Source organism: Sturnira hondurensis, unplaced genomic scaffold (genome assembly GCF_014824575.4).
Source record: "Sturnira hondurensis isolate 20B ecotype Veracruz unplaced genomic scaffold, ASM1482457v3 Scaffold0006413, whole genome shotgun sequence".
Classification (NCBI taxonomy): Eukaryota; Metazoa; Chordata; class Mammalia; order Chiroptera; family Phyllostomidae; genus Sturnira; species Sturnira hondurensis.
In genome coordinates, this window is record NW_028079044.1 from 55,337,529 (window position 1) to 55,398,476 (window position 60,948).

A 60,948-nucleotide genomic window follows, 5' to 3' on the forward strand; every position below is an offset into this window, starting at 1 on the left:
GACTGCTTACAGACCAGGCGAATCCACGGTCACACCAAAAAGGGTTAAAAAGCAACAGGGACCCAGATTCCCTTGCCTTGTCCCGAGACTGTGACCCAGCAGGTCTGGCTGGGGCCTGGGCCAGGCATGAGGGAGAGCCCAGGGGACCTGGTGGCAGGCGGCCGAGGGCCACCCCCAGGGCTCTGGCCTCCTCCTCCCGTTCCAACCATCCCTAAGGCGAACAGCTCCCTCCCTTTGCCGCCTGGTCGCTCCCAGGGGCTCCCAAACATGTCTGGCATCCCACACAGCACAGTGCGGGCAGTGCTGTCCCCGCAGGGCCCTCCGGCTCCCTGACTCTGTCCTGAGGGTAACAACACCGAGCTGTCACGACGGACTTCTCAGCGGCTGAACCCAAGGAAACCTACTTGTCCTCTCGTCCCACAACGTAGGCCAGGGGGCCGCTCTCCACCCAGTGACTGGGGGACCCAGAACTCCTCCCCCTGAGGCTCCCCAAGTGCCCCCTCCACACTCGGCTGGCAAGGAGCACAGACCAGCAGGACAGACGGACACGCAGTGTCAGGAAGGTCTGGGAGGAGCCACCGACGACGGGTCCCGCCTCCGGCCTGAAGTGCTCAGCGACCTTGGAAGCACAGCACAGCACAGCAGGAAGGGCGTGCGTCGGGGAGCCCAGGACAGCACGCCCACCCTCCCACCCCGGGTTACATGACTCCCAACTCCCTCCACCGTCTTCAGGACGAGCGACCGGAGAGAAGGAGAAAATAAGAGCGTGCCATGCCCCCCGAGCAGGCCTTCGGAGGACTGTCAGTGACGACAGCACAGGGCACGTGCTCTGCAGAAAGTCCGCCTGCTCCCAGACTCACCTCCTCCCTCCCCCCTCTTCTTCAAGAAAGAACACGCCGTTCTGGAGTCACCGATGCGGAGCAGGTCGGCGGCCAGCTGTCCCCCCGATGACAACCGTGAGCTGGGGACAGAGCAGAGAAGCCGGCGTCTGCAGATCCTGGTGGAGCAGCGGCAGGCAGACTGGGGATGGAAGTCGGGACTGGACAACTGGCCAGCAGGGTGGTGACTGACGGGTCCCGCCTGGACCTCAGCTCTGTCCTGAAGGTGCTGAGTCTCAGCACGGCTCCCGGGTAGGACGGGAGGACGCAGGGAGGACTGGGCAGGGGCTGTCGGAGCCAGAGCGGGGCTGTGGGCACCCTTCCCTCTTTTCCTCTGCTGGCCCCGCGCCCGCCTGAAGCTGTGGCCACGGCCAGGCCGAGCTCCTGAGACACCGAGAAAACACCGTCTCAGGCGAGGACCTGGGAAGGTGGGCCCTGTGCTCCACAGTTCGGGGGAGCCCTGCTTATCTTTTCTCTCCCTAGTTTGCCCTGGAAACCACCCAGCTATGTGGGGCTTCCACGCAGCGCATGGGGGAGAGGACCTGAGAGAAACCAGAGCTTTCAGTACCTGGAAGGTGGCGGAGAGTCCAGAAGACACGCTGACCGTGGGCTGGGCCCACACGGAGCACCCCCGAGGCCACTGCGGCTCTCTGCCGTGCTGGCGCTGAGGTCAACTCCCCCCCAGATGCTGAGGCCAACCTGTGCTGTCCTCACCCACTTAACCGGTGACCTTCCAACCTCTGCCGCTCGGCACTGGGGACAGACAGTAAAGCTCCAGCAGCACGTCCAGGGCTGTCCTCAGCGAGCTGGTGGCCATCGGCCCAAAGCCGTGGGAGAGGAAGGGAGGAGCCAATCCCTGAAGAGAGGGCCGTGGAGCTGTGCACGGTGGAGGCACGTCCAGCTCGGGAAGCGGGGCCCTAGCAGCCCCGGCCAACTCAAGCCGGCCGTCATGAGCCGGGCACTGGGAGTGGAGCCAGGTCAGGCAAGGGGCCAGGCTGCGCTCCCGAAGACGTCAGCTGCGACCACGTGTGACAAATGCCACAGAACCAGGGGCTCTGGAGGGAGCCAGAGGCTGTCCCCCCATGCAGAGCCCTTCCCTCTGCGGCCGAGTTTAGGCAGACAAAAACCTTGGTTCCACCCCCTCACCCCCCACCCCGTGCTGCGGGCATGGCTGGCCGCCCCCGTCAGGACCGCTGTTCCCGGCAGGCCCCGGCGACGGCCCACAGCCAGTTCCTGCACGCTTACTAAATAAGCGGGGAGACACGAGGGGCGTGGATTGTTATGCAATAGCTCATGCCTAGGAGCAATTTCGGGCACAAAAGTCGAAGGACTCATCATTATCGTATATTTGGTTCAATTTTTCTTTCCCGGGCTATAAAAAAATCACGTCTAAATCTGGCTGCATCAGAGAGTGGACGGGGCCGTCAGCTTGGACAGTTTAAAGGACCAGTGTCCGAGCAGGAGAGAGCGCCCTCCTCCCTTGGGCCTGGGCTCTGCTCCCCGGAGACGCGATGAGCTTCCTGCTCCTATGGCCACTCTAAGGCACAGACGCGCTGCGGGGACGGAGGCCCATGGGGTCCCAGCAGCCGGGAGCCCGACACTCCAGGCACGCTGCAGCCGGCCACCAGCCACGGGAAGCCATCGCCCGTCACCGGCTCTGCCGCTCGGCCAGGTTCTTCGTGCAGGAAGGGTGTGCGAAGCTCCCACTGCGTGCTGAGGACTCCGCCACAACGGGTCCGCGGGGCCCGCGATGGGGCAACCCCAGAGGGTGCGGCTCACCACCCGGGAGGGCAGGTGCCGTGGCAGAAGTGCCCTCACGGCCCCAATACCTCAGACACCTTGCCCTCCACCCTCCCCACCGCCAGGTGGGGTGTGGGCGGTCACCAGCCCCCTAGATCCTGGGTCCCCAGCTGTGTGCCCAGGACTCCCCCCTCCATCCTGGCCACCCCTCCACACACACACACTGGGCTGTGTGTCAGCACCAGGGGGCCGCCACCTGGACCCTGGGGCTCCGCCTCGTTTACATGGAGCAACGCCAGAGCCCGTGGCCATGGAGGACATGGAGATGGCTGCACACATGACGAGGCCACAGCCGGGCCCGACGTGGCCTCGTTGTGAACCCCCAAAGTGAGGCCGCAAACACATCTCTCCTGCTCCCAGGGCCACCAGGTGAGAGGCTGTGAGCAGGGCTCTAGGGGCCGTGTTGCTGGGGCTCAGGTAGTCCTGCGTCCGTGCCTCCGTGTGGGCGTGCGGGTGGCACAGCCCTCCCCTAACGGAGACGCTGAGTGAGAAAGGGGCAGCAGCGGTGGCTGCAGTGTCCTCACGGGGTGCCCACTGTCCCCAACAAGAAGCCTGACAGGCAGTGCAGGCTCCTGTGGCCCCATGAGGCCCCCGCTGCGGCCCTGCCCCCACAGCCCGTTCGGGGAAGCTAATGATGGCCCCGGGCCAGCTGGAGGCAGGCTCTCGTTACCGCAGACGGAGGCTGGGCCCGCTGGGGGACTCATTAGCGGGCAGAGAGCCGCGATGCTGGACAAACAGCTCAAAGGCGAGTCGCCTCATACAGAAGCCCCTCCAACCTGGCCTCCGATTCACACCCAGCAAGGCTGCTCCAAGCAGGGGAGGGGCGGACAGAGGATGCGAAGGGGCCAGGAAGAGGCTGGCTCCCTGGGAGCGGGGTGCAGAGTGACGGCGGCCATGGGTTCTCCCCGCAATGCACTGAGGCCGGAGACCTGAAAAGGGCTCTGGTCAGGGGTGAGGCTCTGTCGCTCACGCGTTCATGGGAGGGGCCCAGGAACCTGGGGCCAGCGCTGCCCAGCAGTGAATGGACATGGCTCTGGGGCTCCCCGTGGAGGGCCCGCACCCGCCCGCCCTTCGACTGGAGCCCGCCTGCACAATGAGAGCCCACACCCTCATCCCGTTGCCATTGGGTCTGCGAGCGCTTGGGCAGTGGGGCTGACGGGAACCAGGTGCCCCCAGAGGAGGTGGAAACCGCGTCTGCACAGACACCCACACACGGCGCAGCAGCCTCGCTCCCGTCACCCGAACCCAGGAGGGCCGAGGACAGAGCTCAGCAACCTGCCCACGGCCGGGCCCCAAGGGGTCCGCAGAGCCCCCTGGCCGTGGCCTCCCCCGAGGCAGGGGCTGGTGCCCCCCAAGCACCGGCTGACTGGGACATGGGCACCCTGCTGTGAGCACGGGTGGGTGGGGGGCGACCGGAGCTTGGAGACTCAGGGCTCGAACCCGAAACCACATCTCTCGAACCCAAAAGCCTGGTCTGCAATTCAAACGGCACTGCCCTGCCCTGCAGGCAGCGGGCGGTTCCCCTGCCGGCTCCTCTGGATGCCGCTGGCCCTGACTCGGCTCCGCGCCTCCACTCGGACGGGGGATGTGCCCTGCGCAGCCTCTGCTCTCCTGGTACTTGGCCCTGAGGGCTTCCAACAACGGCCGGGCACTGCAGGCCGCCAGGGCATCCCGTGTTCTCTGAACCAAGCACCACAGCAGCCCCACGGCACCGCACATTCCCACGACGGCCGGCCCCGAGTTGGGAGGGACAGAGCAGGCCATTCAGATGGCCAGGGAGGCGGGCGCCCCAGCCTGGGGAGAGAGGTGGGCCTCGGGGCAGAGGGCATGGCCCTCACCGGGCTGTGGGACCGCTGTACGGAAGAGCCGCCCCGGGTGTGGGCTGAAGAACCGGGAGCGACTGGCCTGGCCTGATCTGGCACCGCCGTGCGAAGCCTGGGGCGCTGCCGGCAACCTGCCCCAGTGGGGAGTCCACAGGTCTCTTGGCCTCCCTGTCCAGGGGCCCAGAGCCGGCCCCACCCGCTGGCCAGGCCAGCACCTCAAACTCATTGTGCTGGGAACCGCCCTCCACCACACGCAGCAGCAGCCCCCAGAAGACTCCTGTCTCCTCTGTCCCTGTCCTGTTCAAGATGCCACATCCACGCCCACCGAGTCATGACAGAAACCCTGCTCCTCGGTCACAAGGGGTCACCGCTGCTGACGGCAAGTTTGCACTGTCCCCCGGGGGTCCTGTGGTCCCCGCTAACTGCCTCCTGCCTCACTCTGTCCCCCTCCTCACTGGGTCACAGGCAGGACAGCAGACCGAGCTTCTGAGCTACCAGTGGCCATGGCCCCCTACAGGCCACCCTCTTCCCCTCCCCCAGAGCCCCTACTGCGCTCCACTCTGTCACCCCCAAAAGAAGAAACAAACCCCAGATGTGCCCCAGACACTCAGGGACCCCAGCCAGCTTCGGGCACTCAGAATCTGCCAAATTTCAGAAAGAAGCCTGTCTCGAGAGAAGCCAACCTGCCAGCCGGTGGGGGGTGATGAGCACCTCCCGTACCCCCCCTCCTTGGGGGGCAGGACACGGGGAACCCGCCGGGGCCTGGAGGCAGTGGCCACAGACACCACGAGCACAGTACTCGCTGCCCATGGCCCGCCCAGAAAAAGACGGACAGACCCACCAGATGGGTGACAGGCAAGAAGCCCCACGACCCATGTTTCAGGGTCGCCAAGGAGTGGGGCGGGCACAATGATGAGGGGTCTCAACCGGCGAGAGCACTGGTGCCTGCAGGTGACAAAGGGCTGCGTCTCCAGTGCCCACGGCCCCTGGGAGGGGACAGAGCACAGAAGGGCACTGGCGGGGGCGGGCTGTCGAGGCTGATGGGAGACACCTGGTCAGTGACATGGGCAGGGCCCAGGCTCCAGGGCCCGAGTGAGGATGACCGCGGCCCAGGACGCATGGGCTCCCCGAGCTGTGTCAGAGCAGGCCGTGTGGGGGTTGGGACGGAGAGAGAGGACAGAGCCCAGGTGCTGACGGTCGGGGCCAGAGTTCCAGAAAGGATGAGCCAGGAGCCCGTGTGGTGTGATGGTCTTGCTGTTTTATTTCAGTTTCAATCTCAAGAGAAAGATGAGTTAATATTATGGAAACAAGATCTTTTCATGTGAAACAAACCCCCAACGTCCCTAACAGAGAAAAGGGAAAGTGAGCGGAGGCAGGGCTCTCGGGTCCACGCGGCGGCCAAGGCCCGCAGCCCCCTGCTCAGCGAGGGCTGGTTGGGGGTCGGCGGCGCCGCGGCCAGCACGCCAGCGTCCTCCCGCCCTCCCCGCTCTGAACGCAGGGTCAGACCGGGAGCACGGTCCCCTGGGCGCCGGGCAGGGTCAGAGCAGGATGTGGTACTTCAGCGCCCGCGGCACCCGGTTGATCACAAGCCTCCCGTCGTAGCTCAGGGAGGCGAAGAGCCAGGGGTCGGCCGAGGACCAGTCCACGGCGTACACGCTGTCTTCATGCTCCTCGTAGGTGGCGATGGCGCCGTCCTGCGGGGGCTCCTGGCTCCTGCAGAGACCAGAGACGGGCGTGAGCGAGGCGGGGGCCTCCGGCTTCTGGTCTGCGGGATGGGGAGATGCGCAGGGCCTCGGCGGGGCCATCCAGCGGCTGCTCTGGTTGGGAAGGTTCCGGCGGCCGAAGGAGCATCGGGAGCCCCACACTCCGCCCCACGCCACCCGCTTCCTCTGGGCCGGGACAGCGGTGCTGCTGTGACCTATGAGAGGCCCGTGGGCTCGGGGGCTGACACAAGTCGACCACAGGGGGCCAAAGGGATGACGTGAAGTGACGAGATGATCCTGCCCGTAACGCCTGAGCAGAAGGGACCCTGGGACCGGCTGGTGCAGCCCCTCACTGAATGGAGGGGCTGGGCAGGAGTGAGCCTGCTGGCCCTGGCCCTGGCCCGTGTGCTGCCCCGGAGAGCCTGCCGTCCCTCTCTGGGGCACGTGAGCAGCTGGTCCCGCCGCTGCCACACCCCTAAGTGCCTGTGCGGAGGGCATGCCTTGCCCCGCTGCCGACGTGCTCAGGGCTGGCCCCTGAGACCCAGCCCCTGTTGGGGCACCGCCTGTCAGCCTGGGCCTCTCCGGCACTTCTCTCCCCCCGAACTGTGCCGAGTGTCCCCAAGTGCCCCGGTGCTTGCGGGTGCCTTGTGGAAAGCTGCCCCGCCCTGTGTCCTACCCTCTGCTCAATATGACCGGGCCTGGCCTCCGGGAGGCGGGCCTGGTCCCCTGGTGCTTTGTGGCAGACCCCGGGGAAGTCCTCGTGGGGATTCTACCCCATGGGTTTTATTAGACGTGGGCAGACCGCGGGAACAGGGCCACAGGACACCGTGGGGACACCAGGTGCTGTGCCACGGCTCCTGGAAGGACTGCAGGCCTCCAGGGTCCCTTCCTTCCTGACTCGCTTTCCTCAGCTGCCACGTTGGACACAGGGCACCTGTGACCCCCAGAGGAGCCTGTGGGGCCGGCAGCTTCTCCTGACGGACCCAGGACACAGATGCCACTTGGCCACAAGCAGAGGGCTGGTGGGGCACCGGGAACAGCTGCATGAGAGCAACCAGCAGGTGGGAGCCGTGGCGACGCCGCTGTCCCGCGTTTCTCAGGGAAGAGATAGCCAGCGCAGTCGAGGGGCCGCCCAGCGGGCAGGTCGGCCGGGACAAGGCCCCGGCAGCAGAGCCAACTCCTCAGAGCAGCTCCCAGCCGACTCAGGCAGGTGCAGCGGAGCCTGGATGACAAGCGGTTCGAGCGATGAGCCCCTTGGGGTCCGTGGGCTTGGATTCGGCTCCGGAGGGAGGCGTGTCTCCCAGGGCCGTCCCGCTCTGGGCCGAGGGGCGAGACCCTCCGTGCTCGAGACTGAACCTCCCTCTCTCTTGACCAGGTGCGGCTGCCACAGGGAAGGAACCCGACCAGAGGCAGGAGGGTCCCCTTCCGCCGGCACACGGCTTACGGGGCATGACCTCCACCTCTCTCTCCCGCTCAGAGGCCCCGGCCCCCACAAGGGCTGGTGACGCCACCTGAACCAGTGGCACCTGCAGGTGCCTGGGCCCCAGGACCCGAGTGTCTTGGGCGGGCCCCGACGTGGAGACGGCCCCACGCGGGCACACTCGGGACTGGGCGGCAGTGCACAGCAGGAATCTGGGAGACACAGAGGCGGCGGTGTGGCTGTGCAAGTGTGGGGGACCTAGCCCGGCAGTCCTCACTGCCCCCCACTCCCCGTGAGGCCACCAGGCCACACTCTGAACTGCACGCCACAGTGAGGAGGGACGCCCATGCCGAGCTCTCACAGGAACCGTCAGGACGACCAACGCACGTCAGCTTCCGTCACCACTGAGGTCACAGTCAAAGTGCAGTGACAGTTTCAAACTCTCACGTGAGAAAAGACGACACAGACATAGGTGTGTGTCTGCGTCCACGCCAGAATGCGCTAAACAGCCGGCCCCAGCCCTGCGCCCCATCAGGGGTGCCGATGACCTGCCGAACCGCGGCCCCCAGGGCCCACAGCGAGGCTCCGTCCCCAGCCAGATGTTTCTGGCTGGAGCCACGAGGCAGAGACACCTGGGCAGGGAGGCAGGCCCCGCCCCACCCTGCCCAGAGTGCTTACCTGTCCTCCGGACGGCGCTCCTCCTGGTCACTCAGGTCGTCGTCATCCACCAGGTGGCCGAAGGGCTCAGACGAGATGGACACCATGTTGGAGAGGATGACCCGGCTGTCACTGCTGCCCGTGAGGACGAGCTGGTCGTGTGAGTGGTTATAGCGGACATTCCACACCCTGGGGGCAAGGAGGCGGCAGGCACAGGCTGAGACCTTCCTGCCCAGGGAGCCGGGGTCGCCAGGCAGCCACCCCGAGTCGCCCGATGGACGCCGGGCAGTGTCCAGCCGAGGAGCAGGCCTGGCGCACGTTCTGAAACTGCCACCTAAATCCCAACAACGGGCAGCTGGGGCAGGAGCCTCAGCAGCAGCAGAAGGCCCCAGACAGCAGACGGGCTCCCTGCAGTCCCAAAGCCACACCGCGGGGCACAGCCCATGAGCAGTGGCCTGGGCGGGGTGAGCGCCCCGACACAAGCCCAGGGGGCTCAGAGGGCTGAGTGCCCGCTTGTGCCAGGGGGCTGCCGGTCCACCGAGTGGGGCAGAGTGCCGACAGCCCGCATGCAGGGGCCGGGTGTCTCTGTCCTCGTAGCGGTCATCACAGCCGGCCCCTCACTGAGTGAGTTCATTAAAACTGTGCATGAAGGTCCTGGGCTTTTTAATTTTCTGGTTGTAGAAACAGTGTAGTTTCTGGGAAGTAACTGAAAGAACTGGGAGGCACAGACTAGGGGGTCAGCTCTCCAGGGACCTGCCACCCCCCCACTCGCCCCAGGCCTAAGTGAGGGCTCCTCATAGCAGCTGGGCCCTCACCCTGTGAGATGCTTCCTGTGCACACGCAGGCACACGTGGGCATACACACGGGCACACACACTTCGCCCGAATGAGAGCCGCTACTATGCGTGCCGCCCTGCACCCACAGCTCCTGGCCTTGCCCCGCGCTGCAGGCTCCACCAGCTCAGCAGAAGGACGGGCCTGGGCACGAGCGTGCTGTGCACACTGCCACCCCCCCTCGACCCAGGGCCTTGGCCCCCCACGTGGGCCCCTCTGGATGGGCATGGGGGGGTTTCCAGCGCCCCGAACATCTGTGCTCATTCCTGGCTGCACACTCGAACTGTACCATTTCCAGAGAATGCAAAAGCTAGTGTTTCTCTTCCTTTCTGCGCTCACAAACCACAAACACGCAGAATTGGAATTAGCGCTTCCTTAGGAAACCCAGAACTGGGTCGAGTGACTGAGTTGCGGCAGCAAAAAACCAGGCTGGCCCGAGGCTCTCCCAGTGGTGAGGTGGTTCGCTAACGCCCACCCCCGCCCCACCCGGGCCGGCAGGCGGGCGCCCCTACCAGTGGGAGTGCTCCTCCAGGGTCTTCACGGGCTCGGTGACGCTGCGGGTGTCCCAGAACTTCACCTTGCAGTCATCGCCGCAGCTGGCCAGGTAGTACTGCTTGTTGGGGTTGAAGTCCAGGTCCCGCACCAGCTGCCCGTGGGCGTTCTCGATGCAGTAGATCTGGCTGAGAACGGGGGGCACCCAGGGTGAGTTGGGTGGGGGCGGCCATGACTCCGGGGCCTCAGTGTCCTGTTGCCACCTGGGGTCCCCAGGCTGCACCAGAAGTGGTTGCAGACGCCAGGGAGTTCCATGCCCACGCTACTGCCTCCCGCACTGGGGACTTGCAGTTTCTCCAGCCGCAAGTGTGGAAGTGAGAAGTTTGTGGCTGTCAGAACACGACACGGAGCCCTGGGACCAGAGCAGCAGGGCGCCCGCACAGCCCTCCAGGAGCTGAGACAGGCTTGGGTGGGACACTGGACCCTCGCCTGCAAGGGCACCATGAGGAAAGGGGTCGAGAGGACGGAGTGGTGAGGGAGGCAGAATGCCCTGTTGTGGGCATTGGGGGTCAGGGAGGGACGAGCCAGACAGAAAAGCCACAACAGACCCAAAGTCAGCATTCGCCGTGGCCGGGCGTGGCGGTTCCCCCCACACCCCCCTTGCTGCCAACACGGCGGCGCGGCCCACCTGCTCTGCATCCAGAGCTGTAGGCACACACACACCCGACACCCCGGCTCCTGCTGCTCCAGGCTGCTCCCCACAAGGTCTGAAACCAGAGTGTTCCGTCTGAGCCTCTGATGTCACAACCCTAAACGGCGGGACGGTGGCCGGGAACGAAGGCCCAGTACTCGCTCAGCATGAGGCGAGGTCCCCAGCTGGGGCCCCCCATGCGGTGCACCTGCGCGGGGCAGTGAGGGGAACCTGCAGCACACAGCACAGCGAGGCCCCGGCTCAGGAAGGACCAAAGCGGCGGAAGCGCCCGCTGCCACGAGGGGCCACGTGTCCCTTTAAGCTGCTCATCGCCCCAGGGGGCTGACACAAGAGAGGCAGCAACTGCAGGATGCCGCCCCCGAAGCCACGTCCGTCAGGTCTGTCGGGGTCTGGACGGTGACTCCTCGCGCTCCTGCCCCCAGACACGGAGAGTCTGCACCGCCGTCATAGAAGGACGACGACCACGCAGGAGGCGACGCCATGGGTGGGGGTGGGGGCGCGGGGCTCCCAGCCGGGGCCGGCACAGGTTTGCATGGGCTGCACATGGTGGCTGACCACACCCGGGCCGAGTGTGCAGAGGGGCCGAGGAACTCGGTTTGGGTGCCCCCTGCACCCTGGAAGGCAGCACAAGTGGTTTTGGGACTCGTCTCTGCAGCTCGTGAGGACACGAGCACAGGGACCGAGCTGCACCTCACAGAGGCGGCAGGGCTCCGTCCTGTGACAACAGCCGCCTGTCAAAGGGCACCTGGGGTAGAAAACTGCTCCTGTTTGTCCCATGAGAGTGGCCGGCTACCGTGCATCGTGATGCAATGACCCACTCCGGTCGCCCAGCAGGCACAGAAAGTCGCAGACCATGCAGCACACGCAACCAGGGGACCACGATGCCAACTTGTGGTCTCTGCTCATGAAGACCCGGGTGGGCAGCGACACAGAGGCTGGATCTCTGATCCCAGCACTCCGATCACAGCCAGTGCTGGCGGGTGCCCACGTGGAGCACCGAATAGCCGACCGAGCACCCACAGACCATGGACGGCCATGGTGATGGCAGCTCACGATGGGGAGGAGAAACAAAATGAGATGGACACAGAGGAGCCACGTGCCCCAGACAGGCTGGCTCAGAGGCGTCCAGGTGTGTGAAGGGGGCAGGGAAGACGAGGCAACGGGTGCGTCCCTGGGCCCGAGCCCTTCACTGACCTCATGCTCCGCAGGTCCCAGCCTCGGACCACTGTGTCGTTCGCGGTGGCCACCTGGGTGCAGTTGTGGTGTGGGCTCCACCGCCCCGAGGTGAACTTCAGCTGCCCTTTCCCTTCCAGTGACGCTGAGCTGGCCAGCTGCCAAAGGAAGAAGACGGGAAGGAAGCGTGACCTCTCCCAGAAACCGCGGGAGGACGCCCTGAGCCACAGAGTGGCAGTGAGTGTCATCGCGAAGACAGGAAGCTCCGGCTTTGCTTCCCAACCTGAAAGGCGGGAGTGTTTGAACTCTATTTGGGAAAAACTGTAAAACTGGCACATGGAAAAACAGCAAGCCTATCAGCAGACCCACCATTAAACAGGGCCTGCGAGGGGCTGGTGAGAGGGGACCACCTTGAACTTGAAGGAACAGTACGGAACCGAAAACACCTGGCTGCCCCCGGAGACGAACACAAAGCCAGTGCAGCCCACGAGGCCACACCCCGCAGCCCGGAGGACCGCAGCTGGGGCCTGGTCACGTGTTCCGCATGCACGCTCTCTCCTCCCAAACCCATCAGGCAGATGTGACCTAAAACTCACAGGCAATGAGGACGACCTCGCAAGGCGCCCACTGGGGCTCTTTGGACAAAAACCCCCACCTCCCAGATGCCAGGGGGCCAGGGTGGAGCCTGGGGAAGGGCTCCCCCCCATCTCATTCCCCACCCCCCTGACTGGGGTTTTATGCAAATGTGTCACAATAACTACATCATTAGTTCGATTTGGGGTTGAAACCCAGTCCCCACAGTGACTTCTGAAGGTGGGGTGAGTGTGGGGGCCCAAGTCTCTGCCACTTGTCCCGGCTGGGCACCCGGCCACTGTCACTGCCTCGTCTGAAGACTGGCCTTGCTCTCAGGAATACTCGGAGAGGGGACCCAGCCCAGGCACACACTGTGCCCCCACCACCCCACCCCAGGCTGGGCACTGCTTCCGCTGCAGACCCTCAGTTTTTAGTGCATTCTCTATTTTCTGCCACGAAAGTGAAATCTCCTGGGAGCTTGGGAAACACTGCTCACCCACACCTAGTCCGTCTGTGTCCGAGGACTGACTTTCNGGGTTGAAACCCAGTCCCCACAGTGACTTCTGAAGGTAGGGTGAGTGTGGGGGCCCAAGTCTCTGCCACTTGTCCCGGCTGGGCACCCGGCCACTGTCACTGCCTCGTCTGAAGACTGGCCTTGCTCTCAGGAATGCTCGGAGAGGGGACCCAGCCCAGGCACACACTGTGCCCCCACCACCCCACCCCAGGCTGGGCACTGCTTCCGCTGCAGACCCTCAGTTTTTAGTGCATTCTCTATTTTCTGCCACGAAAGTGAAATCTCCTGGGAGCTTGGGAAACACTGCTCACCCACACCTAGTCCGTCTGTGTCCGAGGACTGACTTTCCAGCTCCAACTGGAAGGTTAGGAAACGAACTGCCTTCAGCACTCACAAAACCTAAGACACGTGCAGTGACGACACCATCGATGACCAACCCTGTATTCTCTCTGGACCGTGGCTGTGTCAGGCAAGCCCCCAAGGCACCTGTGGACCTGACGGCTCTCCCAAGGACTCCAGTCCCAGAGAGACACTGCTCACCGTGTCTTGGGGTCTCGACTCTCTTCGTGAGTCCCATGAGAAAACCCATTTTCACGGGGCTTTCACAGGTTTTCCATGAGCCAGCTTCGCGAAGCCTGGTGAACCACCCCACATGCTAGATTTTGGTCCAGATCACTCTTGGCTGTGACCAAAAATCAAACTGCCCTCACAGGAAACATGTCTGTCACCAACCATTCGAGACTTTCAAGCGCGGGCCCAGGTTCTGGGGGCCGCGCCTCCGTGGGGGCAGGCCGGCACCAGGCCAGATGTGTCACTCAAACCGCGTGGCCGTCAGGAAGTCCCTGGCTGCCCTCTGTCACGTGAGAGAGTCAGAGCACACAGCCCCGAGGCCTGTCTTTCTTTAAAGGGACAAGTCCAAAATCAGTGAGGAGGGACAGTGTGTCGGGCACTGGCTAAGCAGCGACTCCAACAGGACCTGTGCCACACCTCGCAGGCACTGGGAGCGCAGGAACTCCTGCCCGAGTCGGCGGGACGGCTGCAGATCTCGGAGGTCTCCGGGTGCCGTGCTGTGGGAAGGAGGCCGGCAGCGTCCCCGCAAGTTCATAACGACAACGCCCCCTCTGGTGGGTGTGCACGTGGGGGCTGGAGGGAGAAGGGAAATCTCTGCACCTTCCCCTTGGTTCCACTGGGAACCTCAAGCTGCTCTGAAAATTGAAGTCCATTAAAGAAATTTTTAAAAAGATTTTATTATTTATTTTTAGGGAGGGGAAAGGAGAGAGAGAAACATCAGTGTGTGGTTGCCTTTCGTGTGCCCCCTACTGGCGACCTGGCCTGCAACCCAGGCATGTGCCTCCACTGAGAACCGAACCAGCTACCCTTTGGTTTACAGGCCTGTAGCCACACCAGCCAGGACTATTTTAAAAATTCGTAAGTTTTACTCTGCAGGAGACCCTGTTGAGAGGGCGAAACGAGAAGAGGCAAAGAGATGAGCACGATTGCTTCTTCACCTGGGAACTAAGACACGGGTGATGGGGATGTCCCCCAGGGAGGGGCCCGTCCAGAGCCAAAGACCACTTCCACCCACGCCCACTCGTCCAGGTGCACCACGCTGCAAGGGGGGCTGGTGGTGGGGTCGGTGCCCTGGGTCCTGTCCCACGTGGAGGCGCCAGGCACGGGCCCGAGATGATGAGGACAGTGCGGGCAGCAGGCACGGAGCGGCACCCAGGTGAGTCCCCTCACCCCCGCCCAGCCAATGGTGAGCAGCAGGCTGGCGCTGGAGTCCCGCCCGCCAGGCTTTGCACTTGAAGTTCTAGACGGTGAGCCAGTGAGATGAGCCTCTACACTCCCTTTCCTGGGCCACGTCTCAGGGACAGGAAGCTGACTGTCGGGGGCAGTGGCCAAAGGTCCTAAAATAGCACAGGGTGCCCTTGACGCCCATTCTCCTCCTTCAAAGAGGCGCTCCTGCAGGCAGGTGACATGCTGGTGCAGGTGACCTGCTGGCCTCCTCTCTAGAGGCTCCCACACCGATGTGGAGGCCAGAGAGGGGCGTCCTTCAGCTCTGCACCTGCTACGCACCACAGTGGGAGCTGCTTGTCCCCACAGCCAGTGAAAGCTGTCGCAGCCCAGAGATGAGCGGGCGTGGACTGGAACGGGGGAGGGGCGCCCCTCTGCCTTCACCGGGGTCTGGGACCCCCTGGACCCACCCCCAGGCCTCCCCTGGGCTCTTGCTAATGATTATAAATGGCAAAGAACCTCTGGTTTAATTGCAAAGCGTAGTGATGCAGGGAGCAGGAGATCAGATTCCCCACACACGGCAATATCCTCCGACAATAAGGAAATCAAGGCGCAGGGTGTGCAGCCGGCCGGATCGATGAGAGGGTCTCAGCACTAAACGCTGCGGCCGGGGGGTCACTGAGCCACATCGACCGAGTGCTGTCCGCGGGCAGAATTGGGGCCGAGGGGACTGGACGGGTCTGGGCAGAGAACGAGTTCCCGGGGAACCACCCACCACTGAGTCAAGACCAGGACTGCGCGGCTGGGGAGGAGTCTGAAGTGGGGGCGGCGGCAGAGCTGGGGGCAGGAGCCTGAGGCCTGCTGCCTGGGGCTGCCTCCTGTTGGGAGAGCGAGGGGGTGCTGCAGGACCCCCTGCCCAGACCAGCAGCGGAGCCCCTCACCCCACTTGCCCCCGCACCTCCGCCAGGACAGGGCTGTCCCTGTGCCCCAGGCTGCTGTCCAGGGAGCATGGGCTGTGCACAGCTGGAGAGGGGGCGAAGGGCACTCCCCTGGATGCCGACCAGGGCGCCCCGGGAAGCCCCAGCCCCGCGGGCTGCCGGGAACGGTCTCAGGCACTGGGCATCCTTCAAGCGTCCTCTTTCACCCTGAAACTATGGGTGTGATGTGCACTGTGCTCCATGTAAAGAGATGTCCTGGGTTCCTTTATTCTAATAAAAGTAGTGACAAGTCCCCTTAAATCTTAATTCTGCGAACAAAGACAGGCCAACTCTGAAGTGCCCTCCAGAGGCTGCGAGACGCCCTTCTACCCACGAGGGCTCTAAGACAGACGCTCCGTGTCCGGTGTGACAGATCGGTGGTGACTGGCCACCGCCCATGCCATCTTTTCCACCGGGCTAGGGGTGCAGACTGACTGACGCTGTGCAGCCCGTGAGCAGAAGGGCGACCAACATCGCAGGCCCGAACACGTGCCTCCACGCCCCGCCTCCTGCGGCAGCCTGGCCCCGGGCGCGAGGAGCTAAGGACCTTCACTTTCTCAAAGCTCTTGTTCTCTCTCTCCAAGGTCCTTATTTTGACATAAACAAATGCAACGAAACTATAAACACAGGTAAAAACTGGGCTTCAAAGGGGAAAATCTCTTCCATGTGAAAACACGCACACACCAGTCAGCAGACCATCTCTCTCTGAGACAGCATCTACAACGAGGACCATCTGAGAGCGACCTGATTCCAAAGAGCCAGCGCTGAACTCCATGCAGGTCCGAGGGCGGCTGGTGGAGGGAGATGGCATCTCCTGGTGCAGGAGCACGAGGACCCAGCTGTCCCATCCTTGGAGACGGGACACTGGCACTGACGGGTGGGTGCCCGACCACGGCGGGGGTCCCTCGGTCCCTCTCCCGAGTGCGTAGGGGCCACCAGTGTCTGGTGGCAGCGCCCTGAGTCCTGCCGTGCATGGGCGGGAGAGGAGGGCGCACTGGCTGATGGTCTACCACGGCCGAGGCGCCCCCACACTCGAGTGCAGGACTGAGGGAGGCCGGTCAGTGTCGGGAGTCGGCGCCTGCCTGGACGGTGGTCTGAACCGAACAAATGTGGAAACCCATGCCTTAGAAGGACAGGACACTCCACACAGAAGAAATGCCCCTGGGTGGCCCCCTGCCTCCTGTGGACAGGCTGTGAGGAAAGGGGGGGCTCCGCCAACCTTCTCACAGCCCTGAGGTCTGGTACAGGGCGGCTCTCACCCAACGGACCAATCACTCAGTTCTTTCGTCGATAATTCAGTCCATTCACCAATCACTTCACAGTCCATGTCAAAACTCCAAACACACACGAATCACGAAGCGCATTCTGAATCCAGCCCAGTCCAACGTGAGTCTCAGGAGCTGAGGACGGGGCCTCAGCACTCACCACGGCCCGGCAAGAGCTCTCCTTCAGGTCCCACAGCAGGATGTGGTTGTCCGCCAGCGACAAGACTCTGCTGCCGTCTCCCGTGGGCTCCCACACCACGCTGCGGGCAGGAGAAGGGGCGACATGAGCATGGATATGGACGGGAGGTCCCCAAACGTGCTTAGCTAAGCACCTCCCTCCCGCCTGTCGAGACCCAGGGGGGCCGCAGCCCAGCTGTCGGTGGGTCACTGCCCTTGGAACGACCGACCCCAGCAGAAGCCCTCGTCCTGTCCCTGCCCTGCCCTGTGAGCACACAGTAGGTGGGCACCGCTTGTCACCAGGAGATGTCCATGCCGGCCAGAAATGCGTGGCAGAAACACTTGCACACCGTGCAAGCGCCTGGCTACAGCGTCCGCTCGGTCTGCGAGCTGCCCGAGACCCTCACCAACACGCCCTCCCTGCACCAGACCGGACCGGATGCAGAAGGGGCTGTTCTGGGCTGTTCTGGCCAATGAGACAGGAAAGGGCCTGTACCTGGGTCTTTGGGAGGGACAGACAGGTGTCGGTGTGGGACAGGGTGCCACACCTCCTGGTGCTCGACGCGGCCAGCACCCCAGAGGAGACGGGAGGGCTTCAGTCCAGCCAGTGTGAGCCACGGCCCTGTCACCCGCAGCCCAAACATCCTCGCTGACACAGTGCGCGCGAGAACGGCTGAGACCGAAAGACACCAGGCCTCTGGGAGAAAGCCGTGAGCAGGTAACACACAGTCAAGAAACACGCATGCACAGCCACGGCACTGTGACCGCCGGCACTTCCCTCCCCACCCCTGCCCCTCCCTTTGCTGAGACGCACAGAGCAGCAGGAGCGGCCTCTGCAAGCGAAATAAAAACCCGAACAGGGAGAGACAGCGGCAACATGGCCCTGAGGCCCACGCTCCTGCTCGGCTGTGGTGATGCCCAGCACCCATCTCGGAGGCACTTGAGGCAGAGAGCGTGGCACTTCCCTCGGTGGCCTGTTTTCACCGGCTGAGGTTGACTCTGGACAGCTGGCTGTGAAAGCCGGGGAGAAGGCAGGGGCGGGCACCCGGGGCCTGGTCCAAGGGAGGCACCGCCTGCCTCAGGCAGCTCGGCTGCTGTGACAGAACCCCGCAGGCCCCGGTGTCCCTCCCGCAGACGGTCCGCACAGGCTGGAGGCTGCGACTCCGACATCAGGCACCAGACCAGGCGGGTCTCGGCCAGCAGCCAAGGTCACAGAGGGCGCCTTCGCCCTGCAGTAAGGCAGCTGCTCTGCCCGTGTGCCAAGGGCGCCAACCCCATGATGGGGGCCCCACCCCCACCACCGCGCACTAGGGCTCCCACAGGTGAGAGGGAGGGGAGGGACAAAAGCGCGGTGCACAGCAGCCGACACCAGAGGCCATGCGTCTGACGGACGGCTGGGCAGCTGGCCCCCCGCAGAGCCCCCCTGCAGCGTGCACTGCGATGGGGGCACCTCCAGGCGGCCCTCCTCAGTGGTCTGCGACACCTTCTTTGGTGTCTGGAGGCCGGACTGCAGGCCCCCCGCCAGGTCAAGGGCCACAGGAGGGGGGGCCTGCCCTGCTACAACGCTGCGGCCTCCTCCACAGTGACTGGTAGCGTCCAGGGGGCACGGCACCTAGTGTGTCCTCGTGCAGGAGTGGAAGGAAGAGTGAGGAATTCCGGGTGAAGCGCAGGCAGCCCAGGAACCGAGACCACCTAAGAGCGCACTTGGCCGTCAGCACATTAGGATTTGGAACCAGCCCAGAGCCTCGTGAGGAGAGAGCGCCCTCAAGGCCTGTGAACCCCGACCCAGGCGCAAGGCGCACGGCTGGTTCGGGTTTGCAGCCAGAGCGCCTCCCAAGCCCGCACTCAGCAGGGCCCTTCACCATTCAGTTCGCTCACAGTTCCAAGTGGCTGGGCTGTCGGTTTCTGAGTCCACGGGGGAACAAAACTGTGGATTTCGAGGGCAGGGAGGCTGTTCTGGGCGGGAACACGGGTAACAGGGCTGTAACGACCGGCTGACCACCTGAGAGCGGGAGGGAGGGCTAGTGGGGGCTCAAGAGGCCCAGATGGCTGTTCAGTTGACTCCCGGTCGGGGCACAGGCCTGGGCTGCAGCCAGGTCCCCAGTGGGGGGCATGTGAGAGGCAACCACACACTGATGTTTCTCTCCCTGTCTCCCTCCCTTCCCCCTCTAAAAATAAAGCAAAAAATCTTTAAAAAGAAAACCTTTCCATCCAATTTTTTAAAAGTTTTTAAGTTTAACTTCAACCAAAATCAATCATTAGGAAAACTTAAATTATTCAAAAGGGCAAGTCTTGTCCTGGCTGGTGTAGCTCGGTGGATTGAGCACAGGCTGCAAACCAAAGGGTCATCAGTTCGATTCCCACTCAGAGCACGTGCCTAGGTTACAGGCTGGGGTCCCAGTGGAGGCCACGTGAGAGGCAACCACACATCGATGTTTCTCTCCCTCTCTTTCTCCCTCCCTTCCTCTCTCTCTAAAAAATAAATTAATAACACACGCTGTACACACGCTGCACAGGGACCATCACTTAGGCCTGGTGTCCTGGCGAGGCTGTAAACACTATCCCCCACCCCTCCAAGCACAGACCGCCGCCCTGGCACGGAGGAGACCTGCACAGGAGAGGCACTTCACAAGCAGGTGTTGGAAGGAGAGTGGGGGAAGAACTAATTATGCGCCCTCTGAGCTTGTGCCCAGGGCATGTGGCAGGGCATGGAAACAGGAACGGAGAGAGGCTGCTGACCCAGCACTCAGCAAGGCTGGCCGCCTCGGAGCCCACGTGGGAGGACTGCTCCTTCAACCCAGAGGGCCTCGCACGCCGCAGTCTGGCTTGTCTGGCTTGCCGGCCAGCCTGGTGGGGTGGCGTGGGGCGCAGCTCTGTGGGCCCCTCCCAGAGCATAGCTCTGTGCTGGGGTCCCCGCCGTCCACCCCTCTGTCCCAGAGAGCCAGGGATGCACATGCTCTTAGCGATGCCTCCTGCCAGCCCCCCAGTCCGGGGCCCAAGGCCTCTCTGTCAAGACCATCCCTGCACAGGTCCAGGTAGCCGCAGTCTCGCCCAGGCTCCTCCTGGGCAAGGGGCAGACAGCAGCTGAGGGACTGGCGAATGCTACCCCTACGCAGCAGCACGCTCAGAGAACTCAGCCCTCCCCCTGGTGTTCCCGCAAGTTCAAAGTCAGCCGACACCATTACACACTCTGGGAGGGACCTTCTATCTAAACTCCTAATAGTGGCTTTGGCTTCTCCTCCCCACCCATGTTTTAAGCAAGACAAAAACACTCAACTGCAGTTGAAAGTTCTGACATGCCGCCTTCAGGTCTAAAACCTCGTCACCATTTAAACCTCGTGTGTGAGTGGCCACAAGCAGGGCCGTGGGCAGCCCAGGCCTCTGAACCACCTGCCGGCCCCACGTCTGGCAGCACCAGGGTCACAAGGGGACCAGCCGACACGCTCTGTGACATGGGTCACACACTGCACATGTGCACTGGCACCTCTGGAAGAGCACGGCGTCTCCTGTGACGTGAGTGACGCCTGCCTGCCTGCCCCGTGGGCCCCAGGTTTCGTGTCTTCCTACAGGAAGTCGTCCCCAGCACACCACATGTTGGCGTCTTTCACCCTCTCCCTTTCGAACACTTAGTCTGGTCACACTCATGCACAGCGGTGGGGGCACTGTGCTCCCGTGCCCACACCTTGGAGCCTCCTGGAAGGGGCCTCCCCTGCAACTCCGGGGCTGCCCTGCCCAGGATGCCGGGCAACCAGCACCCAGCCCGTGAGAGGCTGAGAGGTGACTTCGGGAGGGAGCTGTGGCCAGAAAGCGCTGACACTGACCCTGTGACGTCTGGTGTCTTCAGCAAGGGGACCACCACAGCCCCCGAGAGCCCATCGCTGTGAATGGCAGAATCACATCTGTCACAGGGTCCCTGAAGGCTGCAAACACGTTTCCTTAATGACCCTCACAGGCAACTCCTACACGACATGAAGGGTGACGCTGAACTTACTCTGTAACATTCACTGATATCATTCCATTGTTCTGTCCACCTGACTAAAAAGGAGACAAGCAGAAGGAGAAGAGGCCGAAAGCCCCTCGGGAGCAGACACCTGGGTGTTGGTGGGGCCCTCACGGTGCCTGCCGTGGCTCCACCCTGGTGCCCACACCCCTGCTCGTGCCCCTTCATCCGCCCAGTGGTCCCGCAGGCACACCTTCCTCCCCGGGCATTGCAAAGCGCACGCTGCCTGCCCGGCATTCCAGTGTGCACTTGCTTCCACCTCCACTGAGAGGCATTTTCCCTCGAGGGCAGCTCAGGATGCAGAGGTCAGCCACTCACTGGGTCTGAGTGCCGTGACCATTTCGAATGGCATCAGAGAGGCGCTAGTGCATCCGATACTGTGACGCCTACTTCAGCGCCGCGGCTGGTCAGGGCAGTGGGAGTGGGCAGGGGCTGCAGCTGTCTTTCGTCTTGCTTCCACCCCCAAAGAGTTTCTGGCCGCTGATTTCTGGAACTTCTTTTTTAAAGAGTCTTCGTCACTCATGAAATGTGGCAGCTTCTCTGACGCCTCCTGACACGCCACCTGGGATGTGGGACGCACTAGGAACGCCCCGAGCGCCTATTGTGCTGACTGTGCCCCTTCTCTCCAGCAGAGGGGGATAACCTGCAGCCGGGAGCAGCCCTCTGACGGCCAAGGGCCTCCTCCTCCTCCTCTGCAGAGCAGGCCAGGGCCCGTCGGGTCACCCTGCTGAGGCTGGCCGGACCCTGAGCTGACAGCGACGCCCAGCAGGGCGGTACCAGGAGGCCTGTAGGCAGGGCGGTCTGCAGCCCATGGCCACACTCAGCAGCCACGCTGCATTAGCTCTCAGCCCACCTCCTCCCGGGAAGGCGACCCCACACAACACAAGACGGAAGTTCCGGGGCCTCCCTGACCAGCCCCCAGAGAGTGGGGGGCACTGACCACGTGAAGCGCTGGGGCCACTCCTCCACCCCCGTCTGTCTAACACAGTCAGGGGGGGCTGTGTGGCTTTACTCCCTCACCCAGAGCTTGTTCCGGAAGAACTGCCGGTGGCACACCACACCACCGGGGGTGTGATGGGTGGAGACACGGAAAACTGTTAAAACACCACAGTTCGGCAAAAGCATCCCCGGCCGTTCAGTCCCACTACCCGAGACGTCCCGCCGGCTGAGCTGGCTTCAGCCCTGGAGTGGCCACACCTGTGGGATGTCCCCACAACTATGTCCCCGGGGAGGCTGGCCGCCTGGGCAGAGCAGCAGGGGGCACCACTTTAGTGTGATGGGCAGGAAAGAGGAGTTGTCGTCTGTGTGCTAAGAGGACACCGAGCTGCATGGTCCTGAGTATCTGGGGGAGAGGCTGCTGCATCGGGTGGGTCTGCGCTGGGAAGAGCCCCAGAGACCCCTACAGTCACATGTCACACACATGGGAATAAGGACATGCAGACAAGGCCCCCTAAAGGGATGGCAAGCATCAGCTCAGGCATGAAGGCGGCACTCAGGCTCCAGGTCCTCGGCCACCATCCCAGGAGGCGGTGGCGGTGGCAGACCCTGCGGGAAAGGAGGGAGGTGGCCAGGTGGGAACGATCAGAGGATGAACGCACGCCCTGGGGTGGTCCCTGGTCAGAGTGTGTGTGGCAATCTGAGCGGCCCCTCACTCCCACACCTCAGCCCACACGCAGAGGGTGGGGCGCGGCGCTGTCCTCAGTGCTGAAGATGCAGCCTGGGAGAGAGGTAGAGCCCGGCTCGAGCCAGTGCCAGGTGGTGACTGTTGCTACAGTGAGAGGCGACGCTGGGTGAAATGGCAGAGAGACCTGGAGAGGAGGGACGGTTTGGAAGGACCACCCTGCAGAGGCGACATCAGGCAGGAAGGGGGCAGCTCTTCACTCCATACAGGAGCTCGGCCCTGGGCTACAAGTGGCCCCGCAGGGCTCGGCTCCCGACCCGCCTCCAGAGTGGGGCTGGCTGAGGACGCCCAGCAGAGATGGCCCGGAGGGCACAGCACTTCCATCGCCCACCACCTGACTTCCACTGCGTGTCCTAGCAAACCTGGGAGCACCACGTGTACAGCGGGCCCACCACAGAGCCACCCCTGCCAGCTGAAACGTGACCTCCGGATCTAGGAACAAGGGTGACTTTCCAGGGACCCCCAGCCACCTGAGGGCAGGAGGGCAGAAGAGAGCAGGTGGGGGCTCCCGGCTAGCACCCCGCCCACCTCCACAGGTGGGGGCTCTGGTGCACACCTGCTCGGTGCTCACGTCAGTGTGTGCGCTGCAGGCCCTTTATGACCTCCCTCCTGCCCTCGCTGCCCCCAGGAGCCATGGTGACGGGGGCCCACCAGCTGTGCAGTCCCGACCCTGCTGGTGGAGGCTGAGATGGACCTGGGGGACAGCAACATGCTCCCGGCTGCCCCAGATCACACAGGAGCAGAGTGGCCCTGAGCGACAGAAGGAGGGCGAACTGTGTACTTTCCTGGATGCACCCCACGGCCAACAGCAGCCGGTGTCCAGGATGCAACCGGGAGTTCCTCTCTTGCACCAGCCTCTGCGCCAGGTTCCAAGCCAACAGGGAAAGCAAACACACACACACACACACACACACACACACGGCCCCTGGTCGAACCGCGTCTGACCCCGAACAGCACCCTTTGAAGACTGAGCTTCCCCAAACTCAGACTTCCTGTCCAGCAACAGAACTGGGACACCACTGACGACGCTCAGAGGGACACGCATAACACAGCTAGCTGGGACCCCACCCGCAGCCCCTCTGGAGGACTGCCGAGGCCCCCACAGAACTCACACGCTCTGCACCCCACCAGAGGACAGCTCTGAGCAGAAAGGGTGGAGCCACAGATTACAAGTAGGATGAGGAGTCTGGGGAGTGACAACAAATGAGAAAAGCCACTGTCACAGGTTACGTTCAGTGGGATTCCACTTATAGAACATTCTGGAAGTTCCACGTTCCCCGGGGGGAGCAGACTCAGGGCTGCCAGGATGGAGCTGGGCATGGCGATGGGGGCTGTGGCTGGCAGAGGCCCCACGGGGACCTGGCGCTGAGTCAGGGCCATGGAGGTGGCCACAGGGGCCGATGCAGCAACGCCACGCAGCGACCTCCAGGTGCGCACGAGAACACGTGAGCAGCGTGGGCCTTGGAACCAGCAAGGGGGTCCTGCCCTCACACCGGGGTCCCAGCACAGTCCTACCACTGCGTACGCGTCTGCTGTTACCTTAGGGTGAGACACAGAGAATGCAGTGTCCTGGGCAACAGGCAGAGTCTGAGAGACAAGGAACAATGGCAGCAGCATCACCGGGGCTGCTCCTGGGCGTCAGGTGGCTTTCCACACCCACTGGACCCCCCCAGGTGGGCGAGCGCAGGCTGGGGTCTGGACTCGGTGTGCCGCCCTGACGCTCCTGCCCCTGCAAGGCACATGTGGGCAGGCTTTTCTGCCTGGCGGGTAAGCAGGCTGGAGAGGCTGGGCCTCGGTGGGGACCAGGGGCAGCCAGCTCCCCGGCCCCCGAGCTCTCCCCACTCACCAAGGTGGCCGCCCTGAGGTGACTGTGGACTGCACCGTGTCTGACACACCTGCCCCCCACTGCCAGGGTACCGGGAACACGTGTGTGCACACATGTGCAGGTGGGTGTGCAGGGGAAAGGTGGCACTCCCCGTGCACTGCGTCCTGCACTGACAGGCGCTCCACACCCACCAGCCCCAGCGGCTCCTCCAGGCACTGTGGCACCCCTCTGTGCCCCTCACTGGGCCGGCTCTGGGCCCTCTGTCAGGAGGACACCAGGAGATGCGTCTGCTGCGACTGCATGGACCTACCACTCCACGCCCTTCATGGCTTTAAGAGCCACGCTGACGGAAGTCGGCTCTGCCCGAGCTCCAAGGGCCGCCCCCTGAGCGACGCCCCTGGCAACTGCACCAGTGACAGGCAGCCCCTCCTCCCCAGGGCTGCAGCACCCCAGCCTAGTGACCATAGTCGGGACTCTGGCCCACCCTGCACCCCAGTGACGCTCACAGCACGGCCCCAAGAGGTCCCAGCTCCTGAGGCCAGGCCCCCTGACCTGGCACCTTGGCCTCTAGATCCCGGCAGATGCGTGCAGCAGGTGCTTAATAAACACCCACTGGACTCCACTTACTTATTAACCAGCAGAGCTGGCTAGGATGGGGCTGTCTGCGCGGAGGAGGCAGGGCTCTCTCACTCTCACTCCTCCCCAACACCCACATGCACACACACATGGGGGTGTTGCCGTACGAGGCCCACAGTGACCTTCGGGACTGTGAACACAGGTGACATTATGTCCCAGAGTCCCTTCTAGAAGCACGGCCCCTTGAATTTCCCGAGGTTTCGAGGACCTCACAGACAGCCGTGAGTTCTTAAGGGGGGTCCCTGAGACCACGGTGGGCACAGCAAACCCTCTGCCATCCACGGGACAGCGAGGCCAGGAGCCCTAGGAGTGGCGCCTGGCACTGCAGGTGACATGTGGGGAAATACGCTTGGGATGACTACGCGGAGGGCTCGGGGTGCAGCACGCATGTGCAAAGTCCACGGTGTGCAGCCCCCCCCCAGGAGAATGACATGCCTTCCACCTGCAGGAACACGTAACCTGGGCATCAAGGGCTAACTTCAGGAGCGCTTGCGACTCACGCAGCAGTGCACCCGGGTGCCGTGCCACACCTGTGGTCAGCGCCCTGGCAGGGGCCTGGGCTGCAGGTCTGAGGTGGGAGGACCCTGGGTGCAGCTCTGTCACAAGTGTGGGGCAGGGTTTGCATGAATGTGTCCAACCCAGAAAACAGCTGGGACCAAAATGAAAAGGAAGTGAGCACTTACAAGCATCTCTTCACCAAGAGGAGAGAGGTGGGTGTGCACGACCCACAGTCTCACCACAGGCTTCTCTGGAGGACGCATGTGCAGAACCTACCAGGCCGTGCTCCCATGCACCGTGTGGTCAAGGTCACAGAGCAGCTCCAGGGCATGCGCGGTGCTCGCCGCATCGTCGGGGGACTCGTGGCTGCCAGGCTCCGACTCCTCGGGCATCCTCCACACGGCGGCGCACCGCAGGACTCTGCTGTCTACAGCTGAACACACAGGCAAAGTCAGCGGTGCCCAGGGCTACGCTCCGCCCACGGCCAGCCACGCCCACACTCCCAGGCCACGCCCACTGCTCCCCAGCAGCAGCAGCAGCACGGACGCAGGACCCACAGACCCCAAGCCAGCGTGGAAGGGCCCAACTCCAGCTTCAACACTTCTCCCTGGTTTGAAAACCACCATTCTGTTTCAGAAACAATTTAAATTCCTCAAAACTCATTTCCTTCCATTCTTTGACGGTTCCTCAAAAAACAGGGCAGCATGGTGGGGCAGGGTACACAGACACCAGGAATGCGCCTCTGGGCTGCCTAAGGCTAGCAGCGAGTGGGTCTCTGCTCACCGCCCTGCATGCGGGAGGGCGTCACACAGGCACCCGTCGCCCCACACGCCCTGTCGGGTCGGAAACACAGGGCTGGGCTGAAGGGAACAAAACCGCGTGCCTGCACGCTCACTGGGGACAGTTCCGTTGGAGCTGTGGACGTGCACCACGGTCTCTGTCCATGCAAGACACTGATGGGCATGGACATCCCCATCACGCAGTCATCTTGCCGAACCTGCAAGATGGGCGCGGCTCCGCTGAAAGGGGGGCAGGCAGCGCTACAGCGGCAACGCTGAGTTGGAAAGGAGGAGAGAACACGGCAATGTCGGCTGGGCGGGGGCCCAGACAGTGTGGATCTTCCCAATGACAAAAAGGGTCTCATCTGAACAGCAATGGAGCCAGCAGCCTGAGAACCCTGTTGTGGCTGCAGGAGAAATGAAGGGAACACCCACACAAAGTGACAAGGGTGTGGGACCGCGAACATGTCTCTAACTGGAAGAAACGATCGAGCCAATTGCCAGCCCAACGACTTCCTTCCTTGGAGAATTTCACGCGGATGTCGGGGAAACAAGTCCTTCTCCTGACTCTCCATTCACCAGGCAATTGAGACAGCTGGGGGTGGGACAGCAAACGCTGTCCCCTGGAGGACAGGAACCAGACAGGAATGCTGTGCATCACCACCTCAAGTTAACATTGTACCAGAGGTCCGACTACTTCAGTGCAGCAACACAAAGAACAGAGGTGTAGAATCAGGAAAAGAAACAAAGATAGCAGTGCACACTGACGATTAGATGTGTGGAAAACCCGAGAGATTCTACACCATACCATTCGTAATAAACCAGAAAGCAAAACTGCTGATCACAAAGAGGGTACGTAAAAATTAATTGGCGCTGGCGGGTATGGCTCAGCAATTTGGAGCAGTCCTGCGAACCAAAAGGTCGTGAGTCTGACTCTCAGTCAGGGCACATGCCTGAGTTGCAAGCATGACCCAAGTTCAGGGGGCACACAAGAGGCAACCAATCGATGTTTCTTTCTCACATCAATGTTTCTCTCCCTCCCTTCTCCTCTTTCTAAAATCAACAAGCATGTCCTTGGGTAAGAATGGAAAAAAAAAACAAAGTCAAGTTAAAAGTCGATTGTAGCCCTGGCTGGTGTGGCTCAGTGGACTGAGTGCCGGCCTGCACACCGAAGGGTCACTGACTGGGTCCCCAGTCAAGGCACACGCCTGGGTGGCAGGCCAGGTCCCTAGTAGGGGATGTCTGAGAGGCAACCGTGCACTCATGTTTCTCTCCCTCCCTTTCGCCCTCCCTTCCCCTCTCTCTAAAAATAAGTAAATATTTAAAAAATGGTCTTAAAGTCAATTGTGTATCTATAGATTAGCAAAAAATGAGAACGTGAAATTTGAAAAATTATTAGCAACCCCATTAAAAATCAAACATCCAACAATCCCTGGAACCAACGGTTAGTTACCCATCCACGGCAGACGAGAACGCTGCTGAGAGGAAGTGCAGACCTGTGCATGGAGGGCGTGTTGTGTGCGTGGACTGGACCAAGTTCACTGCCATCCATGTCTGAGAGCTGCCATCAGAGCTCCGGCTTTCGGTGGAGAAGCCAGCAACCTGCCCCCAACTCCCTAAAACTTGTGTGGGACTGTGGACTGACAAGACAGCCCAGACGGCCACAGAGCAAAGCGGACGTGCATGGCTCACGGTCTGAGATGACACCAGTTCAGTGTCAAACAGGGAAGTGGCCCAGAGGAAGAAGGCGGAGTCCAGACGGACCTTCAAGATGGCCACCCAATTTACAGAGAAAATGCCACCCCCCTGGGGTGGGCACAGGGGGTCCTCTCAGTAAGAGACATGGGAGAGCTGCACCTCCATATAAGAAACGGACTCGTGCCCTGCCTCACCGCACACTGGAAGGCCAGTCCCAGAGGGACCGGGGGTCAGAATGGAGAAAATGGAAGAGGACAGCCCTGCGTAGCAGATGACCTCACCGCCTCGGGGGCGCAGCACAGCCACCTAAGCAGGACGGAGACACAGGCCTCACCGACGCAGAGGCTGCTGACGTGGGGAGTTGTTAAAGCTAGAACTCCAGTTCACCACGAGACATTGGATATCATCAAAACTTAAAACTTCTGCTTCTGGAAAACACTTTAAAAATAAAGCAAATTGGGAGAAAATACTCATAACACATGTGTGAAGAAGGGCCTGAATCTAGAACATGCATATTTAAAACACTCTTACAGCTGAAGACGGTGTTTCCAAGTGGGCAGACAGCCGGACAGACGCCGGACCGGTCGCCCCGGAGAAGAGCACTCGCGGGTGCGCAGCCCCAGCACTCTCGGGAGCAGGCGGAACCCACGCGCACCTGCCACGGCGGCTGGAGTGGGACAGAGTGGGCAGCGCCAGGTCCTGGCAAGGCTGCTGGACGGCCAGCCCCCCATCACCGAGTCACTGGGAAGAGTGTGAACAGGACACACACGTCTGGTATCCGCAGGCAGATGACCCCACACTCTCAGGACAGGCTGCCCGGAGGGTGGCTTGTTGACCACCTGGGACCGCACTCCTGCCGCAGAGTGAGAGTGGCCTGGGGACGCTGTGCACTGGCCACAAGTCCAGGTAGCAAGTGCCCTAAGGACCAGCAGAGCCAGGGTGCCCACCCAGGAAGGCCACCTGCCCTGGAGCGTGGTCCGCCTAGCACACGCATGTGTGCTAGGTGGCCAAACTCAAAGGAAACACAGGTGAGCAGGAGGCTGAGGGAAGCGCCTGCTCAGCAGCCATGACCTCTGTCCTGCTTCCTGTTTCCACCCCGAGAATGGCAGGTGCGGCAGGCGCAGCAGGTGCTGTGGCCCGACCAGGGCAGCCTCACCTGAGAGTCAGAGCCACCGGGGAGCCACCGGGGAGCCACCTGGGGTCGGAGGCTCTCCCTGCCCACCTGACTCCGCCCCTCGCACCCCTCCTGGGCACCACCTGTCCCTAGCCCAGCCTGCGCACCCGCTGGCCTCAGTGGGGCTCCCAGGAGGCAACCGGCAGCCAGCCGTTGGAAGGAAGGCTGCCCACAGGGAGCGGAGGGGCTGCCCAGCACAGAGGCCACCCGTACTGCACCTGGCACAACCACACGTGTTTTACTTACTTTTTATCATTTGCTAAAAAAAAAAAACTGTTTACTTTCCCTAAATGACCTCCATCTCAAAACAGAAAGCACAGGCACCTTGGAAAGGGGCCCTCCTGTCCTAGCTGTCCTTGCCAGTCCCCGCCTGTGACTGCCCTGGTGAGCACCCACAGCCCTTCCAGCGGGGCAGATGCCTTTCTCCTGCTCTCAGCTCTGCTCTAGGCTGAGGTGCCTGCTCTGCCCACGGGCACACACGGACGTGGCCCTGGCAGAGACCTGACTCGCCCTCACACAGCCAGGCGGGACCCGCAGACGGGTGCCGCTGCCATGAGAGCAGAACCTGGGGAGCCACTGTTCCCGGGAGGACGGCAGGCGGCAGCGGGGAGCCAGGCCCAGACATGCCCGGAGAGGACCAGCCCTTGCCCAGCCGGCTCGGAGGCCGGGACAATGACAGGCTGCTTCTGGGCCCTGGGAGTCGGTGGGTGTCTGTGGGGCAGCTGCAAGCCGACTTGTAGTCATCTCGCCACTAACAAGGCTCACCCATGGGTGTGCGGGCCTCTGTGTGGGTCGGACACAGACACCCCCACAAGGTGTAAAACACAACCAAATGGCCGCACAACACAGGTGTGGGTCAGCACACGCCCCCTTCCCCCGCCCCCACCATGCAGGCAGAGCGTATCAGGGGAGAAGGATGCGGGAGGGTCAGGGAGACTTGGCCCCCGGAAATAGACGCAAAGGTGCGTTCCAGAGGGCGAGTCCTGGGCCCTGGGGCCTGGCAGGCAGGGGTGTGCCCAGCAGCCCGATTTGGGGTGTGACAAGGGAATCACAGCCACGAGAGAGCCTCGAGTGCCTGGATGGGAGTAAGAATTCCGTCAACACAAGAACACCTGGTAGAAGGCTCAGTGTCCTGCTTCAGAGGGACAACCGGGGCCAGCACGAGAGGTGCACTGGGTCGGGGAAGAGCAGCAGGGACCCGAGCTGGGGCAGTTACCACTGGCAAGAAGTGACCGTGCCCATGAACTGCGAGTGGACAGCTGGGGGAGGCACCTCGGTTCCACGTCCGAGCACCCTGACGCACACACCTGTTGTGTGGTCCCCGTGACACACGTGTCATCCCACGCCAGCTCCGAGAACACATGGCCCCTCCTGCCTCGACTTTGAGCTGCCCCGCACCCCACTGGTGACAAGCTGGAGTTCCTGAGTGTCTCTCTGTGTATTCAGGGCTTGGAGGGTTTCTGTGATGGGCCCCTGGGTGGGGTGGCATGTGGGTGTCTGGGGAGCTTGGCCCCAGTTGGGCCCAGGATGCTGGTCCCTCTGTGGCCAGGCTGCCTGGGCCTGGCAGTCACTTCCCATGGCCCTCCTAGCACGGGACCAGCACCCCCGGGCTCCCTGACACCCCCGCTCTGGTAAGCCTCATGTCCAGGCTGCATTTGCTTGCTCCGTGTGCCCCGGCACCTGTCCAGCAAGGGGCCACCCAGTCACTCACTGAGTGCCCAGCATCGGCCAGGCTCTCACTTCCTGAGGGACCCGAGCTCGTGACTCTGTGACTCAGAGCCTCCCCCCTCGCCCCCCTGTGACTCTGCTCACTCTGGGTCCCTTCCTGCAGGCTCCACAGCAGTCTGCACTGTCACGGCCACCTCCTGTGCGCTGAGAATCGTGCCTGTGAACCAGCCTGGACACGTGTCTTCGAGGTTCACGCCAGCAGGCGAGGCTGCCCTTGCCAGCACTGCCCGCCCCGGGCTTTCTGTCGAGGGCGATGCCTCTTCTCTCCAGACTGGCGCAGGTCTGATGGGATCGGAGAACCTCTAGACCCGTGTCCAGACAGTGAGGAGAGGCGCCGGGGAGCGCAGCAGGCAGGACAGCAGGCGTGACCTTGACACGCTGCTCCACTTCCTCCAGTCTGCTCACTGGCAGCCGAGGGCTGTTACTGTTCGGCCACTCCGTGTCTCTGGTGCAGATCACTGTTTCGTCACAAAACAGACAGACTTGAGCTCTGACCCTGACCTTTCAAGTTTCAGAAACCTTGCCTAAAATTATCCAAGTCCTCTGAAAGTCAGCCTGGGTGGACGGACCAACAGGCAGCTGTGAAATGCCCAACATCATAGCAGAAAAAGGCCTTTGGTCCTTTGGTTGGTTGGGACACTTGGAAAGTTCTCTTGCTTCTCTGGCCAACAGGGTCAAGCAGCCATTACTAGGGATAGAAGAACCCACCTCGAAACACGGAACGCACCTCCACGGCAAAGCCCAGCCCAGCAGGAGGTCCCTAGAACGGATGCAGACCAGGACTGGCTGCTTAGCAATAGGGCCTGCAGCCCTGCCCCCAAGTCGGTGACTCCCCAGCCCGTGGGGGCTGCAGCCACTTGACCTGAGTCCAAACGTGCAGATCTGGGCGGAGAGACCGACCCTGCCCATCTCTGGAAGGCGCTGCCCTGAGGCCTGGCCAGCCCCCAGCACTGGAGGCACATGCTGTTCACCGGGCGTTCACCAGGAGTGACCTCTACCCAGAGATGGGTCCTGTTCCACCACACGGTGCCGGGCGTGCTCCTTCTGAAGGGCTACAGGGAGGGGCCTCTCACCCGGGACTCCACTTAGCCAGGCAGTCGCCCAGGACACAGCCATGGGGGGCCTCCTGGCCGCATCCACACACCATGTATGCGCGGCTGCTCCCTGAACGGAGCCTGGGCGCCTGGTCCGGCACACACGCCCCAACATCCTTCCTGAGGCCACCCTCCTGAGCTGCAGGCTGCCCGGGCTCCCTGCCAGCATGCTGGGGCCCATCCAAGGGCTGCCGCGCCCATCACCTCCTTCAAACCCGTGACCTCACGCAGCACTCAGCTCTCTGGAGTCCTAACTGCCCACTCCGCTTTCTACCCAGGCGACGGAGCTGCTCTGCTAATGTCTCCACAGGTCTCTGGTGATGGGAGGCTGGGAAACTCCGTCTCTGTGCCAACTGGCAGGTCCCTCTGCAACCCCTGATGGACACACCTTCCTCCCCTCAGGTCACCTGCCATGGCGCAGTGTCATCTGGGTGGGGCAGGTGAGTGTCCGTCTTCCCCACCCAGCCGTGAGCTTCAGGAACGTCAGGCTGGCCTCCGGATGCCGGCCTGGTGCCTGGTGCACCGAGGGCTGGGGACTAGCACTGTGGGAGGGGTGGTGGGAAGAGCCGCTGCCAGGCCCGAGTCTGCAGGAGGGGCATGCCCGGGCCGTGGTGAGCAGGTGGACTCCAGCCGTGCCTTGGCTTCTTCCTCTGCAGAGCTGGACTGCACTGAGACTAACACCAGGGCTCGCGGCACCCAGTGCGGCACAGGCTCACAGACACGCAGTCAGTGTGGCCTGCTGACCCCTGGCTGCTACTGCACGTCCGGGCCCACCCCCGGGGCTTCTGGGCCCACTAGAGTGCATGCATATCCACCACATCTCAGCTGCACCCCCAAAGCCCGCTGAGCAAGGGAGGGTTCCAGGAGGGGCCCACCTCCGGCAGCCACTGCTGCACCTGGGCCACTGGGAGCCAGGAACTCGCCCGCTGGGGCTGGCCTGCACCACCTGTACTACCACTCTCCCAACGCCCGTGGCTGCAAGGCAGCCAGTCCACCAGCAGCGGAGCCCCCACGGCCCCCTCCTGGGGCAGCTTGGACAGAGAGCCTAGGACCCATGCTGGTCCCTGGGGAAGTGAAAACTTGATTTCTTATTTCCCTAACGGAAAATGGGACTGACGACCCAGGGATTTCCCCCAAGTGTAGGAAGGCCACTGAAAAGATGACAAGCAGCCATGAAGGTTGCATGAGATGCCCCGACCTGACTTCCCAGGGTCCCCCAGGAACAGAGAGAAGGTGGAAGACCAGTGATGGCATGTGGCCTCAGAACCTTGGATGAGCTGCGCCCTCTGCTGGCCAAGTGCACCACTCGGTCCCGGGGACGGACGCCAGCTCCTGGACTTCACAGCAGCCTGACCTGGGTGGGGACAGCAGCCCGGCTCTGACAAACACCAGGCAAGAGCAGCACCCAAGTAGCTACTGCTCACTTTTAAACGCAAGACTCTACAAAGCCTCGTGCAAGGGCATTGGGTAACGGAGACAAGCTACCACTCGAACCCCTCTGCAGAAAGGGTCTGGAGGTCTGCAGCCCGCAGGCAGACGGGCTGAACTGCCCTCCTCCCCGCGCTGGGGCACTGTGGTGCTGAAGAAAGTGAACGTGTGCTGTCCCCAAGTGCACAGGTACGGACGGCAACCCGACCGTCTGAGGGGCCCCAGGGCACGAGGACCAGCAGCACTGAAGGCACAGCGGGACAACCATCCTGCACTGTCCTGGCGCCCACATGGCTGGGGCAGGAGAGCACCTGCTGGGCAGACTGAGACTGGCCAGGGGGAGCCAAGGGACAGGGCCACAGCTGCGCGGCAGGTCTCGGAGTTGCCGGCCCCTGACCCTGCAATAACTCACACCGGCAACCCAGCCCTGCACCGGGCCGTCCAGGCCTAGCTGGCCCTGGGGAGGGGAGGGGAGACCACAGACCCAGGGGCCACCCACCCATCTGCTCCCCCCACCCCCTGGGAAGACTCTCCCACCTGCATAGTCCCATCTATCTTCCCAGCAAGCAGGCCGAGGGCGGCCTGAGCGCCATCCATACTCCCCTCCAGAGCAGCTCCTCAGTGCCCGTCACAGTCACTTCCAGGAACGTCCTTCCTGCTGGGCCGATGAGCGGGGCACCCCCACTCCCGCCCCGCCAAGTCCTCCTGAGGACGACTCTTGCATGCCCCAGGCCCCATCCCACAGCAGAGGGCAGCCAGGGGCAGGCCAGGGCCCTGCCCAAATGTGCAGCCCTGGAACAGGCAGGGGCGGCGCACTGGCACCCCCACACCGACCTGACAGTCCCAGGAAGATTGTGCCACCGCAGTCCCACCACCGGCACAGGGCGAGCTCCAGAAACCGCATGACAGTGGGGCCCCAGAGCACCTGCTGTTGGAGCCCCGGCCGGTGGGCACGCGGGGCCTGCTCGCTGCCCTGAGCAGGCGGGCTCCCCAGGGCCAGGAAAAGCGCAGCTAGTGTGGGAACAGACAAGCCACGCTGACGCCGACAGCAAGATGAATCTGCGCTGGCACATCCCGACAGTTCGAAAGCCACCGCCACATAAACGCTGCAGTGAGCAACTTAAAATACAAGTGTAACAAATGAAGAAAAAACCCCAGAAATATCTCACCAAAGAGGTAGGAGACATAAAAGAACCAACTGGAAATCACTCAACTGGAAGATACAATAACCAAAAGGAAAAACTCAGCCAACAGGTTCCGACATCAGAATGAATGAGGCAGAAGAGAGACCAACAGATGTGAAGACGGAACAAGAAACACCCAGTCTGAGCACCAGAGGGAACCCGCTGGAAGATGGAAGGGACAGTCTTAGGCGCCATGCGGACAATGGCCAGTGCCCTCCCACCCACGTCCCTGATGCCACAGGACAGTGGGGTGGGCCGGGGGTGTCCAGGAAAACCCCGCTGGAGGCCCCCAGGTCTGGCGGGAGGCACGCCTGCAGCTCAAGGAGCTGAGCACATCCCACAGGTGAGCCCGAAGACACCCACCCGAACGCAGCCCTGAGGGCCGCGGATGAAGAGCACCTGCCTGCCTGCCGAAGGCGGTGGAGAGGGCCGTGCTTCTCCCGGGGCCACCAGGGCCGCCAGGGCCGTTGCTCCCCACGGCCTCCCGCCTGGCAGGCAGTGAGACACACGGACGGCCGACTGGGAACGCTGGGTCTAGTGCAGCACCCTTCAGGGACCAAGGGAAAACAAAGACATTCTCGAGAGAGACAACGGATGGCATCTGCCACTGGAAGGCCCACCCTCACAGAGCAGCGTCCCAGACACACAGAAAATGGCCCCGGGGCGGGCCTGGGGGGCTGCCGACGGGGACTAGAGCCCAGGGCAGGCACCCTTCAGAGCACAAGGGACTGCCTATCTCCTCGTGGGTCCAAACCACATCTGGTGGCGGATGAGGAAAATGTGACCTGCTTACAGAGGGAAGACGGAGGACACAGGCGGGGAGGGAGGTCTCGGGGCAGCCGACCCCACCCCCAGAGCCGTGGGAAGGCCGTTTCTGTGGTTTCAGAAAAAGGGCACACACCCCTCTGATACCCGATGGTCAGTGCACACAGAAAAGCAGTTTAAGATGTTACTGTTACAAAAGGGAGGGCAAAGGGCCCTAAATGGAAGTGAGGTTCCCATGCTTCTCGCAGAGTAGACTTCAGAACTTAGATATGTGTGTTGTGGTACCCAAAAAAGTGTACAAAGAATGTACTCAAAACCCCATAAACCAACCAAAATGGAACTTCAGACGCTGTTCTGTAATGCACGGAAAGCCAAACGGCAGAAACCGCAGCGAGGGGCAAAGAGAACGAGCAGAAAGCAAACAATAAGGTGACACACTTCAGCCCCACGTATCAGTAATTTAAGTCTAAATAGTCTAAATACATCGATTAAAAGGCAATGGTTGGCAGAATGAATTTAAAAGCATACAACCCAACTACATGGTGCCTACCAACAACCCCAACCTCCCCAAATCCAGAGCACCTGACTAAAGGGGCTGGGCGGGGCTTCCATAGGAGGGGGGGCCTGCCCAGCAGACAGACCCTCACGGCCACGCCCCCAACTGCACAGAGGAGGAGGAGGAGGAGGAGAGGACTACCTGTGGGCTCCCTCCACTGCTGTCCTGTTAACAGGCGGGGATCCTGATGCAGACAAGGCGGAGGGCGGGGCATAAACCCTTCAGTACGTCCACGTCCCCGGGAAGGTCTGACCAGGACCCCAAGAGCATGGCTGCAGGTCCCCGTGGCAGCGGCACCAGGAGGTCGGGGTCCCCGGAGATTCTTCCAACTGGGAAATTCTGTTCTGAGCCCAGCGTCCCTGGGGACGAGAGGACCCAGCAAGCACCCTCTCCGCCTCACGGAGGTCACGGAGGGCAGCCGTCACCGGGGGCCCGACCACGCCAGCGTGCGCAGGAGGCATCACTTCGACGTCAGAGGCACGATCCTAGCCCAGAGCCACCATCAGAGCGCAGTACCCCGGGGTCCCCGAAGACAGACAGCAGGAAACAGGTGTGTGTTCTGCGTGCTCCCCACAACCTGAAGGACGCCTGTGGCTCCCAAAGAATAACTGGGACACTTAGAACCCCCCCCTTGTTGAGGTTCTTGTAAGAAAGAGGAGAAACACCGATGTATCCTCAAAGGCGTTTCACAGTTTCGATAACTCAAAAATAACAAGTTAATCGGAACTTCAGAGTAGGCTTGTATTGTATCACATAGAACACAAAAAATCCACAGGGTACACTTCTATTTGGGTCTGAAATGTCTCATAGGCATACAAATGCCTAAAAAATATTTTCATCTCTTAAATCTTGGTACACTATTAAATTTTTTATGATTCTTTTCCCCCCAAAGCATCTGATTTTTTCAAATACACAAATCAGTCTAGTTTTCCATACATCAGGGGGCGTGGTCGCCAGCGGGGAAAAAGCAGATTTGTGTGGAAACTTTATTCTGACCCAAGTCCTGCGAGACCCTGGGCAGACGCTTCCCTCCGATCCCGGGCCTGTTGCCTGCACAGAGGGTCACGCCACAAAGCTCACACCCAGAAGGTGCCGGAAACACCGCACTGAAGATGCTTAGAGACTCCGGATGCAGGGCTCAAAGTCCTCCCCAGGCTCTGGCAGAGGGCGGAGCCTTCAGGAACACCCTGAAAGGGGGCCCCCTCGGACTCCCACCAGACTTAGACCTCACTGCGCCCCTCACTCTGATCACCGGCAGGCAGACCTCCTTTACTGACAGTCACAGTTCGCAGGCCAGGCCCATGCCAGACCCACCTTCACATCCCCACTGGCCAGGACTGTGCGGGAAGCACGGGGCCCTAGGGCTGCTGGTAGATGGATGGAGGGCCAGGGGGCCAGCTGAGCCATGGGGGCTGAGAGTGTGCAATGGCCCCAAAGTGTGGACAGTGCCCACCACCTCCCACCTTCCCCTCCTGTCCCCCTTCTCCCAGCCAAAGGGACTCGCTACTGGGGATTAAGTGGTAGCCAACCTGCCAGGAGGCCACTGACAGCAGTTCCAGGCAGGCGGGCTCCAGGGGGGCTGGACGAGGGACATGGGGGTCACTTCCTCCAGAGCATCCCAGGGTAAGTGCTTGCAAGGATGCTGGACTGAAACCCTAAGCAGCAGGGGACCCCCATCACCTGGTCCCGCCGGGGCCACGGCATCATTGGAAACGTGTAGATTCTGCGGGTTGGTTTTGCCTGTGTGCTCTGACCCAATGGCATGCACCCTCCTTGAGTCCCACGGTGGGATGAGGTCGGGACCACTCCAGAACCAGGGCACTTCATCCCCCTGGGTCTGCATCCTAGGGGCACCGAAGTGGGTTCATTTTCAAAACACACAGGTGCTTAGGCAGGGCTCTGCGTCCTCAGAACACCAGCGGGCACGCGGGCTCTCCCGTCGCCCCGGAGAGTGGCGTTCTCCCTTCCTAGGTCCCGAGGGGACAGTGCTGCCACGTGACAGCCTTTACAGGAACGTTTCACATCAAACAAAAATAAAGAGAAATCTAGACATCAGGGCCCTTCCAAGGGGAGCGCTAGCGTCGCCCTGCCAAAGGGAGGCTGGGTGTCCTGGTGTGAACAGGACACGCCCCCTCGGTGCCCACTGTCAGTCACTGGAGACAAAGCAGAGATGTGACACTGCCATCAGGCCACCCAGTGCAGGACAGGGTGACCAGGCAAGCTGACTGCCAAGTCCAAGTCAGAGCGACAGGCGGTCAACGGCGCCAACTACAGGTGCGGATGAGAGCTGCGGCCGCCCAGCCTGGGGGCGTGGCCTCCCTGCGCAGGTGCCGTCTGAGTGTTGGGGAGAGTACCTGGGACCCACTGCCCGGAGTTCTGGGCACCTGGCAGGAGCAAGGAGCTCCCACGGTCGTCCAGCTGCTCCCTGGTGCCCGGACCGGAGGGAGTGCCTGGTGCTGGCAGTGGCCCCCACCTCTGTCGGTCAGCTCGTGGACCCCATGGGCAGCCCGCTGGAGGCGGGGGCACCAAAGCCTTATGCTGGGGCGTGCCCTGACCAGGGCTGCCAGATGGAAAAGTAAAAATACTTTGCACAGAACACCCTCACACTAAAAGTTATTCCTCATGTATCTGAAATCCAGGTTTCTCGGGTGACCCTGCGTCTGACGCACATGTCCACCTGAGCCTCACTTCGAACCAGTGAGAAAGGCTAGGGTGGTATCACCCATCCACCCGCCGGGGACCCAGCGAGGCCGGGACCAGCCCTCAGTCCCAGAGACAAGTGGTCCACACCCCATACACAGAGCTTGTGCTCGGGAGGGGCGGGAAGAGGGTTGGAGGGGACGGTGACCACAAGGTGGACACTGGGCTGACGCGGAAGGAGACACAGGTGGAGACAGGCAGCGGTTTAAAGGGAGAAGGTGCGGGGCGGAGAGGTCGGCCAGGAAGCAGCGGAGTGCACGGGTGCACCTGGGGCCCAGACCGCGCAGCATGGCGGGGCGTGGGCGAACAGAGGACAAGGTGCTGGCATTCGCACGTCAGGGCAGGCACAGTCACCTCAGTCCCCAGGTGACACCCTCCAAGGCTCAGACACAGCTGAGGCCTAGAGATGGCTCAGGGCCGCAGAGCTGGGGAACACCAGGCACTCTGCAGCTCCCTCCGCGCGTCCACAGCCAAGTGCAGCTGGGAGCCTGGTCTGCTTCGACGCCACTGCAGGAGCCGAATGCTAATCGCTGAGGTGGGAGGCCAGCTGAGCAGGGGCCTGGGTAGAGAAGGAAGGACAAAATGGGCTCCCTGTGTGGGGAGGGGGGACAGGAGAGGCCTCCGACCCCCACCCTCACCCTGGGGACTTCCTCCGTAGGCCACAGGGCCCTTCCCCCTGCCTCCCAAGCCCGCCCCGACACAGCCACAGGGGCAGCACGGCTGACCCCACACTGTGGGCCTGGGTGGGCCTGGGTTGGCGACCAGTCCTGCTCTGCTCTCGCACGGGCAGCAGCAGGTGCAAGCTGGAGGGGTCAGAGTGCAAGACGGCGTGCGGGCAGCATTTCCCAGCCGCCACTCTGCAGCCCCTCATTGTTCTCCTCACTTCCCGAGGACCCTGAGCCGCGTGATCTACAGTCTTGTGACACTTCACCCTCCTTCGCTGAGAATTCGCAGGGCCCTGGAGTGGGAAGCGCTCTGGAATGCGGTGGAGACTGACTCCCGCTGCCGGTAACACCAGCTGGCACCCACCCTCCCTCCGTGGGGCGGCCGCGTGAGCTAGGCAAGTCGCCGATTATACAGAAGACTTCTACAATTCCCGACTTAGAAACCATTTTGCTGCCTTTTTTACCATTATTCTCCACTCTGCCCTTGCATTCACTATTCTTTATTTTCAAAGAGCCTCTTTTGGGCTTCCTGAACTTTTACTTGCCAGCCCTGAGAAGGTTTCCTCATTTGTAGGGCACTTTCATCTTTTTAAGAGCGACTTTCCCGTGGCCTTGTGCCTGGTGAGCCACAGGACACACCACGCCATGATGGCGGGACAGGCAGGGAAGCAGCAGCGGTGTCATCGGGTGAGACCACAGTCTGCCCAGCCCCCCTGCCCCCCCAGTCCTCCCGCCCCCCCCAGTCCCCCACTGAGCTGAGCCTGTCGCCCCTCCTCTGCCCCTCCCCGTCCCTCAGCAACCTTTTGCAAACACCGCTCTGGCCGATACTCCCCCGGGTCTGGGGCTCCATGCCTCACTTCAACCTGCCCACCCAGATCGAGCGTGTTCCGCTCTTTGTGAGGACCCAGGCACACTGTGGCCCGGGCCCGGAGGCTGTTTGGCTGCTGCTGGCACAGGGCCTGCCCCTGTGCCGCACTGGCTCCGTGCCCATCATCCCCCACCAGCTCGGGGTGTTTTCATCCCGGAGCCCCCGCACCTGGCCCAGCACGGGTCAGAGCAGCTGGCGTTCCAGCGCACAGGCTTTGGCTTCAGAATGGCCCTTGCGCCCCACCGCCCACCGCCCCTACTCCTATCTCGTTGCCCCTGCAGGCCACACCCCCAGTCCACCTCCCTCAAAATACCCCCACAGACAGACCTCAGGTGGCCGGTCTGACCCTCCAGTCACATCCCACGGGAAGGGGTGGGGACGACCTGACATTTGGTCGCAGAACCTAACCCACATAGAGCCCCTCCCACCCTCTGGCGTAAGTGAGCAAATCAAAGAAGCCTCAGTTCTTAGGGGCTGAGTTGCGTCCCCAAAGTCCACAGGTTGGAGTCCCAGCTGCGGCCCCCAAGGCCCCCAAGGACGTGGCTGTGCTTGGGGGTAGTGGCTTTACGGAGGTGACTAGATTAAGAGGAGGTTGCTGGGGTGGGTGACTGGGGTCCTCTTTAGAGCAGGAGATGAGGGCCCCATAAGGACACCAGAGAAGGTGGCATCCACAGGCCCCGGAGGGGCTCAGGGCCACCAGCTCTGCCCACCCCCACCACAGCCCACTGTCTCCAGGACTGAGAGGCTGGATGTGCCCATCTGCATCTGCGCCATCTGTCAGGGACACGCTGCCGGCCCTGCACGGCGGGCTGGAAGAACCTCGAGGTGGCCGGCCTCACCACACCTGGTGGCGACGCCCTTCTCTGTCTCTGCAGCACAGAACCCTGGGCCTGGGGGCAGGAGAGGGCCAAGGGCAGAAACAACCACCAGGCCACAGAAGAGCGCAGCCAACAGCACGTCGGGGGACACAGGAAGACTGCGGCACATGCGTTCACCGTCTCGGTGGAAACACTAGCTCAGGCTGGGCCCTGCCTGCCCACCCTGCAGGGCGGGCAACCTGGAGGAGGGCTGTAAACAAAGTGCCCGGGTACGTGGCTGAACATTAAGCTGTGAGGAGGTGTCCAGTGTGGTGCTCTGGGGACCAAGTCTTATTTAGCATCTTCATTAGTGATCTGGAAGGAACAGTAAACAGCTCAATTAATTAAATTTCCAGATGATACTAAGTTTGGAGGTGCCGCAGAAAGTCAATGAGGACAGAGAAACGATGCTGGTGGGATCTGGAGAGACTAGTTATGAGAGTATCAAAAAAAGCTAATTAAAAACTTTCCTACATTCTGGAACCCTACGTAACTTCTGCCGGAGGATGGTCGAAGAACAACGCTGGGGCCCCTCTCTGTAGGAATGCCCCCGTTCCCGTCCTCGTATCCAAGGCGGGGCTCCAGGGGCCGTGCAGGGCTCAGGCGGACATGGCCGTTGGACACGGCAACCTGCTGGTCAGAGCTCAGATGCCAAACCCATTCTAGCGACACAGCACTTCAGCCCCCGACCTGGGATGCACTCGGGGGACGGCTTGTGCAGATGCCCCCACTCGGAAACAGGAAGTCCAGTGCAGTGTGTCTACAGAGACACGATGGAACTCTGCACCCACAGGAAAAGTGCCCACGAAATCAGGACACTCGGGACGCACGCGAGCCACAGGACATTTGGGCCTACTGTGGAATACAAGAGTGTTTCTGAAAAGATAAGGGAGGCCGGTGTGTAGGATCTGAGACACCCTCCCGCACGCCCATGTCTGCCGCAGCCTCACTTCTAGCCAGGACCCGGAAACGCCCTGCGCACCCACTGACAGCTGGACGGTTAAGAAGACACACACAAGCACGATTGGCACGCACAAACCACAGGCATGCACACCGCGTGCACAGCACACATGCGCACCCACAGCACCCCTGTGGGTCCGTCCGCAGTGAAACGACCCTCAGCCGACATTTCTCAGCGCACGGCTCTTCCAGGGCAGAGTCCACCCACTCTGCTGTTTGTCAGTCCCAAAGCAAGGAGAGCCTACAAGACGTTTAGGTGCTAAACGGGATAGGAAACATTCTCACTTCCAAACCTATTTGCTGGGTTGGGCCTGGGAGGGAAATGGAGACGCACGCTCGCGTCTCAGCAGCACTGCCTCGCACGCTCGGTAGCACGCACCCCTGCGGAGGTGCGCTCGGTAGCACGCACCCCTGCGGAGGTGCTCTCGGAGGTCCTCTCGGAGGTCCTCGGGCCAGGACTACCCACCTTCTTTCCCAGTCCCACCTCTCGGCACCTGCATCTTGAGAAAACCCCACATTCTCTAGCCTAGCACCCTTGCCCTGAAAAGAAGAAAGTGTCCCACCTTCCCACAGGCGCACAGGAAACCCGGAGGGGGTCTGACCTGTGACAGGTGGCCACACCTCGGAGGGGGCGGGACTTGGTGCGCAGTGTGGGCTCCTGCTGTCGGCAGCCGACCTCCGTGCCACGTGGAGCCTCAGCCGCCGGTTCTCCCCCAGCCGCGCCTGCCCCCACCAGACAAAGGAGTCCCCGCCGTTTCACCCGGGGCTGCGGTTTCGCCTGAAACAACTCTCTTCCGGGAAGTCCACTGCTCCCTTGGCTTACTTACTGACACACAGTAACCATGGGAGCTCAAACACGCACCTTTCCTCTGACCTGGCACACAAACCGTACACTCTAAGGAGCAGCTGTCCCCAACCCGGCTTCAGAGCTCCAGCCGGGAGCCCCAGGGCGTCTCAGGAACCACGATGGACCCATGAGTCGAAGGCTTTAATGTGAAGGTGGCACTTCGAGCCGGGAGGGCTCAGCACACCCCCAGCGGGTTCCCGGGGGCAGCAGCAGGCCCCAAAGGAAGGGCACAGGGACCCTGGCCACCCTCACTGCTTACTTCCCCGGAGGGAGCCTCCCCAAGCCCCGCTCGTCACTAATCAAGCCCTAGGGGTACTGGCTCCTGTCACAACCATGTCCTCATGAGTAGTGATGGGCCAGTATGAACCCGGGGAGCAGAGGCAACCCCCACCCTCACAGGGGCAATGTTCACAGACTGGCCAGGCAGCCGTGGCTCACCCACAGCCTGGGGCCCTAGCACATGGGGGCCAGGGGCCCAGCACCCCCCCCCCCCGGGAGCCTGGGGCATGGGGTGAAGGGACTGACGCCCGGAGCACAAAGGCACGCACGCCCATCCCCCAAATCCCCTCAGCAAAAGGCCACAGTGAGCCTTATTCTGCCACATGCTTTTCAGGCAAGGTCTCTGTGTGGTGACAATACTTAGAGAAATGCCTGAGAAGGGCCAGAAAGCTTCCCAACAGCCTCAGGCCAGGGGCCTGGCCAACAGGGGCCAGGAGGGGCGGGGGTGGGGAAGACCAGCGTGCTGAGGAACAGAGAGGACGCTGGCGCCCCCTGCTGCCCAAAGGGGGCCGTGGGGACAGCCAGGCACAGCGTGTGCAGCCACCGCACAGACAGACAGGACACGGACCCACACCACACACACAGAATGCACGGCACAGAAGAGATGAGACACCAGCACACACACAAAACACAGCAGATACATGTGCACACATGACACACAACAGGCAGACACAACAGACATGCATGGTACCAGATGGGAGACACGCGTGTAAAACACACAGCAGGTATGTGTGACAGGCACACGCGGCACACTGCAGGTGCACACCAGGCACACTCGCAGTGATGCACGGGGCCTGATGGTGTGGACAGACACGCTCCAATTCAGAAGGAAGGGAACGGAGGCAGCAGAGTCACCAGTTTCAAACACCGTCCACTCGGGCGCACAGGAAGCACGCTCTTCATCCACGGAACCACCGAGGACCTGGCAGCATAGTCGGAATGGGGCTGCCCCCAAGCCTCCAGCAGCTCGGCCTGAAGTGGGACAGCCCGGGAAGGGGCCTGGGTGCCTGGAGGCCGCAGAGGCCACGTGGCCGAGAAATGCAGCCCTGTGCAACTTCCAGAGCCACGATCGACGGGCGGGCCTTCCGGGTGCTGTCAGGCAACCGCTGCAGGGCCACCACTGCCTGCAGCGTGCTCAGCCCGTCTCCAGGGGGGCCTGTCACCTGTCACTGCCCTGGCACCCGCTCAGTCCCTGTGCAGAGGGGCCATGGTGACAGCTTTGCCCGCCCACGGGCCCTCCTCTCACTTCCATGGCAACACACTTTTCTTGTGGAACTGTCAGGAGGAAAAGCCAGAGGTTTGTTTTCTCTACCCTCGCCCACGCAGGAAAAGAGCTTACTGTGCGCATAACACCCCCACTGCCCCTGCCCCGAGGACCACCTTGCACGGTCACGGAGGTGACGGCTGAACTCCAGCCACCGACAGTGGCAGAGCTGCATCAGCCATCGATGTTGGCCTGCTCCCCTCGGGGTTGGGGGCGAGTGCAGGGACATGGGCGTGAGGTCTGACGGGGCGGTTGGAGCTCTCGGAGACCACAGCCTCCTGCAGACCGGAGGTCATCTGCTGAGTGGGGTGGGAATGAGCTCTGGGAGGGGCGGCTGCGCAGGTGTGCGGGGACCCAGTGCCACGGCCTCCATCACGGTCCCTCCCCAGGCCTGGGGAGCCCAGGCTTTACCAACAGTCAGTGAGTTAATCTATTTTCCATGTGGACTCACCAGGCTACTGTGACAGTCCAGAGTGTGTGCGGGTGTGTAAGAGTTCTACCATAGTGCACACTTCACTAGCATGTGCAGCGTGTACTGTTTTAATCTTCACCCAAGGACATGTTTACTGATTCTACAGACGGAGGAAGGGGAACAAAGAGAGACAGACACACTGACCGGTTGCCCCCTGTACGTGCACCAGGGATGGAAGCCATGACCCTTCCGAGTACAGGACAATGCTTCAACTGGGCGCACCGGCCAGGGCCTCGAAAACCCACTTTTTTTGTATGTTGCAGTGAGCAGGTCTTTAAACCTGTTGTTTACAGCAAATAACAACTCCGAGATTCCTCAAGAGCAGGGCACTTACATGAACTCTAGACTCTGCACGGAGGCCCCTTTCCCGTGGGTCTTTCCTCTGTGCCCCACCACAAGATCCACACGTTGTTTCCAGACCCTGTGCGGGGACACGGCCAAGGGCTCTGAGAGAGGACACACTCCACTAGGAGCAGCCACTCCCAGAGGCTCAGAGAGGACCGGCGCGGCTGACCTCCCTCCGCCCCGCCCGTGCGTGGCAGCCCGGCACAGGCACAACACGGGGTGTGAGGCAGGTGGCTGGGGGGCCCTGGTCTCTCGATGAGGAGGTACTACCGCTGTCCAAAATACCACGCAGACCACCAGAAGTGGGGCCGCAGCAGAGCAGGGACCCAGACAGCGTGTGCGGACACGCCAGTGACACAAACACAGCACACCACTGTGGTGGCCACGAGCTCACAGTGGTGATGAGCATGGACCCATGATGGCGCCTGCCCAGGGCCACATACCGGGGAGCATGAGACAAGGAGCACCCCATTTCACAAAGCGCACTTCCAGTTTCACAAAGGCCTCCAAGAGCCCGGGGCGTGCAGGTGACAGTGACGGTGTCCTCATCCGTGAGGGACAGGGCTCACTGGGCACAGGTGCTGCGCAGACACCCGTCCCCAGTGGGCACACCGTTCTGTAGTGCCCGCCTCGAGCGCAGCAGGAGTGGCGACCTGCCTCAAACAGACAGGATGTGGCGTGGGCAATGGCGCCGCCCCGTGACTGCTGTGTCACAAGGCACCCTGGAGATGAGTGAGACCAGCCGACCCTGCGTCGGTCAGAAGGAAGACTGGTCGGAAGAGCTCTCCGGAAGAGGACCACCTGTTTATTCCCATACGCGGAGACTTCTGGTCACCTCCCAGCACAGAAGGAGGCCACCCTCCCTTAAAAGGGGGCAGTGTGGACACCAGAGAGGGCCAGCGACGCCAGGCTGGGCGGGCAGGGAGGCATTGCCGCCGGGGGACAGACCTGCAGCTGCCTGCACCCAGTGCCCTGGCGGGGGGGCACTTACATGAGAAACCAGCTAATGCTTACTCCTAGTTGTTGGCAAACTCACTCTTCACACAGGAGTGTAAATACACATTTCCACCCCAAACCCGCTAAGGGAAGATTGAGGGTGGAGGCCCAGGCTGTCACAGCCCTCAGTGTGGCAAGTGACAAGAAGAAAGAAGCATGCCCTCCGACACCAATGACAGGAAGAAAAGAACCTCGGGGAGTTCCCGGGACCTGGCTTCCGATCAGCGGAGCGCTGCAGTCAGGCTCAGAACGAGGTGCGCATCTGGGCGGAGGCCTTTCAGGAGATGCCGGCTCTGCCCCTCAGAGGAAACGGACTTTTCAGAGAGGAGGGTGGCGATGAAGCAGAGGGGACCGGGTGCAGAATTCTGTGCAGGCAGTCGGGTGAGCCTGGGGTCCTGGAAACGGGCACCCTGCCACCTGCAGGGAGGACCGCGGTGACGTCGGAAGTGAGGACAGGAAAGGAAAGACGGGGCAGGGCGTGTTACAAGAGCCTAAGGGCCACAGAATGCTACAGAGCGTCCCGGCAGGCTAGACGGATGAAGGACATGTGTCGGAGACGATGTAGCAACAACCGCAGGGCTGTATCTGGTCTTCGGAACAGGGACAGAGACCCGAACTCCAATGCCAGTTACTGGCAGGGCGGGAAAGGAAAACTCAGGCAGGTGAACGTTTGGACTGTGCGCCCTGGCAAGCCAGCTGGGAGAAGCAGGCAGGACACGAACGCACACCCGCATGGGTGCGAGGAGCAGTTCACAGGGTGGGGACCAGCTGTAGCTGTCCTCGCACATGTGCACACACACACGCAGGCAACAGGAGAGAGGCCAGCCAGGCTGCCTTCCTGAGTGGCGCAGCTAATTGGCGTGGGAGAACGCCCACATCCATTATTCCAGAGCCTCCGGCACATCACTGCTCCCCGCTGCCCCGAGGGGTCAGAGCTCAGGGAAGAGCTCAGACCGCAGGCCAGGGTTGTGCCGGGGCTTGCACTACCCACGGCACCACCCACCCACAGCGGCGCAGCTTCTCCCAGAACCCCACACCCCCATTGCCCGCAGACCCAACAGATCACACGCCAGCCCCTTAGTGGCCCGCGAGCACTCTCCCGGGACCCCAGGTGGCGCGGAGGAGGGCAGAATACTCACTCTTACTGTAGCAGGTGGCCAGCACGCCCTTGTCCGCGGGGCTCGCGCTGATGTGCCAGATCTCGCCCACCTGGTGGAGGAGGACGTTTTTGTTTATGATGTTGTTTTCGTCGTCAAAATCGATGATGTGGATCTGCACACACAACAGAGAGAACGAGTGAGGGCCTCCCTCGATCCGACGGTGGCGCAGCGGAGGCCCCCAGAGCCTCCGGGACGGCCACGCCCACCACGCCAGCAGCCCACAGCTCTGCACACCCACCTCCCCGAGAACGAGCGAGGCCCCACGCTGTGAGCAGGCGCACACAGGTGCTGGCGCACCTGACGCTCCTCGTCCCAGCACGTCAGCGCTCTGCGATGTTAATTATAAGGGCCCTGCATGTCAGCCACTACGTGAAAAGTTAAACATACTATCTCCCTGCTTTGCCGGATAATTTGGGGGGGGGGGAACCAGAATAATTTTCACATCCACTCTCTTATCAATACCTAAGTCAATGAGAAAGATAAAACATTAATTTCAAAAACAAACTCACACTAAGCAAATAACCATGGATCTCCACCAAGATTCCGATCAGAGAAATGTTCATGGGGCACTGATCGTCACCATGACAAGTCGGAAGTCAACTCGCGGTCTGGCAGCAGGGACTGCTCACACGAAGTGCCGTGTGACCACACTGTCAGAGAGGGGCGCACTCAGGGTGCGGCGAGAGAGGGCACAGGGCCAGGGCAGGGCCAACCTCCCTCTCTCTCCCTCTCTCTCTCTCTCTCTCTCTCTCTCTCTCGGAGAGAGAAGGCGGCCATGAGCTCGTGCCCCCGAGCTCCCACCCCCACATCTGCTGGGTGAACAGCAGCCTCGTCCAAACACTGGAGGGCCTGGGAGGGGACTGGTCACTGTCGGATGGCGGGGCAAGAGCTCCTCCCTTCCTTCCCCGGGGTCCATCTATATTTCTGACCTTCCTTTCCTCACGTGCATGCACTGCTTTGCCATCAGGGTAAGCGCTACACGCCGTTGTAAACATTCTGTGACCCCAACAGCTAAAGGCGGCCTCCATTCTATCCCGAGCACCTCTGCCCACAGGGTCTGCACCTGACAGTAACCCAGGCCCCATAGGGGGCCCCTTTGGACCCGGAGTCGAACCCTGTGTGGCCCTGACCTCAGTATCCCCACGTGCACACTGGACGGACTGTCTGCTCTCGGGGTGGCATCTGCCGCACGCACACTGGGACTGCAGGGAGCTGCTCTGCTGGGTAAATACAGGCAGTCACAGAGACAGTAATACCACGGAGCAGGCGCTAGAATTAAGGCGAGTGCGAAAGGTGAGGGCACAAAAGGACCGACTGACCAACATCGGCACAGAGGGTGGGGAGGGCCAGTGGCCGGCTGGGCCACATGCAGCCATCACGTTAAAGCGTTCGTGACATGTCTGGTTCTTAAGATGTTTTTAACAGCTTCTAATGAAGACCGAACCATCATGAACTTGAATGGTTTGAAAGAGGGATTGGGTTACCATCATTAAAACTGCTACAGTTGGGCTTACCAGTGCAGGGGGTCAAAGCGTAGGTGTGCGGGTCATCCAGTGTGTCGGGGAGCCCATAAGATGGTAGTCAGCACCCCTCCCTTGGAGAGTCGGGGCTCAGACACAGGGGTCCGGCACCCAGGGCCCAGCCCCTGCAGTGGCCCAGTCTGGACGTGAGCACATGAGTTCAGCCCTGCCCTGCCTTTCCATTCCACCCCTCCTGGTGAACAGAAGGTAAACCAACCCTTGAAAAAAAGGTGTCAGTGTGAAAACTGAAAATGAGAAATGAACAGTTAAGGCTCACCTCTGAGCAAGCTCCTTCCTGCCACTGGGCACACAGCCCTCCCGGGGGGGCTGGCAGAATGGCCCTGGCTAGAAGAGGGGGCTCCCCTGCCCAGAGCAGACCCCCTGCTGCTCAGCTCCTGCTCCCCAGGGCCTCACCATCTGTGTCCCGCCCTGTCACAACCACAACAAAAAGTCCCCTCCCACTGGCCCTGCCCTTCCCCGAGAACACCACACAACTGTGCAGGCCTCGAAACCTCCCACACAGAGCCATCCGCCCCCACCTCTCGGCACCAGCTCTCCTTCCTCCCACCCCACGGGAGCACCTGAAGGCCCAGCTCCTCCCGTGGAGGCCTGGGCCAGGGGGCGGGGCCCGTGCTCCAGCAGGAGGCCATGCAGGGACCTGGGGGCTAAGGCCTCTGAGTTGCGGTTGGAACACAGACTGTTCCTGCAGAGGAGGCTCGAAGGGCGGGTGGAAGACCGGGAGCGGTCAAACACATGGCCGTGCCCTGGGGACGGCACTGCCTGCGGCCCGGCTGAGCGCTCAGCTCCAGCACACAAGCCCCGTCCATCCCGCCCGCATCCAAGGTCCCACTGCTGCCCCACAGCTCGGAGCAGGACCCACACTCCACACCCTCTCTCTGCCAGCCAGGACGCCCCCTGGACAGAAGGGGCTCCGTCCCTTGGGGCACGTCCCAGACAGCACGTCGGGTGGCACACCTTAGACACCGAACTTGAGGGGTGAAGAGAGCGTATCAGAGCCCCTGAATTTGGCAGGCCACCCGGAACCATACAGAAATGGGAATAGTGAGCTTTCCGCCACTGCTGAGCCGCTGATCCTGCCTCATCCAGGACTGGACTCCTGAGCCAGTCAGTTCCTGTCTCACTGTAGGAACGGGGAGGAGGGGGCAGGAGGGGGAGGAGGGGAGTTCCAGGCAGTCTGGCCTGGGGCCCAGAATCTGATTTCTAACAAGGAGGCCGAGTGCAGGACTTGCCAGCAGAGGGGGCACTGTGTAACAAAGCTATTCTTTATCAACCTGCAGACACAGGATTCCGAGGTGCACAAATGAAAAGGCAAGAAAGACAGCACCCACCACAGCCCCCCAGCTTCCCCCAGACCCAGGGGCTGCCGCCCCTGCTCAGGAGGGAGAAGCCAGGGCACAGACTCCAGGCCCACTCCCTGCTCAGCGCTGAGCCCTGTGCACAGGAAGGGCCGGGGAAAGGCGCATTCCGTCCACAAAGGCAGCAGGCCTGCGGGTGGACAGCCCCTGGCCCTTTGCAGTGAACAGAGCAGCACAGGAACTGAAGGCCGGAGGCCCAGCCCGGGGAGCAAACGCCGGCAGGCAGGCAGCGCCACTCCCCAGGCAAGGCCCTGGAAGGCAGAGGTGGGCAGGGCACAGAGCCCCGGGGGGGAAAGGGACTCTTCTGTCACAGCTCCCTCTGCAGCACAGCCACCTGTGAGCTGTCGCTACCTGGCAGGGGCCCAGCCTGGGCCTGGGCTAGAGGCCCTGACCTTGGGGCACATATGTCACACAAAGCACTCCCTCCACAGGCAGGTCTGCACAGCGTGCACAGCGAGTGTCCAGGACTCGCACGCACGAGTCACACTCGTAGAGTGCGAACTTCCACACAGCTGGGGGGGGGGGGCAGGTGCAGGGCATCTTAGTCACAATTCTGTCACATTCCAGCTGAGTCGCCTGGGACAAACCATGTGACTGCGTAGAACCAACTTCCTTGTATGTTTAGAAATGGGGTCCACACCACTGGTTCTGTCCACTGAGGTGACAGGTCTGGGAATGGCCCGATCCAGCCCGGACCTTGACCCTGGGGTTGGGGGTCTCCTGCACCCACTCCCACCTCCCTCCTGGAAGCCCGTGTTGACCTCCCCCCCCCAGTCCCCAGGCGCCAGCTCCCACGTCACTGACTCCGCCCTATGTGCACTCCACAGTGGGTCCTTGACAGCCAGCTGCTGGACACCCATGCAGGTGCACAGCCACCTGTCACCGTCCCAGAGCCACCCGCAGTCCCACTCACCCTGGTGCAGAGGGGCGGCTCAGGGCAAGGTTGTGGAGGAAGGAGACTCAGTGACGGTCTTCTTGCCATCCCCCCATGCTCAGGGGTCACACTGTGATGGCACTGCTGGGAAACCCAGGGACAGCAGTCCCTCCCACAGACAGCAGCGGGGCCTGTGGGGACCATGCTCGCCCCTCCTGGGCCTCCTCTCCAAGAAGGCAGTTACCACCCAGCCCAGGACACAGGCTGGTGCCTGGGGCAGCCCCACGGCAGGATCCCTGCAAACACACGTCACGTGTGGGAAGAAACACGCGGGTCACATGTGACCAAGAATGTGTTGCATATGAAAATTGCGTGCCTCCCATCACATACGAGAACACAGGTCATGTGCAAGGGGAGCATGCATGCGGCACATGGGGAGACATGTGAACGCCATGTGGAAAGAAGTTCGTGTGTTGCCTGTGCACTGAATGTCACATGAGGAAACACAGCTGTCTCACTGAGGGAGGCCCCTGTGGTGGGAGAGGGAAGGTGCGTGTGGAGCTTGAGGAAGGTTGCACCTGCCCCCCCCTGCCCCCACAACCCCGGGCTCCCCCTGGAGGAAGGAGTCCCGGTGGAGGGCAAGCGACACACACAATCCCCTGTGGCCTGAAGGCCTCAGCCGTCACAGCGTCACTGCAGCATCTGCTCGTCTGCATCACCACCTCCCAGAGGGCGCAGCGTGGAGCCGGGAGCTGCCACTCCCACCCAGCACGGGTAGACTGAGGGGCCCTGCCAATGCACCAGACACGCACTGTGGGACGGGCGAAGACTGTCCCAGCAGGGTCACACCTCCTGAAACTTCTGTCCTGGAAGAGTATCGGAAACACTCCTCCTAATTGGCGGGGGAAGGTGGCGAGGAAGTCGTGAGGCCCAGCCCCTTGATCCACCCAGAATGGAAAATGGGCCAGGCCAGGGGACAACGAACGGCCTGCTCAGCGGCTCAGAGGGGAGGGCCGCAGGGATGAGACCGAAGACGGGGCGCGGCAGCTGAGCCCCCAGGGACAATGCACGCTGCGGGGCGTGGGAGAGGCTTCCCCACAGCGCTGTGCTGCTCACCGTAACACGTGAGCTGAACACAGAAGTCCCCTGAGCCCACCGTCTGAGTGCCGCCCCCTTCAACAAGGGGCAGAGGCCCGGCGCCATCCGGCACAGCCTATGTGCACTTCGTCAGAGTCAGGGTCAGGGTCAGCGCCCTTCCACAAAGTCACACACCTCTATTTAAGGAAAGGAATGAAGTCCAGCAAGGTTAGGCCATTTGCTCAAGGCCACATGGTCAGGGTCAAGCCATGAACTGAAAACCCTGGTCTCACGAATACCCAACATCCTTTCTTCGCACGTGGCCAGAACAGCAAAGTGTCCGCCAGGCCAGCTGGGCCACAGCCCAGAGCACCACGCGCAGACCGGCCCTCAGTCGTACCCAGGCTCGGGGCAGCGCGCTCTCAGCAGCGAGAGGCCGTCCCGGCCGGGAGAGGGGCTGGTGCCCACCACGGACCCCAGGCCACCTCTCAGTCACCGACACAGTAAATCCTTGTGACCACAACAGGGCAGACAGTGATGCCACACAGTTAAGTGTCAATTCCTGAACCCAGCCAGTTCCTACAGCCGGACACCCAAGTCCCAGTGAAGCTTCACTTTGTGTGGTGTTCACTGTCACACAGGTTGCTTGAACCATTGAGAGCGAAACGGTCACAAGACTAAGGGCAGGTTCGTCGTGAACACGTGTGCACTGGTCAGACACAGTTACCTGATTGTCATATTTGAGAGACTGCGTCCCGACCAGGAACCGGATGGCATCCGTCTCCGCGGTCTGCGGGCTGAGGGCACGCGCCTGCGGAGGAAGGAGAGGGCACAAGCGTTGGCGATGACAAGTTTCAGAGACCGAGATGGCACAGTGGCCCCGCCCCCACTCGCCGACGGTGTAGGGGAGCGTGATAGGGGCACAAAGTCAAGCAGTGAGGAGGCAAACTGGGCCATTCAAAACCGTAACTGCCGACAGTAACGGGCTGGTGGGACACGTCGGCCACCAACAGCCCACCACACAGCGCCCCCCAGCCACGGCGGAGCAGGGGGCTTTTTTTGTAAGATTTAACTTATATATTTTTAGAGAAAGGGGAAGGGAGAAGAGAGAGGGAGAGAAACATCAATGTGTGACAGAATCACTGACTGAGAGCAACTGGGGACCCGGCCTCGAAATCCAGGATGTGCCCTGACAGGGATCAGGCCGGCGACCTTCGGTTTGCCAAGGTCAACCCACTGAGCCACGGCAGCCAGGGCCCGAGCAGATGTCCTAAACCAGGTCTTTGGCAGAGGGTGACGGGAAGACCACCGACAACCAGAGCTGTCAGGCAGCAAGGTGCCACCCTCCGGGAGCGGGGCCTGGTGCGGGCCGTGGAAGACACAACCAGGGCCCGGGCCCTGCTGCAGCCGGAGAAGGCAGACACCCCGCCTCTGCCCTCTCGTGGGCTTCCTGCCTGTCCTCCGTGCGGGGTTCACTCCCTCCAGCACAGCGAGAAGCGCGGTGCCACAGCTGCCCGGGACTCGAGTCCGGGGCACACGACCGTCTCTGGGTGTCTCCTGTTAAACACGACCGTCTCCCACGGGCCCTACCCTTCCTCAAGAGCCAGGGGCACGGAACCAGCAGCTACCACGACACACTTCAGTGAGGCCAAGAGGCAGACGTCTGCGGTGGTGCTCCATCGCCAGGCATCCGGGGAAGAGAGCCCACTTCGTCCCGCCGCCACTGCGAGCATGTCCAGCTCCCGCTGCCCGGAGGCCGGCCCTCCTCGGCCACACTGGGCCGGACAGTGTTTGGAGTCTTAGGCCTCTCGGCAAAGCTGATGAATTCTTTATGAATATAGATTTTCTGCCAAAAATGTGCATACAGATACACAAACTTATGTGTGTCAGCAAATTCAGAGACCCTCTAAACCCCGTCCAACTTAAACATCCCTGGCTCAGAGAAAAATGACCCGCGAGGAAGGGAGGGGCCAGGCCGCTCCTGGAGGACGAAGGCCGACCGCTCAGCTGCGGACGGGAGGGAGGCAGGACCAAGTGCCACCACTGTCAGCAGAAGGGAACCTGAAAGGAGTAAGTCGTGTGTGCGGCCATCAGACCGAACCACGGGGGCAGTTTGAGGAGCCAAGAACCACGTGCCTGAGAGGAGCATCAGCGAACTCGCAAAACGAGGCCTAAGTCGCCCACGTGCTATTAAGTCACAGCCGCAGTGTGAGAAAAGCACCACAAATCTGGAACTTTCTTTTTCTTCCTCGGCCAGAAGGCACTGTTTTTAATCAAAGAGGAAAACTATTCTTATTTTTTTAACATTTTATTTACTTATTTTTACAGAGAGGAAGGGAGGGAGAAAGAGAGGGAGAGAAACACCAATGTGTGGTTGCTTCTCATGAGCCCCCTACTAGGGACCTGACCCGAAACCCAGGCATGTGCCAGACTGGGAATCGAACCAGTGACCTTTTGGTTTGCAGGCCAGCACTCAATCCATTGAGCCACACTAACTAGGGTGAAAACCATTCTTGTTCAAAACAAAAAACCTAAGCTGCATCTTTAAAAATTATAGTGAAATCTCATAAAAGTTTAAAATCTCTGTAGTGCCCAACAGGGTAAACTTACAAAAATGATGTGACTCTGGCCTTCTGCTAACAAAGCTCTATCCATGCCTGTGATTCTGCTTTTTTGAGTGAGTGAGTGCGTGACAAATGACCTTTCTAAGCCCAGTCACAAAGACAGCTGTCGGGTTGAAACAATGCTATTCCAACAAGACTGAAATCCTTAGAGTACAACAGGTCATGGAAAATGTCCGTGGGCTCTGTCTCCGTTCACCTCACCACTCAAGGAGGCAGACAGGAAGGCCGGATGCTCAGTTCCCACGCGGAGATGCAGACACTGAGCACCAGAGTGGGCAGCTGACCACGGCCCGGCCACACAGCTTCCAGAACGGAAGGACAACCCGGGCCCAGCCAGGGCCCAGCTCTCTCCCTGTCACCACGGGAAGCAGGGAACTGGGAACGCGGGAAGACCTGTACACACCTGGTCGACGGGAGATCACGGGGCTTCCCCAGAACCCCACTCGCCCCACCCAGTGTTCCGAGGGAAAGCTCGGCCCCTTCCCAGCAGAGCTCTCTCCCAGCCCGCCACCCCCGTTTAGAGGACCTCACCAGTAAGAGGCAGCTGGAGAGGCTGAGTGTCCCACAAGGGCAGGGAAGAGCCCCCACAGGTGCCTGAAAACCAGCCCCTCGGAATGGGAGCGCGGAGAACTCCCTGGGAAATCCAAAACTGCACTCGTGTGCTTAGCAGTCTGAGCAAGCAAATGACAGCCCTGGACGACAGGAAGGGACCGTACCCTGGTCCTCGTGCCTTACCAAGGGCCCTCCCCTTCAAGAGCCACACTCCAGACCCGGGGAAGGCCCGAGGCCCCAGGAGACCAGTGGGCACAGAGGGGCTTCAACTCTGCGCAGTCGAGTTGCAGGGACAGGTTGCCCCCCCCACCCACAGTGAACAACCTCCCTCCAGAAAGGACTCCTCTCCCAGAGCGGCCCCTCATCCCAGCCCAGCCCCCCAGACCGCAAGGACCACCCAGGCACCTCCTGGGTAGCACGGGCTACATCCTCAGGGTTCCAACAGATTCCCTGAAAATAAGAAGAGAAAGCACAGGAGGAAAGCCTCCCTCTCCTCCTTCGGTGCTAAAAGCCCATCTCTCATCCCCACACCAGGAAAATGCAGGCTGCCCGAGATAAGGACAGGTTTTAAAGTGATGGGCGCTTAAGTAGTCAGAACAGAACAAAGACTTCCAGTCAAGATGGAGGTGAAGTCAAACAGGGCTCGCCTCCGCGCACAACCACATCAAAACTACACCTAAACTGTTCAGCAACCATCAGTCAGAACCCTCAGAAATCGAGCTGAATGGAAGCCTGACAACTACGGAACAGAAGAAACCACATCCATCCAGACTGAAAGGAAGGGCGCAGGTGCAGAGCGGGCTGGTCCCACACTCAGGGGTGGTGGACAAAAATCCGGGAGGGATATCTCGGGAGCGAGGAGTCCCAGCCCCGAGATACACCAGGCCCCCAGCCCAGGGCTCCAGTGCCAGGAAGATAAGTCCCCACAACTTCTGGATGCAAAACCCAGTGGGGATTCAGTGAGTGAAAGAAACTGCTGGAGCCCCAGCCAGTTCTTCTTAAAGAGCCCACACACGGACTCCCCTACTCAGACTCACTCCCTCTGAGCTCCGGCACTGGGTAGCAGCTGGAAGGGCCCCAGTGGCACACAGGGAGAGACCGAAGTGTCTGGCATCAGGGCAAGCGGAGGCCATTGTCCCTTTTCTAAACCCTCCCCTGACAGAGCTGACAAGCTGGTCCCATATCTGAGACTCCACCAACCTGGCCAACACTGTTGGACCCGCCTTGGAGATGCCCAGAGGCTCTGCCCCACCCAGCTAACTGGCATACCCAACCTGTTTTTCCATTTGTAAGGCTGGTCTTGATCGCTTCTCGGCCTTTTGGCTAAGATCAAGTGTAAGGCTGGTCTTGGCTCACACTGCACAACTCCTTAAATCCTCTCAAACAAGCAACAGCTGGCCTCAGTGAGCCCCTGTACCTCTTGCTAAATGGCCTCAGGCCCAGCACTAACAGGCGCCAGCTTAGGTTTACATACATCTTGGCTTTACCTGGAAATCTCCAAGCCCAGCATAGGCAGCAGCTTCCTCACATTGCTTTACAGCTCAGGGAGGGTAGCCCTGGGCAAAGCACAAATGGGGTTGACCTTGACCTGCACCACCCAGGAAACCCCAGGGCCAGCGCACCCAGAGGACAGCTACAGAGAGACCATGTCACAGCACCACCACCTGCCCCTGCACAGCTGATCCTCCACAGAGGGCGGAGGTTGGTGGTCAGTGGTCACAGACAGTCCTTGCAGCTGACTGGTCTGGGTAAATCCCTCCCACTGACCTGCCAAAAGCAACCGAGGCTCGACTACAACAGGAGGGTGAACTCAGCCCACACAAAGGGTGCACCTCAAGTACCCCAGGTTGGGGAGAGGGGAGGCTGTGCCAGTGGACCCCGCAGAACACCTACTACATGAGGCCACTCTACCAGGACATGGAGTCTAAGCAGCTCTACCTGAGACATAGGAAAAAACATAGGGAGGCTGACAAAACAAGGAGACAAAGTAACGTGGCCCATATGAAAAGACAGATCAAAACTCCAGAAAAAGAGCTAAATGAAATGGGGGTAAGCAATCGATCAGACGCAGAGTTCAAAACACTGGTTACAAGGATGCTCAGGGAACTTAGTGAGGACCTCAGCGGCATAAAAAAGATCGAGTCAGAAATGAAGGATAGACTATTTGAAATAAAGAACAATTTACAGGGATACAACAGTAGAGAGGATGCAGCTGAGAATCAAATCAGTGATTTGTAACATAAGGAAGCAAAAAACAAGCAATAAGAACAAGAAGAAAAGAGAACTCAAAGAAATGAGGGTAATGTAAACAGCCTCTGGGACAACTTCAAGAGGCCCAACAATCTCAACATAGGGGTGCCAGAAAGAGAAGAGCAAGAAAACTGGAAATTTGAAAAAATAATGAAAGAAAACTTCCCTAATTTGGTGAAGGAAATAGACATGCAAGTCCAAGAAGCACAGCGTCCCCAACAAGATGGATGCGAAGAGGCCACCCCAAGACACATCATAATGAAAATGCCAAAGATTAAAGATAGAGAAACATTAATGAGCTCTGCATTTTCTGATTGTAACGACCGCTCGGTGTCACTGTTCTGCCTTTTATTTGCAGAAGTGCCTTGCTTGACCCTCCAAGCCTCATTTCCTGCAGCCAAAAACCGGATCCCCATCTGTTAATGGAACTGTCGTCCACACGATTTGCACATCACTGATGGCCAAGCCTCTGCAATAACTTCCAATTCTTTTTATGTTTCTGCAGTAATGGCTCTTCAAGTCAAGAAAGTCACGGCCCACAGAGCCGTCCAAAGTAAACAAAGCAAAATTCAGCCACTTCTTTTACAACAACAAAAAAATTCAGCCCTGGCTGATGTGGCTCCGGGGATTGAGCACTGGCTTGCGAACCAAAGGGTCTCCGGTTTGATGCCCAATCAGGGCACGGGCCTGGGTTGTGGACCAGATCCTTGGTGGAGGCATGTAAAAGGCAGCCACACATTGATGTTTGTCTCCCTCTCTCCCTCCCTTCCCCTCTCTAAAAATGAATAAGTAAAATCTTTTTTAAAAATTCAGATATAATATTTAACGCCCAAGACAATAACATTTTAGTGACCTCAAAGACCCAACATCGAATATCAAAACCTCTGGGTTATTGAAGAGGGCTCTTAAGACCGGGAACTCCTAAGCAGTTCTGGCGGAAGACGCCCGCCCATTGGGCAGGATGACCCTGGAGGCGTGGCCTCCCTGCCGGTGCCATAGGGGCCCATTGCGTGCCAGGTCCAGGAGAAAGCAGGATGCCTTTGAGGTTAAGATGCCCTGGCGCTGGGTCACAATCCCACCTCTATCATTTTCTCAATAACTGCCCTGGGACGATAGAAAACAGCATCTACCCCCGTGACCGCGCAGAGAGTTAAGTGAAGGCCTGCACAGTGCTAAGTGGAGTGTCCATGACAGCCGGCGAGTTCTCCATCACTTCTGGGGTGGGGCAGGCCAGCCATGGATCCCCGAAACAGTCACCGTTGCTCATGGGGCACTTAGATGCTGCCTGGCACGGGTTCGCCTGTCAAAACTGTCTCATTACAATAAGTAGAACATTACCGAATACTCAGTGTGTGCCAGGCACTGTTCTAGTGTCTGAATTAAATGCATTGACTCATTTGATTTTCACAGCCGCCACAGGGAGTCACTCATGGCCCCGCTGCAGCGGCGAGGAGACGGAAGCTCAGGGTCACAAAGCTACCGAGTGCTGGAGCCTGGTGGCCGCCCGGCTTTTCGGGGGGCAGCCCAAACTCCAGGAACACCATGCTCCAGGAACACTTAGCTGTCTCTAACTCCATTTGGAACAATTTCATTAGGTCGTATTGTCAGCGCTGTCCTATCGGCGAGCATTTCAAAGAAACATCAAAAGTGGTGAATTTTTATGCAGTCCTTTAATGTTGAAGATACACAACGTTTTCAGCATATTATGCTTTATTATTTCAAGGAAGGTTCAAAACGCAACTGAAATGCAAAAAAGAGATTTGTGCAGTACACGGAGAAGGTGTGTGATGGACCGAACACGCCAGTGCGAAGTTTCTTGGTCCTATGGACATTTTGGCCAAATAATTCCTTGCTGTGGGGCTGTCTATGGACGGGAAAGTGTTTGGCAGCGCCCCTGGCCTCTCCCCACTCGAAGCCAATAGCGGGGGAGAGCGGACATACTCAAAATATCCAAATCAACACAGCTATTGATGGAAATGAAAAAGGCGTCTCTTATATTTTATGGAAAAAAGGCCGACCCACTAGTTACCTGCGCGCTGCCTCGGCCGCAGTGGGCTTCCGGGAAACAGAGAGCGCTGCGTTTTCGGCACCCACTGGCTGCCCTCAGGGAGGCGCTGGGGCGCTTGGGAACCCAATGAGCCGTGTTTTACTGCTTTGGGTCTGGCCCCCGCTTTCTGAAGCTACTTCTGTAAGGCAGAACCAGCACAGGGCTCTCACAGGCCGACCGCGCCCCTCCCTCCACGGGCCGTCCTGCTGGCACCCCCACTTCACCGCTTACTCTAGGGGTCCGCTCCTTTCACCGTCGTCAGCGGACCGCCTACGGTGCTGGTCCCGGGAACAGGGACTGGGCAACGCAGGATGAAGGAAACGGGACGTGAGCGGGGCAGCAGGTGACCCCCGCTAACCGGCCGTCCGGCGCGCCCGTCTAAGCTCTGACCGTGCGTCGGGGCCCGGGAAGAAAGATGTCGACACTAGGGAGCTGGGTGTGGGGTCCGCCAGAACTTCCCGTTGTCTGTCCCTGCAACCGTGTCAAAAGGAACAGGAAAAATCAGCGTTCCTGCCTCCAGGAGCGGCGGGGCGAAAACGTACACGCGCGATGGCACTGGGCTCCGCGGGGAGAGTCAGGCCGAGCGACACCCGGGACGGTGGAGCGAGGCGGCGGGAGCGGCCACGCGGGCCCCGGCCGCGCTCGTGGGGCCGGGTCTTTCGCCGCCACTCCCGCCCAGGGCCTTCGCTGCGCGGGGACGCGGGGACCCACCTGGAACTCCAGCCCGTAGATCACGGGCGCGTCGTCCTCCATGCTGTGGCTGCCTGCCCACCTCAGGCCAGTCCCAGAGCCGGCGCGCCCTCAGCTCAGCGCCCATTCATTCCCCACCGCCCTGAGGGCGCTGAAACGAGACTCTTTCTGGCCCAACGCAGCTGCCGTAGGGTCCACTTCCTGTGTTTTTCTGAGGCGTCATCCACACGCTCCTCGCCGGGCGGCGCCCGGATCGCGCGCATGCCCAGTGACCTCTCATCCGGGCTCTCGGCTCTGCAGAACCCGACGGGCACCTGGGATGGTGGAGGAGATATGGCGCGGGGGGCGGGGCTCGGCGGGGCTTTACGGATTTGGTGTTGGAGGCTCCCCGGAGTTCGGCTCGGCCTCCTCGTCCCCAAAGCACTCACCTGGGGTGTGACAGCGTGCTTTTTACTCAAGTACCCTCCCCAGCACGAGGACAAGCGCTTCCTATCCACTGTGATGTTCCTGGCACCCCGAAACCTCAGCACTAAAGAATCATACAGCTGGGACACTTCGTGCCGGGGCTAGGGTGCTGACCCCTGTGCCTGACTCCATTGGACTGGGCCCAGTACTAAACCAGGGCCCAGCAGTATAGGTGGTCTGGGGAAAGGATCGCATTCCCCATGCCGGCTGACATGACGCTGGCTTGGCGGGATTTGGTGGAACCTGAGCAGCATTTGACAGTAAAAGGGAATCAGCTGGGAAA

The 60,948-nt window shown here is 61.1% G+C and overlaps 1 protein-coding gene across 1 annotated transcript; it reads right to left on the minus strand.

Annotated features, from left to right (window-relative positions):
* Window positions 1-5,743: 5,743 nt before the first annotated feature.
* Window positions 5,744-60,439, minus strand: EIPR1 (EARP complex and GARP complex interacting protein 1). Its single transcript, XM_037048660.1, has 10 exons — window positions 60,222-60,439; window positions 52,765-52,848; window positions 47,170-47,302; window positions 25,648-25,804; window positions 16,715-16,814; window positions 11,513-11,649; window positions 9,627-9,794; window positions 8,303-8,470; window positions 6,039-6,214; window positions 5,744-6,000 (listed from the first exon to the last, which is right to left on the minus strand). Exons 1-9 carry the CDS (start codon window positions 60,261-60,263, stop codon window positions 6,040-6,042), a joined length of 1,164 nt encoding a protein of 387 aa, XP_036904555.1. The 5' UTR covers window positions 60,264-60,439; the 3' UTR covers window positions 5,744-6,000; window position 6,039.
* Window positions 60,440-60,948: the final 509 nt, after the last annotated feature.

What these genes read in the sequence shown, in the direction of transcription:
- EIPR1 (XM_037048660.1), bottom strand. Translation starts at nt 60,263, where the DNA reads ATGGAGGACGACGCGCCCGTGATCTACGGGCTGGAGTTCCAG. An exon ending in GGCCACCTGCTACAGTAAGA is followed by an intron (nt 25,805 to 47,169) that starts GTGAGTATTCTG and finishes CTGTGTGTTCAG; the next exon opens with CTGTAGACAGCAGAGTCCTG. An exon ending in GAGCGCCGTCCGGAGGACAG is followed by an intron (nt 6,215 to 8,302) that starts GTAAGCACTCTG and finishes TGGTCTCTGCAG; the next exon opens with GAGCCAGGAGCCCCCGCAGG.